The sequence below is a fragment of the Phoenix dactylifera genome, chromosome 3, assembly GCF_051530095.1.
Source record: "Phoenix dactylifera cultivar Ajwa chromosome 3, Ajwa_hap1_PhDact_Kaust_v1.1, whole genome shotgun sequence".
NCBI lineage: Eukaryota > Viridiplantae > Streptophyta > Magnoliopsida > Arecales > Arecaceae > Phoenix > Phoenix dactylifera.
The window spans coordinates 8331658-8392605 of NC_143192.1; the positions used below are offsets into that span (position 1 = coordinate 8331658).

Sequence of the window (60948 nt, forward strand, 5' to 3'; positions counted from 1 at the left end):
TATGTAAGGGGTTTATTTTAATTGTTCTTATGGGGCCCTATTTAAAGGGAACTTGTAAGCTGATTAGGGTTTTAATGCAGAATTAAAGAATTTCTTTCCCCACGTTTCCCTCTTCTTCTCTTCTCCTTCCTTCTCCTTCTCCTCTTCTTCTTCCTCCTTCTCCTCTCCTCTTCTCCTGCTTTCATTTTAAAATTGGTCCGGCATCAGTGGAGATCCTTACAAGTTGGAGAAGAAGGAAGGATTCATAAAGGCAGGCCAGTTGCCCTAACTGGTTTGCACTTACTGATTTACTTTGAATGACTTTAACTATGGAAGATCGATGCGCCATTTGTGTTGGGAATTGTGTCCCAAAGCCAATTTTTTAATTTTAAGAAATTGAATTATGTATATGTTTTATTAAAATGAATAAAAATTTATTCTGGCAATTTTCTATTCATCACAAGTGTTGCATCTTCAAATTGAACTCCTGTGTATTGTGATGAAGTCCTTAGGACTAATTTAGTGGATAAAAGAGGTTTTATCATTTAGTCTTTGAACCAGTTCGCGACCAAATGACGAGCTGTCAATTGGACGATAGCTATGTCAAGTATAGGTCGTTGTGTGCCATTTAGTTGGTTGTCCTCTTAAACCAAGGAGTGTGGAGACACTGTATGGCATACAGGTGAGATGTAGGAGTACATCGTCACTGAATAGTGACTCACCTGAGTAGCACTCCACTGTCGGGAGTTAGCTCGTAAAACGTATGGGCATAAGTACCCCTTAGACCTGAGACTGTCACGGTGACTTGCAAGCAACTCACTGTACTTAGGCACTGGATGACCTGAATTTCTAATTCAGGGATCGGAAGGATGCTGGGTGCAGTCAAGTACTCGCGAAGTCTGTGTATGAGTCAAGATGGGATTGACCGCTCCAGATTTTAGGAGTTGATGTCTCACTGTATTTCAATTCAGTAAAACCTTGGCCAGGGTAAACCAAGTGATAGGTCACTTGATTTGATTATTTGAAATACACTATGGATGACCGGACCCAGAGGTCGACAGTCCACTCTGAGGTCATCTTGAGCATCGAAGGTCATAGGGATGAATTATGCAACAACCATACGTCTAGGTTCTTGAATGTTGCTTTGCATATTCGACCTATCCGGACGTCGGGTATCATTGCTAGATGGTCACCTCGATTAGTGCATGGAGTAGTCCATGTACTACCGGCTTAGTGTTCGAACCTATCGGAGTCACGCACATAAGTCAAGTTAAGTAGGAAGGACTTGATCCAATTTAATTGAGAATTAAATTGTGGGTCATTTGAGATTTGATTTTGTCTATGTTCAGCTAGCACTGAACATGAGGTACATACTGAATTTCATGGATGTGTATTTAATTATGTCTGTATTCTGGCTTAATCAAGTTTCAATTAATGTAATTGAAATTGATTTGGACTCATTTGTTGAGTTTGTTTTTGAATTGGATTCAAATGAATGTAATTGGGCTTCATGATGATTTTATTAGAATTTATTCCATATTTATTCTAGTCCAAGTGTGACTTGGATTGATCCGAAAATTGAACTAATTGGAGTTCACATGAATCAGATTCATGTGGAATTTTTCCGGATCCAAAACCTTTCAAATTGGTCTTCAATTTGGTTTAGAACCAATGATGGACCCAAGCCCATTTGATTCAGCCCATTTGAATTAACCCATTTAAGTCAAGTCTGGAAATTTACGTGTTTGCCCCTCAAATTGAATGACACGGTTTAGTTCTGGTTTCTTCCTCGGTCCATGGACCAATTTCTCTGCAAATATTCTCCCGTGGACCGCGTTCTTCTTCTTCTTCCGAACACATCGAAGGCCGCTTGATCTTCCCTCTTTCGGCTACCATTTGAAGATCCGAAGAGACGTGTCTCTTCGGTTTTGAAACCTCTTTAACATAGGACTGATTTAATTGAAATCAAACGGTTAAAAAAATTCAATAAAATCATGAATCGTTTGGCGTTCACTCTTTTCTTTTGGCGTTTTCTCTTCCCTGGTTCAGCCTTTTCTTTGCCTATAAATAGGCTGGGGTTCTCTTCATTCTTGGCTAGAGATTTGATCTGGGGAGAGGGGAGATTCGTGATCTTTTGAGTAGCTTGAAAAGAGAGGAAAAGGAAACGGGAAGAAAGAGGAAAAGGAAACGGGAAGAAAGAGGAAAAGAAAAAAAAAAAAAAAAAGGGGAAGAAAAAATTTTTGAAATTCTTTTCTTCCAGGGGCTTATTTGCAAAAGGGTTTTTACACTATACAGACATCATCCTACCTTCCTGCATTTCTTGGCGTGCGTGTGAAGTAGAGGGTCCGTACATCCGGGCCTTGCATTGCACCAGATCCATCAGTACCAGATCCGGCACCAGATCCAGTTCCAGATCCAGTTTCCGATCCAGTACCAGATCTAGCATCTGATCCAGTATCTGATCCAGCACTTGGCCCTGTACCAGATTCTGTTCCTGAGTACCTTGACCATCTTCCGCTGCGGGATCGAGGTATGGTAAACATAATATAGTTATGTTATTTATTTATACCTGTTATAAATAAATAGATAAAATTTTAAAACTGATTTTCTGACCTGGCATCCGATTTTATCGGATTTTGCGGGATATTTTCCCTTCAACTGGTATCAGAGCCAGGTTGGCCGATGGAATTGGCCTATAATATCTAGAATTGTGCATGATTTAATTTTTAAATTTAGATTAGATCTAGATTTATTGATAAAATATCAATCTTGTGCTGAATTATAAGGTTGTCCTGCTATAAGGTTAACCCCTTATAGTGAAAAGGTTGTCCTAGCACAAAATTGAGATTAATTTGTATCATAAAATAAATAGTTTATTTTTGTGAAATTATGCATAATTGATGTTTATGAAATTTCAGTTTTAAATTTATTATGACCATAAAGTTTAAATATAAATTGTTTATATTTGGAATAAATTGACATCTTGAATCCATGATCATAATACATTTAATAAAGAATTAAATGTTGAATTTAAAATTTAAAATTTGAATTTCAAATAAAGATTTAAAATTCAAAATTTGAAATTCGAATTAAAATTTAAATTTGAACATGGGTTTTGGGGCATGGGTTAGCACAATCAGATTAGTTGATTAGGTTAGACCTAATGTTAGAATTGAATTGGAATCAATAGTTGTATTAGACTAAATTCATTTTTCTAATTTGATCAAACTCAATAGTTTAGTTGATCATGTCCAAACACTTCAATTGGATCTGATTGTGGCTCAGTGGTCGAGCCTGGGTTCTTAATGACTATCTAAATCAACTTGACATACCATTTGGTGTCTAAGGCAAGTTGGATCTACGGTTATTAATTGGGGCTACCTCTTTCCTGGCCAACTCGGTTGGTGTCTAGGAAAGACGGTTAATGGCGGAACCCTCCCATGATCTCTCTTACCTGGCCAATGTGGTCGTTCAAGCTTTGATTTAGATATCTTGAGACTTGGTACTCACCCATGTCAATAAGGAAATCAGTATGACTGATTTAGATGTCCATAGACCAATGAAATTCTATGTCCTCTATATGACTCAGTGCAGTCAGTGGGAGGATATAGAATTATCGGTCTCTCTAAAATCCTCTAAATTATTAGGTCCTTAAAATGATATAGTTATATAGATAACTAGGTCATAGCCTCCCATTAAAATGGATGATAATTGGTCCAGTATTTCAGTTGGACATGCAGGACGCTTCCGTCTGGTGTTCATCTGAATATTGGAATTATCCTTCATTATATGATAGCTCTTTGAGCTATCTGATTGTGATTAGGTTGGCCGAGCTTTCCTCGGGCCTGATCATACATTAGGTAGTGTCATCGAGTTAGTGCATTAATGGTTGGATCTGACCAGGATTTTCAGTGGAGGCCTCCGCCTACTGATTACCACCTGGGGCAAAATAAAATACTAGAAATTATTTAGAGAAATAATTGGTAATGTACCTACCCTTAGATGCATATGGGTTGGCCGAGCTTTCCTCGGGCCTGTATACAGTCCATGTGGATTCTAGTACCCGCTAAGGAATTAAAGTAATTCCTCGAATTAAAGGTAGAGGTTAAAAATTTGACTAAAATAGTGGGAGAAATCTTTAGACTGAAGTCCAAGTCTTTAGAATTAAAATAAATCATATACTAATTAGCTCTGGTTTTTCCTTTCAGATATGGCTAACTCATTATCCCTCCGAACACTATTAGACAATGATAAGCTTAATGGACCTAACTTCGATAGCTGGTATCGAAAGATGAAAATAGTATTAGAGCATGAGCGGATCCTGTATGTGATATCGGATCCTGCACCTGAGGAACCTGCAGCCAATGCACCACGTGCAATCAGAGACGCTTATCAGAAGTGGCTCAACGATCGCACTACAGTGCGTTGCATCATGAGGGCCTCGATGAATGACGAGTTTAGTCGTAAATTCGAGGAAGCGCAGCCAGTGGAAATCCTTCAAATGTTGAAGGAGTCTTTCGGCACACCTGATGATGTTGAACGACATAAGACCTCCTGCGCTATATTCAATGCCCGCATGAGGGAAGGGGCATCGGTCACCGATCATGTATTGTACATGGTCGAACAAATTGATCGCCTAAGTAAACTTGGCTTTCCTTTGCATGAGCAATTGGGCAAGGATGCCATTTTGAATTCACTTCCTAAGTCCTACCTGACCTTCCTTAGTCATTATAGAATGACTAAACCTGAAGTATCCTATCATGGTTTGCTAGGATTACTGCAGACCTATGAGAAGGATCACCAACTCAAAAAGGAGTCGGTGAATGTGGTAGGTGGGACTTCTGCAGGACTTTCTTCCTTTAAGAAAGGAAAGAAGAAGAAGGTGCAGAAAGCTCGTGCTGGGGTCTCTAAGCCCAAACAGACTATGAAGCAGAAATCTGATCAGAGTAAGGCAGAATGCTTCTTCTGCAAGAAGCAGGGTCACTAGAAGCGGAACTGTCCGGCTTATTTAGCATCCCTTGATCCAAACAGGCCAAAGAAGAAAATGCAGCAAACAGTTGCTGCACAAGGTAATTATATGATAACACCTTGTAATTTTTCTGTTTATGATTCTACTACCTGGGTATTGGATACCGGAAGTCCAATTAATATTTGCAATTCTTTGCAGGGACTTCAAGTAAGTAGAAGATTCAAGAACGGCGATCGATTCCTAAATGTTGGTGATGGAAGATCTGTTCCAGTCCTAGCTTTAGGAGTCATTGAGTTGTTTTTTGAGTCTGGAGTAGTTATGTTAGATGATTGTCACTTTTGTCCAGCATTCTTGATGAATGTCATCTCTGTAGGCTTTTTGGCCAAGAATGGTTATACCTTTTATATAAATGAAAGATTTTGTGATATCATTTTGAATGGTATTAAAATTTTTCGTGGACAATTGAAATATGGCATTTATACTCTATCATTGCCTGTGAATGTAATGTACACCTCTAATAAACGCCCTAAGTTAGATAATGTCAATGAAGCCTATTTATGGCATTGCCGGTTAGGTCACATAAATAAAAACAGGATAAACAGGTTAGCCCAACAGGGCATTTTAGAAATCAATGATTGTGAATCATTGCCAACTTGTGAATCCTGTCTTCTGGGTAAAATGACCAAATCACCTTTTTCTGGAAAGGGTGAACGAGCCAGCGATGTTCTTGGCCTCATACATACTGATGTATGTGGACCTATGAACGTAAGTGCCAAAGGTGATTATGCCTACTTCATAACCTTCACAGATGACCTATCCAGGTATGGGTATGTCTATCTGATGAAGCATAAGTCGGAATCATTTGAAATGTTCAAACGATTTCGTAATGAAGTAGAAAAACAGACTGGAAAGAGTATTAAGATCCTTCGGTCAGACCGAGGAGGAGAATACCTTTCCGGTGATTTCTTGACTTATCTAGAGGAGAATGGGATTCTCTCACAATGGACCCCTCCAGGAACACCTCAGCACAATGGTGTATCCGAAAGGAGGAATCGAACTCTGTTAGACATGGTTCGATCCATGATGGGGTTTACTAGTCTGCCTCTATCTTTTTGGGGTTATGCTTTAGAGTCTGCGTGTATAATACTAAATAAGGTTCCAAGTAAGTCTGTTGAGAAGACTCCATATGAGATATGGACTGGGCGTAAGCCGACACTTTCATACCTTAGGGTTTGGGGATGTCCGGCTTATGTTAAATGTTCTCAAACTGACAAACTTGGTCCTAGGTCCGATAAGTGTTATTTTGTAGGGTACCCCAAGGAAACTAGGGGTTATTACTTCTACCTTCCTAATGAACAAAAGGTGTTCGTAGGACTTAAGGCAACCTTTTTGGAAAGGGAATTTCTTAGTGAAGGAATTGTTGCCTCTAAGGTTGAACTTAGTGAAGTTCAGCAGGTGGAAGATTTAACACAATCTACTGAACCCACAGAATCGGTTTTGATTAGATCAAACCCGGAGCCCAATGTAGAAGCACCATTAAGGCGATCCGGTAGAGTGCCGCGTCAAGTGGATAGATACTACGGTTTCTTGGTCCATGACGCGGATCCTATTGAGCTCGATGAGAACAATGAGGATCCGATCACCTATATGGATGCTATGCAGAGGTCCGACTCTGAGTTATGGCTTAACGCCATGAGATCCGAAATGGAATCCATGGAAATCAATAGTGTATGGACACTAGTTGATCTACCCAAAGGGATAAAACCCATAGGGTGCAAATGGATCTTCAAAAGAAAGAGAGGCGCAGACGGAAAGGTGGAGACCTATAAAGCCCGTCTGGTTGCCAAGGGGTATCGTCAACGTTATGGTATCGATTATGACGAGACTTTTTCCCCTGTGGCAATGCTAAAATCTATTCGGATCATGCTAGCTATAGCAGCATATATGGATTATGAAATCTGGCAAATGGATGTGAAAACAGCTTTTCTAAATGGAGAGCTAGAAGAAGAGGTGTATATGATACAACCTGAGGGTTTCATATCCACAGACGAGTCCAAAGTATGCAAGCTACAAAAGTCCATTTATGGACTTAAGCAAGCTTCTCGAAGTTGGAACATACGTTTCGATAAAACTATCAAAACGTATGGCTTCGTTAAGAACGAAGAAGAACCTTGTGTTTACAAGTGGGCTAATGGTTCAGTGATCACATTCCTTGTCTTATATGTGGATGACATTCTCTTAATTGGGAATGACATTCCAGCATTACAAAATGTGAAACTCTGGCTGTCATCACAGTTCTCCATGAAGGATCTGGGAGAAGCATCCTACATCCTAGGGATGAAAATCTATAGAGATAGATCTAAGAGGTTGCTTGGATTATCCCAATCCACGTACATCGACACTATGTTGAAGCGGTTCAACATGGAGCATTCCAAGAAGGGCTATCTTCCGATAGGCCAAGGAATTTCTCTCTCTAAGAAAGATTGTCCGACAACTTCCGAAGAAAGAGAGCGTATGAGTAGAATCCCATATGCTTCTGCAGTAGGTTCTATTATGTACGCCATGACATGTACAAGACCGGATGTTGCTTACTCACTAGCAGTAGCAAGTAGGTATCAGTCTGATCCGGGTGAGAACCATTGGAAGGTGGTGAAAACCATCCTTAAGTATTTAAGAAATACTAAGGACCAATGGTTAATCTATGGAGAATCTGACTTAAAACTTGTGGGGTTTACAGACTCTAGTTTTCAGTCAGACCATGATGATAGTAAGAGTATGTCAGGATTTGTGTTTACCCTGAATGGAGGAGCAGTCTGCTGGAAAAGTTCCAAGCAGCATTCAGTAGCCGATTCCGTATGCGAAGCAGAGTATGTTGCTGCATCAGATGCGGCAAAGGAAGCTGTTTGGATCAAGAAGTTTGTAAATCAACTTGGTGTTGCTCCCTCAATCAATGGTCCAGTTCTTTTGTATTGTGACAATACTGGAGCCATTGCACAAGCAAAGGAGCCAAAGTCCCACCATAGAACCAAGCACATTCTGCGTCGCTACCACATTGTACGAGAGATCGTGGAACGAGGTGACGTCAATCTTCAAAAGATCGATGGAAAGGAGAACCTAGCTGACCCATTCACTAAAGCCCTTTCTGTAAAGGAGTTCGATTATCACAAATCGAAGATGGGTATTAGATACTGTACAAATTGGCTTTAGTTCAAGTGGGAGTTGTTGGGAATTGTGTCCCAAAGCCAATTTTTTAATTTTAAGAAATTGAATTATGTATATGTTTTATTAAAATGAATAAAAATTTATTCTGGCAATTTTCTATTCATCACAAGTGTTGCATCTTCAAATTGAACTCCTGTGTATTGTGATGAAGTCCTTAGGACTAATTTAGTGGATAAAAGAGGTTTTATCATTTAGTCCTTGAACCAGTTCGCGACCAAATGACGAGCTGTCAATTGGACGATAGCTATGTCAAGTATAGGTCGTTGTGTGCCATTTAGTTGGTTGTCCTCTTAAACCAAGGAGTGTGGAGACACTGTATGGCATACAGGTGAGATGTAGGAGTACATCGTCACTGAATAGTGACTCACCTGAGTAGCACTCCACTGTCGGGAGTTAGCTCGTAAAACGTATGGGCATAAGTACCCCTTAGACCTGAGACTGTCACGGTGACTTGCAAGCAACTCACTGTACTTAGGCACTGGATGACCTGAATTTCTAATTCAGGGATCGGAAGGATGCTGGGTGCAGTCAAGTACTCGCGAAGTCTGTGTATGAGTCAAGATGGGATTGACCGCTCCAGATTTTAGGAGTTGATGTCTCACTGTATTTCAATTCAGTAAAACCTTGGCCAGGGTAAACCAAGTGATAGGTCACTTGATTTGATTATTTGAAATACACTATGGATGACCGGACCCAGAGGTCGACAGTCCACTCTGAGGTCATCTTGAGCATCGAAGGTCATAGGGATGAATTATGCAACAACCATACGTCTAGGTTCTTGAATGTTGCTTTGCATATTCGACCTATCCGGACGTCGGGTATCATTGCTAGATGGTCACCTCGATTAGTGCATGGAGTAGTCCATGTACTACCGGCTTAGTGTTCGAACCTATCGGAGTCACGCACATAAGTCAAGTTAAGTAGGAAGGACTTGATCCAATTTAATTGAGAATTAAATTGTGGGTCATTTGAGATTTGATTTTGTCTATGTTCAGCTAGCACTGAACATGAGGTACATACTGAATTTCATGGATGTGTATTTAATTATGTCTGTATTCTGGCTTAATCAAGTTTCAATTAATGTAATTGAAATTGATTTGGACTCATTTGTTGAGTTTGTTTTTGAATTGGATTCAAATGAATGTAATTGGGCTTCATGATGATTTTATTAGAATTTATTCCATATTTATTCTAGTCCAAGTGTGACTTGGATTGATCCGAAAATTGAACTAATTGGAGTTCACATGAATCAGATTCATGTGGAATTTTTCCGGATCCAAAACCTTTCAAATTGGTCTTCAATTTGGTTTAGAACCAATGATGGACCCAAGCCCATTTGATTCAGCCCATTTGAATTAACCCATTTAAGTCAAGTCTGGAAATTTACGTGTTTGCCCCTCAAATTGAATGACACGGTTTAGTTCTGGTTTCTTCCTCGGTCCATGGACCAATTTCTCTGCAAATATTCTCCCGTGGACCGCGTTCTTCTTCTTCTTCCGAACACATCGAAGGCCGCTTGATCTTCCCTCTTTCGGCTACCATTTGAAGATCCGAAGAGACGTGTCTCTTCGGTTTTGAAACCTCTTTAACATAGGACTGATTTAATTGAAATCAAACGGTTAAAAAAATTCAATAAAATCATGAATCGTTTGGCGTTCACTCTTTTCTTTTGGCGTTTTCTCTTCCCTGGTTCAGCCTTTTCTTTGCCTATAAATAGGCTGGGGTTCTCTTCATTCTTGGCTAGAGATTTGATCTGGGGAGAGGGGAGATTCGTGATCTTTTGAGTAGCTTGAAAAGAGAGGAAAAGGAAACGGGAAGAAAGAGGAAAAGGAAACGGGAAGAAAGAGGAAAAGAAAAAAAAAAAAAAAAAAGGGGAAGAAAGAATTTTTGAAATTCTTTTCTTCCAGGGGCTTATTTGCAAAAGGGTTTTTACACTATACAGACATCATCCTACCTTCCTGCATTTCTTGGCGTGCGTGTGAAGTAGAGGGTCCGTACATCCGGGCCTTGCATTGCACCAGATCCATCAGTACCAGATCCGGCACCAGATCCAGTTCCAGATCCAGTTTCCGATCCAGTACCAGATCTAGCATCTGATCCAGTATCTGATCCAGCACTTGGCCCTGTACCAGATTCTGTTCCTGAGTACCTTGACCATCTTCCGCTGCGGGATCGAGGTATGGTAAACATAATATAGTTATGTTATTTATTTATACCTGTTATAAATAAATAGATAAAATTTTAAAACTGATTTTCTGACCTGGCATCCGATTTTATCGGATTTTGCGGGATATTTTCCCTTCAATTTGCACATACATGTTCACTAGTTCTTAGAGACCATGTGGCAAAGTCCATCCCATTCTACCTTTTGTAAGGACCTGATTAACTTATCACAGTCATATTCCAACATCTCATCTATTGCTCCTAGAAACAGCTAGCTAGCTGCTTCAGATGCCAGATTTGTATCAACAATTTGTAGTCTTAAACTCTTGTGTAGTAGTTTGTCCATCTCAAGATATGTCGTACTGGCCTAAACCGGACAGTATGGGTCATACCATACCATACCGATACGATACTAGTATTTGGTATGAGAAGCGTACCGATATTCGATATGCTAAAAAAACTCCGTACCATACCGTACAGGCACTGTGTTAGTATGGCACCGGTATGGAGTCTGGTACCGGCAAGGCATGTGGAATTTGAGACTGTTAAATCAGCCAAAAAAATATTGTTAAATAGAAGTTAAATACAGTGCTAACATGCAAATCATGTTTAGTAAATTGTCATTATTGAAGCTAATAAAATCCTAGAAAACACATTACATTTTACAGTTTGAGAGGGATGCATTTGGACCGTATGGTTAGGGCTTGCAATAGCGAATTGATTGGGCTAGCTATGCAGGTCTGGACTTTAAGGTTTCAACCTAACACATTAAGACCTCCACAACAAAATTAAAGAAAGACAAATAATGGCAGGCATCCTTTTCCCCCAATTTACAACAATCCATTTGAGTCTTCATGTTATTATATTCACAGCTTTTGCAGGCATGTACATTGAAGAATTTGAATTCTGTTCGTTAACCTAAATGAGGCCCAAATATATGTTGGGCCCCAATGGATCGAGCCACTTCTTGGTGGACCATGTTGGGCCTCATCCTCAAACAATCTAGCTAGTTTGCGTTCAATAGCTTCTCCCTCATACATTATTTGTTTTACAAATTCAGAGATTATTGTTTTTCTTTTGAGTTATTTGATAATTAAAACTAATGAAACTTGTGATATGATGCATATTGATAAATTCCACATTCACCAACAATCGGCTAGGGATAAAGATACACAATTATTTTTGGAAAAAAAAGAGAAAATGGTGAAAAGTTGCCATAAGTTTTGGAATATTTTTATGGTTAAAAGATTGACTATTTATTCATGTAAAAAGCATGAGAATAGCAACAAAAATGGATATTATCACAATCTATTACCCCTCCGCAACATATTGCATCATTAGTTTCTAGACCTTGACTATTGTTTCAGTAAGTTATGAATGATTGTTATCCAAATTCATGCATCATTCAGTAGATCTTGGATAGCTAAAAATTATGAATAATTTGAGAATGTGCAAATAACTAGTTAGGTTTTTTTTTTTTCCTCCATTATATAAAGAATTTGGGAAGAGGAGAGATAAGGAAAAAGGCCTGCAAAACTATCATAAAAAACATTGCATTTGGAGAGGGTTCCTACAGTGGCTTTCCCCGGCCTCTTTCGCCGGCAGCATTGGTTTATGCAATTAAAGAGTCCTCCATCATGGTTGTCGAGTGCCCAACAATATGTTAGGTGTGGATTGTAGATTAAGATATTCACATGTAACACAAGATGGATTGGATTCTTGAGGAATGAATGGGGAGTAGAGTTATATTCTTGAAAAAGGTTTTACATAAATTTATATTTAGGTTTCCACAATTTGTAGATTTATGATAAGAATGATATATGGGTTTGGTTGTAGAATAAACTAGCCTAGCCTTGAACAGACAATTAGTTAAATGCTAGCATAAACATTATTGCATTATGGATGTCAAATAGCAAATTCGAATATTTTAGCCCAAAAAATAAAAAAAAAAAGACCCTCGGGGTGCATTGAGATTTAGATTTTGCTAAGAGGTAGCTCTGCTTTCCTTTTTTTTATTATAGTAGAATCTCTACTCCATTCTCACCCATGGATGAAGGCCTTTGACCAAACCGCATAAATCTATGTATGCTGTATTTTTTCCTTCTTTCTACCTTTTTGAATCTCAAATCTTTTTTTTTAGCCCTAAATACCCCGTTTTATCTGGATCCATTTTAACATCTTGAAAATTGAAGGACAAGCATATAACAAAAGCAAAAAACACATTATCTTTACTATAAAATATAATAATGGAGTCTAAAAGTGTCACGCTCCGAATCAATCTCCTAGGTCAATCATGTGACACGGCCACATAACTCCTAAGATAGTGCCCTATGGATCATGCAAAGCCTATAAGATGAACAAAATCCAATAACACCAAAAATTTAAATTAACAGTTAATAATCAAAAAATCTAATTAAATAAATCCACCATGATCAAATAACCTAACTTATTCAATTACAAAATTTTTAACTATCTATTAGTATCAGAAAATAAAGTAACTAACTAATAACTATGATTCTTGAACTTCATGTCTAACCCATCCGAAACTACGCATCTTGTGACTTTAGAATAAAGTTGCAACAAATGGATATGTGTTTTTCAACTCAGTAAGAATTTCTAATCGCCACACCAATATAAATAAACTAAATTTATGATAAAGATAATCAGATAAATAATATCGAATGAAATAAATACCAAAACAATATCCATAAAACTCGTTCAAAACAGCTTTGCATAAGCCATCAATATCCGTGTTATCAAAATAAATATATATCATAAATACCAACAAGTTAAACTGTTTATTCAGCAATAATTCATATCTTATTAATTTCAGATTCCATAATACTTTATTTTCTGACTTTGGACTAACCAAGATTATGCCCTATTCCATGATGTGTAAGCCCGTGGCAGCTATCCCACGTATAAGCTCGTGGTGGCCATCCCATGCATAACTACGGGGAGGCTATCCCATGCGTAAACTCGTGGAATACATGACAAGGTCAGTCCAAACTACTTTTTATCCATCTGATTATTACATATTATTCTTATCAAATCAGTTCTAATTAATCAGTGTACTTCTTTCAATTTCAAGATAAATAGAAACATAGTTCATATAGCCATATCTTCAACAGTGGATACTCACACATAATAAACACATAAATATGCTCATACCGAACATTATATAAAAACCCATATTATCTTATGCAAAATCAATTCCATCGATACAAATCTCACGATACAAATCCAGTATACAAATCAATAAACAAGTATATACAGATGATCAAGTATAAGGATTCTTATATTTGCTGAAGATAGGCACAACACAATGGTATAATACCATACTTTGATCTACAAACCAGGGCATGGTGTACCTTGCTTAAAGCCTTCTTGTGCAGATGACTTCTCTCTTATAGAAATAAATCCAATCGTAAAAAAAAATTCACATAGTTGATATGAGCATCTTAGACCTTCGGTAAGTGTCCAACAAAGGTCTATCACTAGATCCCTCAAATCCCTTCTACCAATCACTTGGATCGATTAGAGAGAGAAAAGAGAAGAGTACGAGAGGAAGGAGAAAGAGAAAAATGAGAGAGAAAGGTAGAGACGAGAGAGAGGTGTATTTCTATTAGTGGATTTAGTTTTATTTTTAAGGCCATAGAATATGCATCTTGGTGGAGAATTCTAGTAAGTTGAATTTTCATATTTGGATTAGGCTACTAGGTCGTTCTCATAATTATTGGAGACTATTGATGTGTCAAATTAAACTTAAAGGTTTATGATTTAAGTAAGGATTTTTTGTCGTTGTTGATAGAGCCACTTGTAAAATGTCATATTGATAGAAATGCTTACATGAGTTATCACATATAGCATTAATGATAGACATTAAGATCTTGATGAAGAAAATTTTGGAGGTTAATAGAATTAATTTTGTTTATAGTGATATTAGCTCAAAGATGAATTTAGAGTAAATTCTTTTGGAAAAAAGATAAATCTAGATTGTCTAATCAAATTGCTAAGGGAATCCAATGTTAATCCACTTTAAATTAAACCTAGATAATTTGGGTTCTAAAAAGATTGTGAAAACTATGCAATGACCTTAAACTTGACTAATGGCTTGAGGATTAGTTATGTTAAGTATACTTTACATAAATTGAGGACAAGTTTATCTAGAGGTTCTGCTCTAGTTCTACTTAAAATTTTGAAATTTGGATTTTTTTTAGTCCTGAAACAAAGTAATTTTTTAGTTAGAAATCATTTAGCAGCTTTAGAGTATTTGTTGGGTCAAATCAAAGTGCGTAGCGGAAGTGTGGTGGTTTGAGTTATTTTAAAACTGGTTAGAAATATTGATTCTTTGATCCAAAAGGTATTATGGTAGAAAGACCTAAGGAAGGAGAATATTGTGATTCTTTGGCTACTAAAGGTAGCCCTGCAATTTTCATAGTAGGTTCTTCTATTATTGGCAACTCTTAGAAAAATTTTGGGCATTTCAAATTTAGCATTAATGGATTGATGGTTCTAATGTTCAGCTTGGACCCGGAATGTTTTGACACGGATCTCCTACTCGTAGCTCTAACATTATTAATCTATCTATTTGAAAGGGCATAAGGTTTTCTTGGAATAAAAGTTTAATCGTTAAATCATTAGCATAGCAAGAGAAGAAAGAAAGCTGTAGATCATGAAGTGAGTCTAATACTCAAGCCTTTTTCTATTTTTGTTAAGAGTAGAATTGGTCGATTTTGATTTCTATGTGAAAAGTTATCAAGAGCAATTAATTTCTTGGGCAAAGGATTATGGTGTTTTAATCAAAGGTTGGGATGTTAGTCTTCTTTTGAAGGAATCAAAAGAACATGCTACGTATTGTAGATGGAAAAGATCAAGTTTTAAGATGCCATAAGTTTGTACGTCATGATTCTTTATGTCAAAATCTTGTGAGCATGCACTCTGAGAAAGAGACTACTTGAGAGCTCAAGGATGACATGACAGTTGAGTACTTTCAAAGTTGAGTTTTAATAAATTAATTTCGAGGACAAAATTATTTTAAGAGGAAAAAATACAGCAACTCAACCTTTGGCCTTGTGGGCAGGCCGAATAGGCTAGGCCCAAGGCAAATCATGCATGTGGCACAATGCAGAGAAGAGACTCTGGTTGGAGTCTTCTTCTTGTCCTCCAGCATTTCTGACTAGGAGTCGGAGTTCTTGACTTGCCGAGACCTCAGGGTGAGAGCTCTCTCCCTCCAAAGCCTCCACCTCGAACAATCTTCCTTTTCTCTCTCTCGTTCTTTTTCCTCTTTCTGTTGAGCTCGCGGTTGCCCATTATTGTGTTTGCTGGAAATCAAGACCACCGAACGTCGTCAGAACCTCACTGGACCGAGGTAAGAGTCCTTCATCTTCTTCTGTTTCTTCTCTGGTGTTTTGGCCTTCGTTCACTTTGATTTAAGCTAGCAATCGTCGGAATTTCATCCAAAATAGGGCACCCCTATTTTGGTCTTCTTCCACCGAGCTTTGCCGCCGTCGGCTGCCCGGTTTGGCCGAGTTTTGCCGCCGCCTAGGACCACTAAGTACGTGTGGCAGTTGATCTGTGAAATCATCCATGGGCTAGGTCAAGATTGATCACCCCTTGCTTCGCTTTCTTCCTCTCTCTTCCTTGTGTTGGCCAGCCACCGTTGCCGATGATGACTACAGCTAGGAGCCGCTGGTGGCCACCGCTGCCATCGGGGGCTGGGTCAACCTCGCTACCTTAGTTCTGATTGAAGGCAAAAGGGAAAATGAACTCCTCTCCTCGTGAATAAGAGAAGAGAGGTTTCTCTCTCTTCTCGTCTCTCTTTCTTTCTCTCTTTGTTTCTCTTTCTTTGTTTCTCTCTCTTTGCATGGTTCTATGGACTTAGCGGGAGGGTTCCAGATATTTTTATTGTGGACCCAAGTTGACCCTAGTAGAGGGTCTTGGACCAGTGTTATTGCGACCACCTGTTACACTAGCCTTATCCCAACTATTGCCAAGTACCGTTAGACTCTATCATCATTAGTTTTTATTATGTTACCTATACCATGGTCTGATTCTTGTTTCATGAATTGACTAATTTGATTGGCCAGAGCGGACTGACCCGGATCGTTGGACACTGCTACCTAGTCAACCTTATCTGGTATGCACTCGACTGTTGTGAGCTACCATTGAACCCATAATCAATAACCCCTGATCTATTATCTTTTTATTAATTGGATATATATTTCTTAATTAGATCGATCGAGTCATGTTGGACTAACTGATTCGAATAATTGGGCATTGTCATCTAGCTGGCCTTATATATCTTCATATACGAATCTATTTTCATATTCAAACCCTAGTTTTGTATGGGGCTACAATCATCCGGAAAAGAAGAAGCTCACCTAGTTCTACACTCTAGTTTCTAAATTGAGGTAAGGCCCTAACCCTTTATTTTAATCAAAAGAGAATAGAGAATATGGATGATTCAAATATTATAGCTCTAAAATTAAATAATTATTGAATGATTGATTCATTGATATAGTGAGTGATTGATAAGGGATAAGTTGGTGTTATATTGATATTAAATTGACTGGATATGTTAGGTGTAGATCTATAGCATTGTAGCTATATTGGATTGCGATACAAGTAAGAATTTCTGTACTCGATCACCATATATGTGTGTGTGTTCATTGGTTTGTACCGTTAAATTTGCATTGATAGATTTGATTTGACATATGATATATTCCAATACAAATATATTTGTATAGTTATTATATGTATCAGATATTAAGAACATAATTATGTGAACAAAGATACCTTGAATTTGATTATATAATTGGTAACTGATTTGACAAAAATAATATATAAATCAGACAGACAATATATGTTTTGGACTAACCTCGTCATGGAATAACACCTATGGGCCAATGCATGGGCATAGCCTCCACGAGCTTATGCATGAGATAGCCTTCACGAGCTTGAGCGTAGTATAACACCCATGGGCTAATACATGGGGATAGTCTCACGGGCTTACGCGTGAAATTTTGTCAGTCTTGACTGTGTCATGATCTTGGTTAGTCCAAAGCCGAAATTTAATCTATGAAAAATATGAAAATCAAGTTAATGAAAACAGATGAAATGACATAAGAAATTCTTTTTGAATAATTGGTTATATTGAGATATATATAAATATATATATGCTTCTTTGAAAAGATAATAATGAGAACTTATGTGCATGCTCCTTCAGGCCTTGCATATTCTCTGAGGCTCTGCCCTAAGGAGTGTGCGGCCATATCACATGGCTAACTTAGGTATTGGGTTTGGGGTGTGACAAGTTGACTGCTCGAGAATATTTGAAGACTAACTTGGATAGCTGAAAAATTTGAATAATTTGAGAATGTAGAAATCACTAGCTAAGTATTTTTTTTGCCTTTATGATATAAAGAAAGTGGGAAGAGGAGAGAGAAGGAAAAAGACCTGTAAAACTATCATCGCAACATGTTGCACTTTGATAAGGTTCCTATGGTGGCTTGCCCCGACCTCTTTTGCCGGCAGCATCGGTCTATGCAATTAAATAGGCCTCTATCATGGTTATCGGGCGCCGAACAATATTTTAGAGGTAGACCGTAGATTAAGGCATTTTCGCATAACATATGATATATACTTAAGGAATGGACTAGGTGTAGAGTTATATTCTTGAAGAGCGAATGAAAATAATTTTTCTCAAGGTTTTACATAATTTATATTTAGGTTTCCACAATTTGTCAATTTATGATAAGAACGATATATAGGTTTGGTTGCAGAATAAACTAGCCTAGCCTTGAACAAATAAGTTAAATGCTAGCGTAAACACTTCTGCATTAGGGAGGTTAAATAGCAACTTAGAACCTGTTAGCCCGAAAAGGCAAGAAAATATCCTCTTTAGTTCATTGTGCCTTGAGACGAGGTGTAATGAGATTTGGATCTTGTTGAGACGTATCCCTGCTTTTGTACTTCATTCTTTTTTAATTATAATAAAATCTCTGCTCCATTCCGACCCATGGATGTAGACCTTTGGCCAAACCAAATAAATCTGTGTGTACCATGCCATTTCTTCTTTTCATTTTCTCGAATCTCTGCTCATGTTCTTTTTGAGCCCTAAATATCCTGTTTCATCTGAATCCATTTCAACATCTTCAAAATTGAAGGATATGCATACAGAAAAAGTGAAGAACACGTTATCTTTTCCATTAAATTTCATAATGGAGTCCAAAAGTGATTTTAGCAAAAGGAGAAATTAACTATAGTCAGGTGGGATTGGCAATACCCCGGAACTCAAATTTATAAGGAACGGCATTGAGATTGTATCACTTTGAGGATTTACTTTAGGTTAATTATGACCTACTTTAATCAATTTAAGGAATGCCAGCATTCTAGGAATCTGCATTAAAATCCCTGCAGGCATTCTAACTGCTGATACATGATGTGGTGCAATACGCTATCTTCTATAAATGCTGCAAAGTTTAAGCAGGATCTGCAATCTTCGATCATAAGCATATTTTCTTGTCATGCTCCAAGATATACAGTCCTCGGGCATGAAATGAATATGCGTCTAAGGGACAAATTATTATACATTTCACGATATTCGAAATGCTCGCATAATATGAACGTAATTCTTCCATTTTCATGCGGCAAGTCGACGGACAAATCCTATTCATAGCAGCAAATATGGATGTTGGCATGCATGAGGATAGCTTTTTTCTTCTTCTTCTTCTTCTTCTTCTTCTTCTTTTGCTTGTACAGTATATTCAAGACACTGCCGGTTTGGAAATTTCAGGCAAGCATCTGAAAGATAGCACCGACCAGAGCCTTTTTTTTGTTTGTTTGTTTGTTTTTCTAAAACTTTTTTTATATGAAAAAAAGGGAAAAGCTCTCGACACCAGTTTGGCAGGAGCCATGGACATCCGAAGCTTTAGATCCTGCACCACAGCTTTGGACCATTTGCCTTTCTGGCTGGGCTCTGGCCAGCCGGGTGTCATAAACTCCGGACCCAGGTGATTACGTGGCGCACTGCATGAGGTACGGATGGTCCAGCATCTAGAAAATACTGGTCTATTTATTGTGTTCGTCCAAAAGTAACAATGCATTTAATATCCCTTTGACGCCATTAATGGTGCCACCCATGGCTGACCTCGCAGGGACAAGCCTGGCAGGCGCAGGGCCGCGGGTGGCGGTGCGCTGTCCGACTCCGACGTGGGCGGGAGGGGGTGAGACCGGACGTCGTGACGCGCCTCCCGCGGCTTGACGTCCTTGCTCCTTCTCCTCTCACTGCATTTAATGTCATTCTCTCTCTCACAACACGCAGAAATAAATGATGCCCACATGATGACATCGACTGCTCATTTAATACCGCTGTGCTTGACGAGGACCAGGGCTTTTAAATTTTTAAACCTACGTTGAAAGATGGGTCAAACTGTTGCATGGGAGGAAGGTTGGCAACTCAAGCATAAAGAACATGGTAGAATATATATATATATATATATATATATATATATATATATATATATATATTAAAGAGAGAAGTGTATATGGAAGAAGATATATTATTTCAATCATAATTTGTTCAGACTTTAGAGGGAATCTGGACTTGGAACTTTCGACCAACTTATCTTTTGAAATCATCCTATTATGGTGGTATTGATGTAAAAGGGTAAGAATGAAATGATTCTCAAACTAGTTATTTATTACTTTTATCAGCCAAAAATCTAGCTGAAAGATATGCATACAAAAACAGGATGATTTGAGGGTGTTTATATAAGTAATGATTTTCAGGAGGCAAGTATGCAATAGATCGTTAAAGCTTGAGTATTCGCTAATTTATCGGAGCAACCAAAAAGATTCAATCAAGCTTAGAATCATCGAGCTACGCTTTACTTTCATGCGAGGGTTGATTCAAACGAACTTATATGAAGAGGTGGTCAGACCCTCCAAGAAAAAAGCACCCATGCGCGCGCGCACCTGAAATTTTATTGAAAAATATAAACAGAAATAATACATATCAAGTAGCAGGAGAACAAGAAGAAAACAAAAAAAAAAAGAAAAAAAAAGAAACAGTCCATCAAGCTTGGAGGCCACCAGCTGATGTTCTTTCGCCATTATCGAAGAACAAATACATCCCATGCCATTAACTCCTCTAGAACTTTTCTCAACACCTGGTTAATGGATTCTTTTCTCCTTAGGAATACTCTAGCATTCCTTAATTACTTGCTATAGTCTCAAGCACAAAGCTATCACCAATAGATCCCATCCCCTCCTCCAGTCCTTCTTAACTCGCTTAGACTTCCAGCTTGTCCAAAAAGAAGATACATTAGTGATGGTTGATGAACTTTGGTACCAGGATAAGATCTAATAGCGAACCAGAGACTGTTGCTAAAAGTGCAGTGTAGGAAGCGAAGAGATCCCATCTCTGGTGATGTCCTACGCAATGAGCAGTTTTCAGATACCATCCAACCTTTCTTGCTGCGAAAATATGATGAATTTTAAGGGCATCGAAGCTATGAACATGTGCACCATCAAGACATAACTCATAAGCTGAAGGGGGCAATTTAAAAGGTAAAAAAAATAAAGAACGCAACACAAGAACTTCCCAAGGGTCACAAACCTCGTAGTTCTTAATTGAAGACATCATATTTATATACTTCACATAATCTATAATGCAAGTGTCCCTTGCAAGGGATTACAGATTATGAACAAATATGTAGAAAGGATGTGGAGCTGTCTTTCCTAGAGACCAACAATCGCAAGCAAATTAGTTTGTCTTTCCATATGCTTGGCTAAAGGCCTTAAACTAACTCAAAATATAATAGATATTAGTGAGGTGGTCCTGCAAATGCCATGTCAATTTTTTCAAGGGATCAGCTTCATATCCAAGTAGCAAGTTCCTTCTACAGCATCCATGTCGATAACTCAGAATCCGCATAAATTGTACTGTAAAGTGATGTACCATATTTAATAGCTGCCATCAAGAGATGAACGATTATCAATATCGCACCCCATTACTGCTGATATCCATCCATCTTCTGATAGCAGCCATGAAGTATAATACAACACATTACGATGCAATACAAGCACTATAGAATATTTGTGCTCCTATGTCGATTTACTTTTTAGCTTCTAGGCCATTTTAGCTTTTGAATTAGCATATATCAATTAGCCTTCATCTCACTACACAAATATATAAATGTTGAGTGATAGAGAAAAGCATGTTCTTAAGCAAATCCGGATATAGACCAGCGATTGCGCGCTCTCCATTTGAAACATAGTTCCTAGGATGGACCTTGGAAGGCGTTCCCCCAATTAAATTTTTAGATTACTCTCTAATTTGAAGATGCTTGCTTTATTATTTACAAAAAAGGAAAAAATTCATACGTGGGAAACCAAAAACGTTTTTAGCATCCATTAATGAAGGTCAATTTAACTCTTTGGCATGACTTTGTTTATGCTACAAACATGCATAACGACTTACAAGCCATGAAAAAGAAAAAATTGCCTCAAAAATTCAATATTGATTTCTCAAATTGATTCTTTAAAACATACTTGATATATATAATGATTTATCTAAAGCAGTGATGGCTCTTTATCTTCTTATCCATTCCGGTTTGTGGATGAATAGGAGTTATAAATCCCGGCCATTCTACAGTATATGGATGGTGAGATTTAGAACTGAGGAGGATCTGAACCCATAATATCAATATATTTCTTTTTGTTTTTGCTTAAAGAGCAACAGTGATATGTGACTATCTCCAGCAGTAGAAGTGGGCCTCTTGTTGTAGTTCCTTACCCCACACAAACTATTGAGCTAAGAATTGATATTTCACAAAGAGGCAAAGTTAATTGGAACGGCAACTTCCAGGATACTGCTGTATAGGTCAATTTTGTCACTGTACCGAATACCAATCGGACATTGCACCGGTCACTAACTGGTGTAACTGCATTTTGAAGTGTGACATGACTTCGTAGAGCCTTCAATGGGACTCCTCACATTAATTGCAGTCATATATATTTAACTTCTTACCCTCAGAACTCAGGAGACTTGTAATTTTGCTGAACAGAAGTTTCGCTTGCGCATGCAATGTGATATCTTGACTTGCATCATTATCTGCCATTAAAGATTAACTGCTCGATTGCCTTCATAATTGATCAGCAAGGATTAACCAAGAATGGGCTTCAATCTTCCACCACATTCGATCCCAAGATTCATTTTTGTAGGCTTCTTTGTCTACTTAATGAGCACAAATATGTCGTAGAAATATTTCTTATTGCTAAAATTTTATCATCTGTGCCATAATTTACAAACTTGTTGAAACGCATCAAAGCTTAAAATTAATGTCATTTAAGGTGAGTTTGCATGCCTGAAAAACCTATGATCCGGATAAGATCAACACTCGAAGGTCATATGATCAACTGTATCCAGCTCTTTGCGTGATCCCAACGTTACTACTGTTAAATCCATATATATATATATATATATATATATATATATATATATATATATATATATATATATATATATATATATATATATGGGATTCGCGAAGCTGTTGGGCAAAATGACGGAAGCTAATAAACAACGAAATGGGACATGGCGTCTCTCCAGTGTCTCCCTTCGCTGAAGATAAAGTTTACGTAAGGACAACTATCACCCACTACTTAGATATATCGATGCTATAATTATAATGAGATGGTCTTTCGCACGAAGCATGTACGTCGAGAGAGCAATGAAGCAGCACCAGATTGGAAGCATATACGTCGAGAGATTGGAAGCATAACGTCGAGAGATTGGAATGAAGCAACAGATTGGATGGGCTCATACCTGACCAATATTTTTTTGGATTGAGTAAGGAATTGCTTGGTGTGTTCCAAAATTTATTTATTTTTAATTTATTTTTTTTGGCTGTATTCATTTAGTATGATCCATCCGTTTCAGCCAAAAAAAAAAAAAAAAAATTGCAGTACATGATAATTCTAAAGACAAACTAAAAATATGCAAAATAATATCAAGTTTTCTAGGTATGAACAGCTCAATAGTTACAGCAGGATCATCACCCATTTCAAAAAACAACCAGCAACAACACCCATATTGTATCATACTAACATGCATTCTTTTCACGTTTTGAACAGCTGCTGGAAACCAAAATAAAATCCCAGCAAAAAACGTGACAACGTGACACACCCCTTCAAAACCTAGGCTGACAAGCAGCTAATCAAAACGGAGCTCCCATTATAACACCATATTGCACTAATAAATAAGATGGCGGCTAATAAACCCCCCTACTCCACGTACTACTGCTCCGTTAGGAATAACGGAAGAGGAAGAAAACGATAAGGCGGAAAAACTCGGTCACTTGAACGCCGTGTCCAGAGACGCGTCGTGGAGGTCGCTCGAGAAGAAGAAGCCACCTAGCTGGCTGGAGAACAGCCCCAGCTCGTCGCCGACGAAGTTCAGGTACCAATGGTCCGTCTCCTCCGACGTGTCCTCCACCTCGTTCGACCCCGACGAGTCCGCCCCCGCCGAACCATGATCCCCACCACCACCACCACCTCCTCGCACCACGCAACTCTTGCTCCCCATCGAAGGCTCCTCCTTGACCGCCGCTGCCTCCGCCGCCGCCGCCGCCGCTGGCGGAGAGACGGTCACCGCCGAGCTATGCTTCGTGGACGACGACTCCGGAGAGGACCCGGCAATCGGGGAGCTCTCCCGGGGGGCAGAGAGCGGCTTCCGGAATGCGTCGCCCACCTCGGAGTTCCAGATGCGGAGGAAGAAATCAGGCTCGGGCTTGGGGTGTGGGCTGTCGGAGTGTATCGAGCCGGCGGCGGCCGCCACCGCCGCCGCCGCCGCAGCGGAGCTGGAAGCAGCCGAGGAGAAGAGAAGAGACTCTCTGGAGAGCCGGGCCTCGGCCTCGAGGCGGGCGCTCTCCCACTGAGCCATATGACGGGTGGCGGGGAAGGCGGACGACGACGAAGAAGCGCCACCGCCGGCTCCAGCTCCGGCGCCGGCGCCTCCGGGCGACGACGGGGACGCGGCGGGGGCGTAGGTGTCGGGGTTGATGCCCATGCGTAGGAGGCGCTTCTTGAGGTGGGTATTCCAGTAGTTCTTGATCTCGTTGTCGGTCCGCCCCGGCAGCTGGGCCGCTATGGTGGACCACCTGCGTCCACAATTATACAAGAAGATCATTGATTGGACGGCAGCAGATACACACGCAATACACCGAATCAGCGTAAAGGACAAAGGAAAGAAACAAAAGAGAGGAGATTATAAAAAAAAAAATATATAGCAGTCCACGCGATCGAGTACCACAAATATTTAAGGCAGCGGACCCACCTATCTTGCGAACTACTTATTGCTTTGCCGAAAGAAATAAGAGTATTCAGTTCTTATGGTAATACTTGTTACCGACGATGCCGTGGAGTTGGATGATGGACTTCTGTTCCTCGGGAGTGAAGGGGCCACGCTTGATGTCCGGCCTCAGATAGTTGGTCCACCGGAGCCGACAGCTCTTTCCGCAGCGAAGGAGACCTGCATTTATAACCCCAAACCCACCAAATGCCCAAGCTTTAGCCCCACTCGCAATTACGTTACCTTCACCACCTTCGCATAACGCTACGAAGGTGTCGCCAAAAAGAAACCGACAATGGCCATCATGTTGCATCATATGCATTCATAAATATTGCATTTATGCTCATGGACGTTGATTACAGGAGGAGGAAGTTCAGGACAGTGATGGATTAAGATGAGATAGCGACACGACTGTGCTCTCAGAGTGGAATTTACCGTTTCATTTAATGAAAGAGTTTTACGTAACAAGGAAGGAAACAGTAGTGAGTTGTATGAGTGGATGAGAACGATGGAATATTTTAAAGCGCGTTGTGTTTTGGTTTTTTGGAGCGGAGTGCGTGGGGAAGTAAATAAGACTGACAGAAACGCCAGTTTTTCAGCAGCCTCCCATGACCGAGCTTGAGAGAACCCGCTGAAAAAAGGGAGACCATACCACCGCCGTGCTCCGAGCATCCGTATAGAAATTCCTATGCGGTCTAGCAATCGGCTGTCGAACAGATTGATAGCCCTCATAGAAAGTTCTATCGCTGCATTTATTTATTTATTTTTTTGTCGAAGATTATAGCTTCATCCTTGAAGCGAACGAAGAAGAGAGATGTTGGAGGAAAAGATGGGAGTTTAAAGATATAGAGAAGAGAAAGAGGAGAAGGAGACCTGCGAGTTTTGGAAGAGAGCGCCAGCTACCATGGCCGTTGGTTTGGATGTAGTCGACGAGGATCTTGTCCTCCTCCGGAGTCCACGGGCCTTTCTTCAGCCCTTGCTTGTCGCAGCAAGGAGCCCTTCCCATTCCCCACCAGCTCTCTCTCTCTCCCTCCCTCTATCTCTCTCTCTCTATCTATCTCAAAACATAAGAGATCCCAAAAGGATAAAGATGGAAGACCGGGTAGAGAGAAGAACAGAAGAAAGAGAGAAGGGGATCCAAGACTTGGATGTTTATAGCCGGACGGGGAGCTTTAAATGCTGGGGATCTCGACTGCGAGGCACCAGAAAACTTGAAATGAAACCCTTCAGATCATATTCAATGAGACCGACAAGTACAAGCCCTCCAAAAAAGAAAACAAAATCAATTTTCAAACCCTCAAGCGGCAGCAGAAGATTTTTGAGATTCTCACGTAAAAGACTATTAACGGCAGAGTGAGTGAGAGAAGAAGTAAATGCGAGGTGGGGGGGGCTTACGGACTGACTTCAGATTGAAGACGGAGAGGACGAGTTAATGTCTCGGGGACTGCAGCTCCTTCGCCGCCATTGAAGAAGGTTAGTGGTGCAGGTCTAAACTAGAGCTATTTCTAGAGTTCCGGCTAGGTTTTGGGTACCTGCTTGGCTTTTTAGGTAGTTTAGATAAGGAAGAGATTAGAGAGTTTGGGTGTTTCTCTTCTGCTCGGCTTCTCCTCTCCTCTCCTCTGGTTTCGAGCTGTTTTTGGCTGCATGGTCATGAATAAGAGTGAAGGGAAGGACGGAGGGAGGATGAGGAGGTGGAAGAACTTTTGTTTGGTTTCTTTGCTTGTCGTTGACGTGGGGCTTCAGGAAAATGGGGTTCGGTCTCCACCTCGAGGCTTTACGGTTTGACTATTTATAGGCAGAAATTAAAGCGTCGAGCACATGTGTCGAGCAGGCGTCAAACATATGTGTCGCGCAGGCGTCATTGCTGCCTGCTAAGAGTGTCAGAGGAGGTAATTATGAGAACAGAAGTGGCATTGAGTTTAGAGCGCAAAAGCCTGGCACTTGAGATACACGATACATTCATGCTCGTATGGGCTCGTATTTTCTGATTTGATTTAATTAATTTTTTTCATTGTTTATACTAGTTTTCCAAACGATGATATGATAATAATATGCTTACGAATTATTATGTATTTTATAGGGCTACGTACAACTGTCATGTTGATATAATATTACATTAATTGTATTGATTGCAGTTACTTTGTTTATTAAATATTTTCAAAATTGTATAATCTGTTTTGTGTATCTTTAAATTAGGTCCTGCATGAGTTTATAATATTATAAAGCTCATGAATAATCATGGCATCTGTGCATTTTTCATAACCATAAATTATTGCTAGAATTATTTCAAATAACTGTACTTTTGAAAAATTCTATATAAATTCCTGGGTGAATTAAGTTTTTCAAAAAAAGTACAGTGAGTAAATTAAGTTTTTCAAAAAATCTCTAATAAATAAATAATGCAATGAAATTAAATGCTTAACATATAAATAATGATTTCAGTAAGTAAGCAGTATGTAAATATATAAGATGTTAAAATAAGAAAAACAAACAAGGCAAACATAAGAAGTTTATAGTGGTTCGGTGCCAACCCCTGCACCTACATCCATTTTTCAAGATTTTTTTGAAAATTTTACTATAATATATAATCAAATTACAACCCAGTTATTTTTTGGCTTTACAACCAAATCCAGTTGATTTTTCTAAGTCAATCAACTAAAAGATTTACCAATTATTTTCTAGGTTCACAGACAACCTAATTGGTTTTTCCAAACCAAACAATCAAAACCTACCCTACACATTTTCTAGGCTCAACACTATCCAACTTAAGGTTTAGACAGATCTTTTCCCCAAGTTTTAGTTCGAGACACTTATTACAGCAAATGATAGAAAGAATTAAATGATGTTATAATAAATACAACGCCAAGAGACTAAATACAAAAACCATAAATGAAGCTATACTAGATTGGTTGACTTGAATGCTTCTTGAAGGTGCTTCACCAACTCTCTGAGGTTAAGGATGTTATCTTTCAACTTACAATGAAAGCTCTAAAGAATGATTTGCTCGTTGAAGCTCTCTCATTTTCTTTCTTTCTTGCTCTTAGTGGATTTTCCTTCGTAGTGCTTGAGCTTACTGTTTGCTTTGATCTTCTCATGCATTTATACTCTTTGAAGATGGTTGGAATACATTTCTAACCATTAGACAGTTAATAGAGCCATTGAAAGATAAAAACAACCATTTAGATTTGCAGAAAAACTATTTGTTACAGTTGTCCGATGCAGAGGGGCCGACTTGCAGATTTTTGGGGGCGACTCAAGAATTTTAAAAGTTGACTTGTGATCTTCAAGAGTCAGCTCGAGCTTATTTCTATTTATGATGCGCTCTGTCTTTTGTCTGTAGCGCTTGTGGAGTCGACTCTCTCAATTCAAGTGTCGACTCGAAATTCTATGAGTTGACTTATTGATTTCAGGGGCCGATTCTTCAACAGACTATCTTTCACTGCTTTCTATCTTTCCATTATGACTATTCTAGGGTTGACTCAATTGTTTCTAATGTTGACTCTAATTTTGCTGGAGTCAGCTCGGGAATTTCATCGGTCGACTCGTCAATGCAGTAATTTTTTTAGCTCTCTATCTTTTTCTTATGGCCACTCTAGGGTCGATTCGTCTTTGTCTGAAGTCGACTCGTGCTGAAATCAATACTTTATGTTCAACATTTTTGATAAATTAAAATATATTGATCTAGAAAATCATGCATGCACATCAATTATTGGAGTTTGGACACTTACATATGATTGTGGATTTGTAAATTATTGAGTCATATTTGTATATTGCAAAAATAAATATAATAATATTGGTTAAATAATTAGATTTTGTGTGTTGTACGTTAATCTAGCTACATTTTGAATCTTGCCAATAAAAGCCATATATGACAACTTTAGAACTTGATTACTTTGATCCTACCACTAGGTTAAATTTTACTTATACCCTCCCTACCCACGGGAGCCTAGTGGGGGTTACTATGCGGGTGAGGTTTTCCTTACCCCCTCTTTTCTTTCTTTTAGCAAAAAAAAAAAAAAAATGTTCTAAATTTAAATTTAAAAAAAAGATGTTCTAAATTTTAAAAGATGTTCTAAATTTAAAAAAAAGGTACTTTGAATTTGGACTTACTTGGCAGGGGTTAAATGCTATGCTTTGGACTCTACAACCGTGATGGCATGTGGCTTGTAGCTGCATTGGCTGATGAGTCAATAATTATTTTAAAAAATTATAATATTAGAAAAAATAATTTTGGCTCTAAAAATTGACTTTAAAAATATTCTTTGCAATCATGTTTAAATTACTGATTTGAAAAATAATATATTGCAGCATGTTGGAATTATATTTATGACTTTGTCTATGAGAAGTATCATTTTGTTAAATAAATTATTTGTATCATGCTATCTTCATCATTTTATTTATTATACTTGCTTGGTCCATTTAATTACCGTTGTGGTTATTTCCTGGACTTTTTACAAAACCAAGGGCATAGTAGGGAATGGGCAGAGATTAGCCTGCAAGACTAAAGTTATAAGACTATAGATTTGGTTGTATCAAACAGATCTTTACAGTTGGAACCGTTTAATATTGTTATATGTAAAATTATATGAATCTATTAAAATTATATAAATATTGTGATAGTTGAAAAGTAGTTTTATTTGAATATATAAATTGGTAATATTTTAAAATTTAAATTTAGTAAATTATAAAAAATATATAAATTTTAGAAATTTTAATTAATAATTATTTATTTGGCACTTGAGGACCACTGATCTATGCGTGGGCGCTGGGCTGTCACAAGGCGCTGTTGCATAATTGGACCTCAAGAATGGTCCAAAACGAATAATTGCGCACCATGTTCTTATCCCGCGAATCTACGATTTTTGTATACAGTGGCTTGCAGCCAGACCGTACCCCACCTTTTGACTTCCCACTGTTCAAATTCCTCTTGTGCCCATACATCAGGTCTGAAGAATAAGATATGTTATTTGTACTCCATAAGAAACAATTCAAAGGCTGGCGGATTTATATTTATTTTAATTATATATAGATGCAAATTGAATATAAAAATATAGATATAAATATAAATAAATAATTAAATTTTATGACTACATAACTAAATATATTATTAAGTAGATGATAAATCTATATTAATATGACCATTTATTTTTCTTAAAAAATCACGAGCGCTATATAAAATTAAATAGAGTTAAACATAAAATTGAATATTCGCATACGAATCCGATAGTTATCTATCTGTATCAATATCCATTATAATTGTCTATCTATATATATATAAAGCTGCAAATGAGTTGGATTGACTTGTGATCTGACCCAACTTGATCCGACCTGAATTGAAAGACCCGCAGGGCAGGGTCGGGTCCTAAAATTGGACTCGTTCTATTTTTCGGGTCAGGTCTGAGTTTACTGAATCTCGAACCCGACCCGGACCCAACCCGATTCGTTGTCTTTCGGGTCAATTTTGGATCATTTACCCAACGACCCGAACCCGTATTACCCAGTTGGGCCCGCAGGCCGCAGCTGCAGCAGGGGATGAGTTTTTTAGCCAAAAAATTGGAGTTCATAGTGCTTAGAGATTTGTGCAGACTAAGATCCAACGGTCCATATCGCGAAATGAGATCAATCATTCTTTCGTGCGCCTCGGACCCAAACCATACTCGATCCGATCTTTAATTGGGTCGGGTTGGGGTTCAAAATTAGGACCCGAATAAGAAATCGGATCAGGTCGAGGCCACTTAAGACCTGACCCGATCCGACCTATTTGCACTCCTATTATATATCTATTTTTTTTCTAGCAGATATAAATATTAGTCGGAAGCTCAAATTTTTATTTATACCTGGAGAGATTCAAATAAGTATTATTTCATTCATTTTCAACCCTAGGTCTAGTCGAAATTTTTCCGACCTGCTCGATCGGATAAACAAACCATAGGAAACCTCCATGGCCCAACAGTGGCCTCAAGAGTCAAGACACTAGATTGTCCACCCACGCGGTGGAGGGGAAAGCGATCGCTCCAAAGAAAACAACGGCAGTAGGACGTGATGTAACTGTGCATAGCGATTGTTGAACCACTCGAATTAAGTCTTTTGGTGCCACAACACCATGCATGAGCACATGCAGCAGTTTCCTCATGCCAGCGAGGGACCATCTTTGATGGTTACATTCACATTCGATCTGGGAGGTGGAGGTATATCATAATTAAGAAGCTGCAACCTGCCTACGATAGTGTAAAGATATCTCGGCATTAAATCTTGACCAACATAGAACTGAATGCCCATCCAACTCACCACCATGCAACGAATGACTGCAAAAAAGTTTGTGATGACGGGAATGAAAGATACAAGGAGCTAAATGCTGCAACAAATCCAATTTTTTTTAGTTCCCCGGATGAGAGCAACTATTGTGGGATCTAAACGCCTTGCAGCGCAATATAAAGATTTATAAGACATACTGGACTGGAGGTGTATAAGACAACTGTCCGCACTGCAAAAACCAAACACGAGCTCGTCATTTCGGTTCGGTTTGAATAGTTTTTTTTTTGGCCACCAAACTTAAAAATTTTTCAAGCTGAAATCCGTTGGATATCGGTTTCTAATTTTACCAAGTCCCCAATTTTTTTCTTTATTCTCCTCCCACTTCGCCCCTTCCCTCATCAAAGCCAAGGCGGGATTCGCCCACTCTCCCTTGCCTCCCTCCAACCCATTAGCCTCATCTTCTTTGTGCCTTCCAGGCTCAGATTCATGAGTCATCCCCCCCTCCCTCTCTACCTCTCTTTCCTTCAAAAACTCGACCCTAATGTATGAAAAGTTTCAAAAACTCTCAAGTTACTAACCCTAGATCCTCAAAAGGATCCAAAACATCAATGTGACCAAAATCTGATCACACTAGAATCAGCATCGCAATGTTGGCAGCCTCCTCTCCATCGAAATTCAACTCGATCGACCCCAATCCTCCACCTAATGACTCTATTCTCCCTCATCCTCCTCACCTACTTTGCCATTTCTGTCTCCTCCCTCATCCTCCTCACATACTTTGCCATCGTCTCCAACCTCATCTACAATGCCATTGTGAAGTCTCCCCTCCGCTAGTGCCATCCACCCCATCACCTTCAACCCCAGCCACATCAACAGCTAGGACATCGAGAGCCTCTCATGCTCAATAGAATCAACCTCATCCCTATGTACCTTGCCCACGGTGTCTGCATCTCGATCTCCTTCAAGATCTCTTCCATCAACATCGCATACATGATGAACATGCTCTTCATCTGCATCAAGAGTCCCCCTACCTCTAGTGATCCTCCTCCTTGGTACATCTCACAGTTGGCATCTTGGATGCGATGGATCCTGTTCAGAATTTTAGATAAGAAACCCTAGACCCCAATAAAGCGATCTGAACCAAATTTTTGAGCCGATTTAAACCAATTTTATTTTTAGATGGTCAGTTTGCTTTTGGTTTTGATTGAGAAAAATTAATTAAATCAATTCAATTTCAATAATAACCCTAAACTAACACGCCCCTACTTGTGCACACAATCCTATACACGTCCACGAGGTCAGGATATTTCAAGACCTGTTTCATTGACTAATGTAATACCCACCTGCATGTTGACAAATCCTTCGCACACCAAAATTTGGACGCCTGACCAATCATCCAATACAATCATCTGGCAATCACACAAGCATGCTATCTTGGATACATGCCTTCTGCAGCAAAGATCACCGCATTTTATCTGCAACCATGCAGAAAACCATGCAGTATATCCAACATTTTCCCAGCTGATAGTCTCGCAGAACAATATCCAACAGCAATTTTAATCATCATGGAGAATTCCCAAACTAGACGCATTAATATCCAAAGAAATCACTGCAGGAGCAATGAATAATTGTCCAGAAAGAAGTACCATATAGATCTTTAAAATCTTCAGATCTGATAATACATAAAACATTTAAATGCATGGACTCCGCAAAAACCTGAGCACTAGAAACTCTAATGCCAGGTCTCCACAGTGGAGCATTTTATGACTTAAAGCCATGTAACACTTTGAAGTTTATCAGAATAAAACTAGGACTCCCTACAACAGAACCACAAATACTTGGAGGCAAACGACTGGGAGTTAGAGCAATTAAAACTTTTACCCGCAACTTGTTAGTGCTAAAAGAAAAAGGTCACCACAAAGCAACATAAAAACCTACAAGTCAGAACACAACAACGATTTGAAGTACCACATAACAGGTATCAGCATATAGGGTCCCCAATATGATCTGAACGTACTCAGTTTCACTGAACACCTCACAAGATGCCATCACTAGTATGTTGGACAAGGTGACAAAATAAACCCTGGAGGGATAATGGTCCACAGAAAGGCGATGTCAACTTTACAGAAGTGTAAGAAATATAAACTAATAATAACAGAACTAAGAAACTGAATAGAGCAAAATCATTTAAATATTAATTGATTGCATTGAGAAACATCTGGACCACAAAATATGCCCATAACAGTTTATGGAAAGGAAGTACAAGAAGGCATAACAGAGGAAGGAAGAAAAGGCATTGGAAAAAACTAGGTAATTTTAATTTCATAATGGTAAATAAACACCAAATCTTAGAGCATTAAGTGTTTCTATACTAGCTCCTGCTACATGCAACCTCACCCCAAAGACAGGGCTGCCTCATAGGAGGTGACTACTTAATCATGATACATGCCACATGGTCAAACTGTATTCGCTACCAATTCATACAAACCATGCCGGCTTTTCAATTAGGATGAGTAAAATAAATGGGTCAAGTATGGCTACAAGCCCGCCATGAACCACTTCCAAGTTAAACTCCTTCCAGGAGGGGGCATAATTGCAAGGTTGGGCATTCAGGAATGATTTGCCAAAAAATTTGACAAAGTTAGGAAAGATTCAAATAATTAAAAATTATATAATATTTGTATACTTTCCTATACAAAAACAGTCATTTGGGAGAAGGTGCACCAGTAAGAGCATATAGCATCATTTGTTCGCAATTCATCATTTGTTCATATAGAAGTAATGAATAAAATAAAAGAATCCAACAAGCTAAGAAGTTCGGTACTTACTTGATAAGCCAGTATTTACAGTAGGTCTTCTAATTATTAACCAACAATGAGCATGCACATTTATCAGTACCACAGATCACCTGCAGTATATAGTTTGGTCTATTTGTGGAGGAATCTGTTTTATTTCAGTCCCAAGTTCTTGTTCAATCCTATATCTGTCATTAAACAAATATCCAGATCTTAGAACAACAGATTAAGGGGTAAGAAAACAGAATGAACATATTTATAATTGGGAAAGAGTGCATACAGGTTGAAGCGGTCCTCATAGGTGATCAAATTTACTGCTAAACCAAGATGGCCATATCTTCCTGAACGACCAACCTAAAAGTATAAAGCAAACACACTTTAGGAAAGAATGCAAGAACTTCAAAGCAATATATGGGGGGAAAAAAATTACTGCCAGGAACTTTGGCATGCAATGCAGAAGCTATAAAGAAACATGCAGCTGACTAGATAAGTGCTGACCATTTCAGGTGATGAATTAAGACATCCTAACACCCTAAACATAAACCAGCAGACTTAGGATGATCAATATGATATGATTTAGTATGGGCTTTATAACAATTCCTTCTCCTTGCCTCTGAAAATGATGCATAGCAGTCTGTTCAATTAAACCATTTTCGTCCCTTTTTAAAGTAGTATGTCAAAAAAAAAAAAACAACTCAATGGACAGTGCACATTGGTTATCACATGGTTGACTGATGTAACAGTTATGAATTGTAGCATATATACCAACATGCCTAAAGTATTTATTAAAAACCATACCCTGTGCAGATATGTTTCTGAGTTCTTGGGAAAATCAAAATTGATAACAACATTAACAGCTTGAATGTCAATCCCCCTTGTGAACAGATCTGGAAAATAAAAGATGAACAGTCACAAAAAAGTGCTGAATGATCAAAGAAACTGTAACTGAAGAATATTAGTTCATAAGTAGGTTTGAATAGATACAATGCATGGGCTTCTTATATTTAGTGCTCCATATATGCAAGCTAGCTGATTTGTGCAGGTAAAATGCTATTAATATCCCTTGGTTGAACCATAAATTTTAGCAGATGATATTTATAGGCAAGAGTTGCAGATATGAAATCAAATAAAAGCAAGAAGAGAAGCACCAAACATCAGGTAGATAGATCACCTGAAGAAACTATGGAGGACAAAAAGTTGTACATGTAATTATGAACTATGCTTTACATAATTAAAAACAGAGGTCAAGTTCATAAATATTCCGCAACCAAACAAATGAAGTCCAAAAGCATCACAATATCTGTAGATGTTAGAGGAAAATAACATGTATCCACAAAGCAGTCTTGATAATTCTCCACAAATATAATGCCAGAGGGGAAATCTAAGACTGATGAGGAAAGAAACACAAATCAGCTTCCAAGAATTTAAAAAGTGGACCAAGGTAACATGGAAGCAAGTCTTGACAAAAGATTTGAAAACAAAAACTACAATAACATCAGAGGTAGCCTTAATAAGAAACACTGGTGATTAACAATTCATATATCGAGTATGTGTGTATGTGAATATACTGTTAAACAAAAATCCCTCATAATGACTATTGATCATACGGTTCGACGATATGCAATTCAAGTAATAGAAATTTCTAACAAATTCAAACATGGTACACCATACTGTATTGAACCGGATAGTATGGGGCGTACCATACCATACCAGCTCGGTACCGGTATATGGTATAAGGGCGTACCGATACTCAGTATGCCAAACAAGCCCCCGTACCAGGCGTAACGACATAGTAACAGGACGGCACCAATTCGGGGCCTAGCATCGAGCGGCGTACCTTGCCCTCAAATCTAGAGAGTTTGTCCTAGGTATTAAGAACCTAACCATTATTAAATATGACAGTAATTTTTCTATTTTTTTAGGCATATGGTGGTCAAGTGACGGTATGAGAGTAGTAATCATAGATCAATACATGCAGTTCACCTCCATAGCTACATGCCTGAGAATATGCCTATGCATAGGTATCATAAAGACATCGATCATATGTTCAGACAACTAGTAGCCTCATATCAAACACCATCGCCAGCAACAACTTTAAAAGAACATCAACCCAACAAAAAAGATAACCTTTATATTACATAAGCTAGACAGAAGTACAAAGACAAAACTATTGCTGCGAATGCAATGTATTCTAACATGATATTAATAAATGATTTTAAACCAAGAACCAGAAACTAGTCCTGGCCAAAAAATCAAAGCTTGAAAGATCAAATGTACCTGTACAAACAAGATTCCTGCATGCACCATTGCGGAAGTCATGGAAGACTCGATTCCGATGGTCTTGCAACATTTTAGCATGAATATAGAAGCAAGAATAACCAAGCTCAGTGATTTTCTTTGCCAATAACTCCACCCGGTTAACCGAGTTGCAAAATATAATAGATTGGTTGATTTGAAGCTGTCAAAACACAACCAACAAATTCATCATTTTTGCAATTCTAGAAATTATGCATAATGCAAAACATTGTAATGGTTAAGTCCAAACCTTTGAAAAAAGGGTATTAAGGCAGTGGACCTTCTGCCTTTCTTCTACAAAAGCATAGTATTGTGTTATTCCCTTCAGGGTGAGTTCATCCATAAGATTAATTATATAAGGTTTTGCCAGGTATCTGTCTTTGAATTCCTTGACAGTCACAGGGAACGTTGCTGAAAACAGTAAAATTTGCCGATTTGCAGGAAGGAAACGAATCAGCTGCTCTATTGAAGGTTGAAACTCAGGAGAAAGAAGCTTATCCGCCTGTGAAAGTACGAAAAGAACCATCTATCACACAAGAAGCATAAAGGAAGAACAGATAATTACAGCAAAATATTCCATTTCTATTTCTGCAGCAAATTATATTTTGTACAATGTATTATTATTCATTCACTATGGCTCTCCGTACTTCGAGAATCATGCAACAGGAATGAGATTAATGGAAGAAATGTCAAGGAATTTTTTTGTTTTCTGTAATGAAATGCATCAAAATCATTAGGTCAACAACAGGAATCATTCTGGGGTCCAATAAATTAAAGCTGGATGGCATTCAGGAGAAAGTTTGAAAGAATCAGATTTAAATAGTAATGACAGCATCACCAACAATAAGAAAAAAGCGCATGATATTAATAAAGCGAAATATATAGTTTTGACAAATAGAAGTGAAAAATTTAGAAGTTTAAAAACAAAAGTTATTGAGAAGGAAATTTAACTTCAGATGAAAATTTTGAAACAACTCTTCAATAAACAAAAACTTAAAAACAGACCATTCAAAAAATATAGCTGAATCAATTTAATATATATGATACCTCATCCATAATGAGCATTGAACAATCCTTCAAGATACAGACACCTTTCTTTGCAAGATCAATTATTCGACCAGGTGTTCCAACAACCAAATGAACAGGCTGATACAAGCGCATTATGTCATCCTTCAAGCTGGTTCCTCCAGTAGTAACCATAATTTGAATCTTCAAATGCTTTCCAAGCTCCTTACAGACTTGTGAAGTTTGGAGAGCTAATTCTCTCGTAGGAACCAATATGACAACTGAACATCAGAAGAGTCTAAATGAGTTTATATCTAAAAGACGTAATGTGCAAATTCTAACAGTTAGAGCTCCACAAGTTCTAAATACACAGTACATATTATTGCCCCCCCCCCCCCCCCCCCCCAAAACAAAAAAAAACAGTATCTCATCCAATAATCGAGCTATTTTCCTAAAAAGAGAACATCTAGCAAGCAAAAATACAATGCACCACATCGCAACAGATAGAGGTTTACAAAAAGGTCATGCATCAAAAACAACATGATGGTAGGCTGTCCTAAAAATGATCTTTGCTTCTAGAAATACATATTACACAAGCAAATAAGATGCCTTTGACTACTAACTGCAAGCAATCTAACATATTACCTTACTTGTGACAAATAAGTAACCATATCTATGAATGTAATTAAAATGATAAAGTATAAGAAAGAAACCTTGAATGACATTGTTATCTTGATCAATTTTTTCCAGTGCAGGAATGCAAAATGCAGCTGTCTTCCCAGTTCCATTTTTGGCTCTAGCAAGAATGTCACTTCCAGTCAGTGCAATTGGTATACTTTCTTCTTGAATAGGTGAAGGCCTTTCAAATCCCTTCTCATATATTCCCATAAGTAGCTCCCTCTTCAGAAAATAGTCTTCAAATTCATTTCCTTTAGTTGCAGTAACATCCTGGAAAAAACATGTGGAAGATTAATTGTCAAGTAACATGAAATATTCAAAAAATTGTTTTGACATTGAAGGACAAAGACAGCACATGGTGTAATTACACCCCAACAACAGTCAACAGTTCTTGAGAAGGCATATTGAACAAGTAAAAATATGTAACTCTTGAAAGATTCCATGTCATGAGAATGAAGATCGGGCAGCACCATCTCTGTTTGAGTAACAATAATAGCTCGCAAGATTTAAAAATAGTATAGATACAAGAAGCAGGGCCATAGAATGAAAGAAGCTAGTTGAGAAATATACCAAAGACAATAAGATTTCTCCCATACTGTACCATAATTATGGTTGAGAAATATACCAAAGACAATAAGATTTCTCCCATACAGCATCAAATGTTCTTCATTCAGATATAAAAGAATGTGATCTTAGGATCCAGAGACTTTATAGCCAAAATTTATATAGATTTCTTATATCCTACAGAACATCATGCATCCAATCTCCAAAGCCTTGGTCTATGCACCAACAAATTAATCAAGCCAAATAATCATAAGAGCATATAAAACCTCTGCTGTTCAAAAAGGAGAACAAACACTCTAATGCTACCTTTTTTTATTGTGTAAATGATCTGCCACTTGCCACAATTCAGTCTATTCACCAACCACATAGCAACTAAAAGAAATAAAACATATATCTTCCATGACACGATAGGTGAATGGCAAGAGCAACTTCTGCCGATAGATCCGGGAACAAATCCCAGCATAGGTGTGCCTGGGTTTTGGAAAAATTTGTACCTTGTGTGTACTCAAGGATACAAAATCCTGTCATGATATTCTTCAAGCACAAATCACCCTTACAAATGAATTTCTTCCATGATATGTAAATGCCAAGTTATGCTGACAGACAAGGGAAATATCTATAGATCGTCATAGTTATGATCACATTTTCTTAATCATGTCTAACAGAAAGTAATAATGTGATATACAATCTACTCTACGCAGATAGCCACCATGCCTACCACCCAACCCCTCCCCTCCCACCCAAATGAAAAAAGAAAGGAAAGAGAAAAGCAATTGCGACCAACATCTGAAAAACAGTACCCCCATTACCCCCCCCCCCCCCCCCCCCCCCCGGGGGAACATCTGAAAAGCAATTTAGAGACTCATAGTTATGGTCATCCAAAACCTTTTTCTTCTTCCAAACTTCCAATTCTTTTGAATGAACCCTGTTGTCGAAACCATACAACCCATTCCCCCTTTTATACATAGCCTCTACAACTAAAAAACCATGACTTGAGATAATAGCTTGACAATTATAACAATTAATTTAATGATTTCATTTCACCACCATGCGAAAAAGGTTTTGGATGACCTATAAATAACAGCAATTTTACATTTCATTGACAGTTATCAACAGTGTTTGGCAATTGTTTGCCTGGCCTGACCTGTCTAAGAGGCCGGGTCGCAGATCAATGATCCAACCATGGACCAGATGCCCAGCATCCTTCTTTCCCAGATCTTAGATGGGTTTGGGGTGTTTAAGTCCATGTGCACTATCACCCTATAAGCTACCAAATGTAAGGAGGAGATTATCTCAAAATAACTAACTTAGTGATTTCATCTCACCACCGTAATGCTAAAAACATTTATAATGACCTATAAATAACAGCAATTTATATTCATTGACAGCTATTATCAATGTTCAGAAACAGTTTACCCGGACTAACCTGTCTAAGCAGCTGGGTCGCAGATTAATGGTCTAAATGTAGGTGGACCTTAAGCCCAAAAACCTTCATTCCCAAATCTCAGATGGGTTTGTGGTGTTTAAGTCCAGTGAACCATGGCACTTCAAGCTACCAAACCTTGGGGGAGATTATCTCAAAACTTTCTCTAGAGATGTTCCTCTTTTTCAATAAAAAGATAGGTTTGCCGCAGTTCTGATAGTTTCAAACTAAAGGAAGAACAAGATCATGGTTGGCGGAACTATCCCGAACCATCCGGTTCAAGGCGTCCTAAGTCGTACCGACGGCGGACCAAGACGGTTCCAGCAACGAGACTCCATTGCCGGAGGGGGACAAAAAGAAGAAAAAAGAGAAGCCTTCCTCTCCCTCTCCCCCGCTCTCTCTCTCTCTCTTTTCCTCTCTCCCGTTCTCCCTCTCCCCCACCTCTACTGTATCAGTACAGGGCCGGTACAGCATGGCGCAGGACCGTATCAACTTGTGCCGCCGGACAACCAGTACAGGGTGCGATACTAGCACAGCAGACGTTGAACAAGATGAAGAGGAAGAGATCCGCCTTCATGCATATGTTGTTCTCCCACACTGCCACTTAATCATAAGTGGAGGAGATCCCTTCTGTCCTAGATCTGGTAGTTCCCCTTCCACCGCCCCCACCAACAACATCCCTTCCCGATAACCCCCCCCCCCCCAACCCGGGGCAAAAAAAAGGAAAAAAACGAAGTTTTACAGAATACAGACTTTGCATCAATCCGAACTGCATAGCTTGGCAGGTGACAGGTTGACCAGGTCGACCCAAGCAGGTCGACTGTCTTTAAACACTAGTTATTATGATGAACAGTCACCATGTGGCATTTTCCAATTTTTAGAATACAATTAGAATATTTTTTAAAAATAAATGCTTTCTGTATTAAATATACATAATGGTTTCACAAGCCATTATATGCCATTAAAATTGCTCATAACAAATGATATTACATAATCAAACATTATAAGGTAGGTCTATTGGCGTTATATTGTGCTGCAATATTCATTGTAAACAGTTCAGCATGCTGTCATTTACCAATAGCAGCATTACTCAATTCCTGGTATGACAAAAATCAGCATCAAAATGTCGTGAAAGTATTTTCAGAAACTAATCATAACACTTCATACGGTAGAAATAATAAGTCATAGCAACCGAATTTTCAAAAGAGGGCCCATAAGTTAATAAACAGGACATATTCCCTACCTAAATCTCAATAATATCACAAAGCTTTGTATAGTAAAATATCACGCATTAACAACTAATATGTTATATTTTCAGAAAGCCAAAGCCCTTTCCAGTCATGGACATTATGGTAGCTGTATGGTCTCTGGATCATGACTTCCAAAGGATTAAAAAAGGAGGAAAAACAATGTTATGAATTCAAGATAAGGAAAGCACAACAGGAATAATGAAGGAAATACAAAGACATCTGTGAGACTGATACCCCATTGTCACAATACCATTTTTTAACATAACCCCAGTTGCAAGATTACAGCAAAGGAATGTTGTTCTCCTGATAGTTGACCACATAAAATCCCTACAATAATTTGTCCATCCGAGAGGGCATTGATCTGGGAGCGGATAGTTTCTCTAACTTTTCAGGCTAACAGAACTGAAGTTACCTCACAATTATAATTAAATTAATGCATCAGTGAATAGAAAGGAATTTTTTCAACCCTCATTTGAGAATCCACTCCATTTAAGAGTGCATGTCAACTAGATAAGGTTGTCGTCAAAAACTAGCATCCTATTTCACATCACAGTTTTGAAATAAATAAAAAAAACTCCCAGAATATCAGTCCCTTGATTAAAGAACACTTGTTGTTACTTCATAATATATAATCCAATTCATGGTTCACCGGCCCGAACCGGGCGGTATTTGCATATCGAACCATAACGGTTCAGTACTGATATCCTATATGGGTGGTGTACCAACATTCGGTAAGACGAAAAGATCTCATAACATACTATACCGACATAGTGCTAGTGTAGCACCAATACGGAGTCCGGTACCGAGACGGCAAACTTTGATTAAATTAATGCATCAGCTCATAAAAAGGATTTTTTCCAACCCTCATTTGGGAATCCACCCCCATCTGTAGCACCTGTCATCCAGATAAGGTTGTCAACAACTAGCATCCTTTTTAACATCACAGGTTTGGAATAGAAATTTCCCCTTAAATATCTGTCCTTTAATTAATGCTAAGAAATGAGTCTCTAAATTCCTAATCCAATGGAAATCAAATTCCTCTTCATCATTATGCCTTCACATTTCAGCTACAACAATCGATCTTCAACTCAAGTCACATCAATGGCCAACTAGTAATGCTGCCTCAGCTCATTGGCTTGAATTTCCAAACAGAATCATCTTCTTTCAGAGAACCTATCCATGCTTCAAATAAAATTTTATATTCCTTGTGAGTATTGATATTCACATTCTTTATCCTTCCTTATCCAAAATATGTTTTTACAATATTTAAGAACCACATACCAGAGTTTAATCCATATGTATAATACCAATAAGGTTCATAAGAACAAACATACTAGCCATGTAATTGCATAATTACTCAACTAAATTGCTGCATAAGGTTTCTTTGTCTCCCCAAGGCCAAGTTCCCTAATAGATACACAAGAAACTAGAATGTTAATGATCCTGGTGCTTATTACTAGTTTACTACGATGAAACATCCCCTGTTGTGCAATTCCACATTGCAAAAGACTTGGCACGATTAAAAGCCATTAGATTACTGCGCTGGATTGAGACATTTGATCGATAATGATTCTTCAATATCATGCACTTTTTTCACCTTTATGGTTTAGTTGTTGCTCTTCGTAAAGACTACCAGCGTTGCATCTTACTTCCACAAGTTAAGACAGTCAAATTTCAACATGTTCTTTATTGTAAATTTATCTGTCAACCAAATGTCTTATTTGATGTCCCAATAGTTTTAGTTCAGACTCGAGAGTAAAGAGATAACCACATAAGAATAAAAATGCATCATTGTGACCTTATCACAAACCAAAAGGCAACTGTATAAGTTTCTTCCACAGTCCGTTCCTTAAAAAATAAGGTGTCTTCAACAATCTACTGTTGAAAATTACTCTTGCAACCATATCTTATCCTATATTTAACACCAATTTATATATTAGATTGGAACATTACATTTCAAATAGATCTCAGATGATTCAAGAGTCTTCCCCCATATTCTCTTCTCCCAACCGTCAGCAATGCAACTTCCATAACACCAATTGTTATAGTCATAACAAGCAATCCACCTATCAAAAAAAAAAATTTCCCTCTCATCCCATGTAGCAATCTTACCCTATGCACATCTAAAATTTGCTTGCTGAATCCTACTCCACCACATGCATGAAGGCTGAAGCATACTTCAACTTCGCCCCAACAGACAAGTATAATCTTCAACTATAGATGTCGATTGTCAAGAGAAGAATTTGGCTGTGCCACCATATGGTCAAGAATACTTACAAAATTTCACCTTCCATAGTCCTTTGCCAACACTAACACCTTTTTTTGGTATAAAGTAGAACTAAAAAGAATTTTTCAGACTGCCGGTCTATCGGGATCATATTTACAATTGCTAAATGACAATTTGTTCAATTATTCCAACTACAATCTCATTACAGATCAAAGGCACACAGTTTTGCAATTAATAAAATTAGTATTCTGCATACATCTAGATTCTGAAACAGCATCTAACTGTTCAAACTTTTAGTGCTGATTATGCTAAATTTGCAATTTCTCAAATAAAAAGGCTTAGCTAAACAACTTAAAACTTGATTTCCTTTTTCCTGAAGACAAAACATGGAAAAAAATTTATCAATGCATTCCTCATGGATATCTATTTTATACAAGAAGCTTGATCGAGTTCATCATTTATTTTTAATCTCCATCAGTATTGAATCCATCTTTGGAGTCCCTTACCCACTTTCATGACAAAATCTGACATCTCTCCATGAATCACATGAGATGTATTCCAATAAACAGATTCGACATTTCATTAAGTACCTATCAGGAATTGCAGTCAGATACTTTATACCAATGTGATGCCAATCTAACTTGATAATCAAATCTACTAAGGCCATGATATGATGTAGTTTTGTGATCAGTACTGAATGAATTTATTATAAGATCCAAAAAATAATCTCAGATCTGAAGGTTGAGTTTGGAAAAGGCATGATACCATAGTGACTCTTTGAATATGGGACATGTCCAACATTTTCTCTCAAAATCATACTTCTAATTCAAAACTTCCAACTTTATACAAAGTTTTAATTACCTTTTACGGCATCAACATTGATACGGACCAACCATTCAGTTTACCTGAAGGAAATGATTAGAGAAACAGTTGGGTGTGTTATAAACCATTGCTGAAACGCAAGTGACAGCTCATGTTTTCTCTCCTCAAAGGCGTTGCCTAGAATACAAATTAAATGAGGCCCACATGCTGAATGTGAATGTACTCTCCTTGAAACAATTTTGCCCCAACAGATGATTGTAAAAAAAGGATCCCTCACTTAATACCAGACTACCTACATTCAAGCCATTTAGTAGTTCCAGACTTTAAAAATTCTACAAAATTGCACCCTAGACCCAAATAAAAACTAGATAAACACAGTATGATACAAAAGATAAAATGTAGGAGAACAAACAAATTAGCAATCCTAAAACCATATTAGTACCTAAAGATTACTTTAGGAATAAATGGGCTTCATGCCTAGTTGGCAGGCAACCCTACAGTCTGAATTGTTATTGTAGTGGAGACATCATGGATAGCAAAAAGATTTTAAAAGTGATTGCAGCAACATCAAAAATACAGTGTAACAGGAATGATTGGAAAAGATGGATGTATGAAGCCAACCCTAATTAGGTGGGATAAGGCCAGATCACTACAAGTATGGTTGGTAAGATATTCTCTGTTTTAATTCTCTTAAACTCTGCAACCTTGCAAAAAATTTCCAACATTTGCCAGATTAAAAAAAATACTCTCTCTTGCCAAACAAATCACAAATGCCAACTATCAAACCAAGATTCTAGATTGAGATAGTCCTCCAAAGTAGTGGAAAGGCACTAGATTATCTTTATCACAAAGATAATCATAACAAAGTTATACAAGTTAAGATGCCACACAAATTGGTCTTTGAGATCTTAATAAATTAGGACAAGCCAACAAGCAAAATTCTTCGATATTTGATTTGTCCAACTTGTCCCTAATTCAGCTACGTCTATGATGCATTAGCCTCAACATAGATAAAGGTGTTTACTTTGGAATAGGTGTGGCAGTTGGGTCAGGTCGGACCAGATATGGGTCGAGTGGGATATAGGATAGGTCAAAAATCTGTCAACCAATCTACAATGGGTTGGATCAAGATAAACAGGTTGAACAAGTTAAGGATTGCCACCCCGACCTTGGAACCCCTATCTGCCACTGAATAATTTAATTTAAGAATGATAGGACAGCATAAACTTATTAGGAGTCTAGAGCATGTCATGGAGATAAGATATGCACATTACTTGAACATTCAAATGACCACTTACAGAAGCATGCCTACGTCATGCCGTTAGGGACCACATAGATGAAACAAGAAATGAAGGATGAATAGGATTTCCAAGGAAACATATAAAATCCACAAAGGATGCAAGGAAGACATGTTAGAAGCATAAATTCCTGAGCTAATGCACATGGAAACCCAAGATCAAAAGCATCCCTCGAGATAAGGAAAGAATCAGACCAAATAGCAATGTAATATAAAAAGGAATAGTCAGAACCAAGAGCCTTAGCCAACTGAAGAGATTAGGCCACCACTTTGATCATCCATCTTCACAACTCACAGCATTCCAAAAAAAAAGGAAAAAAAAAATGCAATATGCCACTGGTCCAAAGCCCATCCATCTTATGCTTTATCCTATCATAGGAATAGGTTCACATTGTGTTCCCTCCATCTCTTTCAAATCTTTTCATCCTTCTGTGAGATCAAAGACATCCATCAAATACTACTTAGTCTAGCATTAATCACAAGCATTAAACAGAATCCAATATATGTCACAGAGCGGGTGTCATCTACCCATTAAAGAATGACATATCATCTTCATAAAGAGAAGCATGATTTCCAATCCTTTCTAGATATCACAGCCATATATGAAGATGTCCTTCCCTCATGCCCCAGACATGCTGAATGCTAATTGGGAAACTATGATCAATCCCAAGGATTATATTGACATTTTTATCCTAGATATGCCTTTGCATATCTTCAAGGATCTATTAGTAATAAACTGCATAATGCATAATAAGATTGAATTCCTTCATGTTAGGCAAGTCCAAAGAAAGCAACTTCTGCCCATGTTAGTAATGATGTATTAGGGAACACTGGAAATGTCTTCCAGAAGAAAGTAGAATCAGAACAGGATAATAAAATCAAATGGTTAACTATGGGTCAACAAACTTAAACACTAGGTACAGGGAAAAACTTTTGAATAAACACCAAGTCCAAAGTCAATTGTTTGCTTATTCTTCCAGATAAACCTAAACCTAAGCTACATATACGAACCTTATTGCCTACATCAAATGCAACTTCATAAGTATAATCTAAGAAAATAACTAAGCACAAGAAAAATGCTTAATATCGAGACGGTCTTCTTTGCAAACACCAGACACATTCAGAAAATGGGTTTTAAACATCACAATCAAATTATTTGTAGATAACAATGCCATGGAAAGCAACTAAAGATTTAGAAGAAATGGGGATTACTTATCAAAACAATTTAATAATGAAAAATGTACAAAAGATAGCAATATTCCCTCAATAAAAGCATGAAAATGTGCGATTAAATTTACCTCTGTCCTGTAACGTGTATCAGGAGGTGGGATATTCAATTGTGCCTTCCAATCTTGAGAACTGAAACCATGAGTTGGAAAAAAAATCAGTAGTGCAGATAAAAGATTGAAGCACTTCCTACTGAAAGGAAAATCCATAATAGATTTCTGAATAAATTTATAATAAAAAAAATCATCACATTTCATATCAATTCAGTTATATAGCATATTTTGGATGCGTCAAATTGCAGATGCTATACATAGATTGCAATGCCACAAATATGTGCTGAGTCAAATTGCAGATGCTATACATAGATTGCAATGCCACAAATATGTGCTTGTGCGCGCCTGCATGCATGTGCACGTGTGCTTGTGTGTAAAATAACATAAGCACACACACATACACACACAAAAGTAAAGAAAATAATTCAAATTATTTCTTGTAAAATCAAAAACTGCAAAAGGCCAGCCATTGCATAATAGATGGCAGAACAAGCCTGACAAGAGGTAACCTACAAGTTCATCAACATTATCTAGTATTACCAGAAAATGAGCTATCTTCAAAAGTTTTAGAAAACGATTAGCACGTGCTAGGTGGATCACCAACAAACCAATCAAGTAAATCCAATGATAAGAAGCATATAAAGTACGATAATATGGTAATTTTTTCCCTATTGTGAATTTCCGACTGTAAGTGACACACATGGTGGTATGCCATACCATACCAAACCAAACAGTATGAGGTATAGTGCACCATACCGATACAATACCGGTATATAGTACAGAAGGCAAATTGATACTCGGTACAACAAAACAGCCTCTGTACCGGTACAGGACCCGATACCGACATGGTGTACCTTGTGGTAAATACATCCTTACTAGTACCAATTTAGGATGAGCATTCTCATTTTAAGTAACCAAAAGATAATGGAAATTCAGATGTGAAACTACCAATTAATATTGTTGTGTCAAAGAAATTTAGTTTAAGGCTTAATAGTTCACTGGCGTGACAACATCAAAGCTATTAGGTATAAACATGTCTGGAAATATGCGAAGCGCTATGTAACGCTAAGGAATCATCAGCTAGCACATCATTACATAACAGTGTGAGAATGTCATTCTTCGAGGCAAATATTATAAGGAGGTATCTAAAATGGAAGAGAATCATATACCATGAAAAACATTCTGATCATGTGTAGTTCACAATATAGGACATTGAATTACAGGGGAAAATTTAATGTCCTGATATAAGTACAATAGAGAATCTGAGCTCATCTGAAAAAGTTGGAAAGCTCGATCTTAAAGTATAACGGCTGGATCAAGACAAACAATTAGCATAATCAGATAGAGTACATGGAAGTTTAAATGCAAGATTTGGTTTTGAAAGGAAAAAGATCAGTGTTGAATAGTTGATACATAAAACAAATGTCAACCACAAATCTAAGGTCATCAAGACCATATGACTGATATTCAACTTGACTCTAGAAGCAATATTTTCGAATGTTCAAACATGAGCATATGAGGACATTAGTTGAGAAGCCCAAAGAGGACCACCACAATTCAACAATCTAGAGGTCAGCACAAAATGTTTGGCTCACAATAAAGAGCCTCTTGGCCCTTATATACTGGGAGCAGTATGCGAAGAACCTAATTTCATGGCAAGTTTCAAACGTCAGGAATGATAAAATACAACAAGGATAATGCAAAGTAAATGGTCAAGGGCCACTATTGAACATTATTTAGGACTCAGTTTTAAGTTGATAAATTTACCGAGAAGTTGAAAGAAGCTCGCCATTATTTTTCAAATAATGGCTTCCAAGGATATGCTAGCTATTTCTATAATCTAGTAGAAAAGGCTGCATAAAGTCTTTGCATTCAGTAGCAATGAAAATGCATTCATTTCAACTGCTCTAACTGTTACCAAGTACCGCCTATCAACTACGCACCCATATCATTTGTTTAGCATGGACTATTGTGAAACTATTGTGAACTCAGAAGTTCCAAATCGACTGCACGAAATTGTCTGGTTGATTTCCAAGTCAATCAGAAGTCCTTGACTTTGAATTAATACAGGACATACCAAAATATAACTTAAAACTTCTAATTATCTTATTAACTTTCAACATGGTTCATCATGTTTTGATCGATGTTTTAAAAGGTGGATGCAGTATGCAGGTGGTCAAGAGAATGCAGAGTGCATATGCATTACACGGGCCAAATATGCAGGCACATAGACAGTTAGTATTTTACAGCATTTTAAAAATAAAATATATTATATACAATAATAATAGCAAAGTCCTTTTATAAATCGAAGCAATATTAATAACAATAGTATCTAGTAATTAGTGCTTACCACTTATTACTTGATTCTTAGTAGTAATAGTTTCAGCAGAATTAACATATTGGCATTGTTAATATACATTTACCCCAGGCTGCTTGAGACCCACAACCAGCCCGACCATTAGCTTGAACATGCCGTATTTGCTTGGAGCTGTGTCCTAAAAAGGGCTAGATAAGAAGTTACCCAATGATACGAAGGTTGCATATGCAGCCGCATAATGCTAATCCTTATATGCCCACAAAGTGCTAAGCATTTTTGGCCAATATGCAGCCCAACCACATATTATAGCCACATATAGGGTATGCAGTTTGCTCAAGGGACTGCATACATATATAAACTGCATATGTAGCCTTATGCACCGCATTTGAAGACACTGATTTTGATTATCTTTACGTAGCAAATGTTTTAATCGCAAATTATTACTTCTCTAGTTTCTATCCACTCCAACAAGAATTCATACAAAAAACAGAGATATTTTCAACATGTCAACCCAAATCTTAACTAAAACATGATTCAATAGCAAAATTATAAGATATGCTTCATGACAATGTTGCCCTTATATACTTGCTGAATGCAAGAATAGAATAGCTTCTAATGGTGTTAAAGCACTATTATATTTCATTGATATTTGTCCATATATTAATGCATTTAATTTGCTTTCAATGCTTGGACTTGTGGTGCAATGTTACTACATGTTTCTCTACCATGTTTTTTTCTTTTGGTACATTAGCGGCTCACACCTGACGAGTGTAGATACAGCCAACAAAATTAGAAAACAAAATACTGCGCAAAGGCATAGGCACAGCCCCGTGGTCTGTCTAGGAGAAACCTTCAGAGTGATGAGCCATGAAGGAAACAACCCAGTCTGCAGCACCGTTCGCCTCCCGATATACGTGTGTGGCCTGGTAGGAGTCCTCTACCATGTTCATTATGTAATCACACTTCTATACGCATTAAGCAACTTTCTATATTTGCAAAAATCTCAAGAAAAAGAGAAACCATTGTAAACTTGTAATCAATATTTAAGACAGGGCATACAATATACTTTAAGTGTTCCAGGTCTTTCTCAAAGTTGTTGCATCTTGTTATTTTCTGCTGTAAGAAGCACTGAAAATACGAATCTTGCTTAAACAAACCTTTCTTATCAAGTTCTATTTGAACCTTATCAACTTCAATTTGAAAGAACCAAATCACTCAAAGGCAAGCATAAATAGCAATGATTAAGGAGAAAAAAATGTGGCAGCAGAAATTAATGGAGAGAAGGTCATCTGCCTATTTTAGGAGCAGTTCTAAGCTGATTGTGGTAATTCATAATAATTTAGGTGGCTGGCTACCCCTGAGATGCTCCAGCTCCTTAGAGCATATGTTCTCATCTTCAGATATGGGTCCAAATTACTCACATAACATGCACTTTGTCATTTTGGGAAAGTTATCAAGAAAGAGAAACCTTTTTTTCCTAAACAGGAAAGGAAAAGATACACTTTGTCAGAGTGATAGAAGATATGAAAAAATGGAAATTCTGGAGCACAATTACAAAAAGGCTAAAATGTCATTGTTTTTCTAATTTACATGCTCAACTTTCAGGTTTTATTAACCTGGTATAGATTTTGACCATGAAGATCCACACCAAGTTGTAGATCCTGCATCTTAAATTAGCAACCCACAGGTCTGAACTTGTTTTGTCATATCTAAACCTCTTCCACCTCCTAGTGTGGTCGCTATCAGAATTTTTTCCACTTGCCAATCTTATCCCAAGATCAGACAGCATTTAAGCAATCATATGCTCATGGACCATCAACTAAATTAATCTGCAGTTTGTTTGTCAGAACATATCTTATTCAAGTACCATGCCTTTACATACTGTAGAGTACTAGGCATGCAGCATGCCTCAATGCATATGATGATGCACATGAAATTCTGTAATTCCGAATAGCAATTCCAAATAGTGTACGAACAAATAAAAAAATAAAGTGGAAAAATTAAAGCCCAAGTTATCTGAACCCTTCAGTTTACCTTGGAATAGTCGCACTCTTAATAACCAGAACCAGAAATGCAAGAGCAGGTGTCGGTATGAGGTAGTGGATATTGTAAAAACTCTTGAAGGCAAAACTTGGAAAGCACGCGTGGATTCAAATTTCCATCATGTATTTGAAGTAGACACTACCCTAGTTTGAGGTTACCCTAGTTTGAGGTTTCCCACCACTAAGCTAGCACCCAAACTTAGGGATGGGTAGGTGTATAACACTTGTATATGGGTCCAGAAGATGGCATTCTTCAAAATTCAAGGGAATCAAGACTCAAACTAGCACTCATACCAATACAGGTGACCTAGATTGGGCTTAACCCAAACCTGCTACCCAATCCACTCATTTGGCAGGACTGCATTAACATTTTACAAGTTTGGGTTCGATTTGGGCTTGAAAACACCAATCCAACATCAAGCAGGGTTTGGTTAGGGTTGATCTGCAACCCCAACTTGAACACGAGCCTAACCCAACCTGAACCCAACTCAATCCAACCCAACCCAATATATGCATAAAAAAGTAGTTCATTTTTATATTTTATAAAGATTAATTTACATATAATTATACCTTTAATCTTGTTAAATTACATTTTAGTGGACCATTAAACTTGATGAATGGCTGAGGCCTCAAGCTAATATAATATAAATGCAACAAAAACGTTCCAAACCTTTCCCCCATCTTAAGTTCCCTATTCAAACCAATCCTCGATTAACGTGCCACAACTATACACGAACCAACTAACCCGACCCAACACGAATTTAGCTTTGGATGGGATTGGTTTGGATCGGATTGGATTGGATTAGGGAAATCCCAACCAAGACGAGGTTGGGTTGGATTAGGTTTGGGGATTTCGAAGTTGGTTTAAGGTTTGCCTTCAAAATGGCCCATCGGATTGAGTTGCAGTCCTAATATCTCAACACAAAGTGAAACCAAGCAACATCACTACACTAGATTTAGTGCAACTAAGAAGAAAAAGCACTAAAATTGATATCAAGATTCCAAAAAACAATGTCTATAGATCCAAAATTACCAGCAAATAGTCAAATAAGACTCGATATTTATAAATGTTAACTAGGGGAAAAAAGCACCAACTTAGTTTGAGATGAGTTGCCTAAGATTCACGTGAGATTGCATAGGTTTAATCACAACCCGAATACAAATGCACAATGTGATGCTTCATAGCCTTAACTCCACCTCAAAGGATATTAAAATGTGCATCCATGCTAATAACATTTGGGATTGCCTGCTTTCTATATGACAATTCAGGAAGAGTTGAAGAGGAAACAAATCAGCTCACAAAAAGTTTCAGATATGATGCATAACTGTGAAGCTAAAAACTCCTATTCAAATAAAGGCTAATAATCAACAATACAGCCTAGAAAGTTTTTTCCATTGAAATAATTCAAATCTTCATATCTCATTAGCTGCATAAGCATCACATCGTCTAAGTGAATTAAATCATTATATTGTCAAGTTAAATCTCGGTGGATATATAAGGAGCCTAGTAGTTAGGCAGATGACCTTGATTATCTAATTCTCCTTTATTTGCTTCTACATATCAAAAGATACTGCTTGCCATTAAAGATCTGCCAAGAGGTCCAAAAGAAGAGTTGTAAAAAGGTAATAAAAAAGGGAAATAAACAACACAAATATATTTGTTAGAAAATAACAAAAACAAAAGATTTTCCCTTTCCCAACAATGTGGCATCTATAGATAATTGTCAATCTGAAGTCAGATTCACAATAGCCCTCCTAAAGTTGGTGACTTCCAATGAGAGTGAGTGGAAGGAGGCTGCGAAGGAGGAAGCGATCGACATTAGGAGGCTAATAAGATATATCAATATCATACATCCCATGATTCCAAGATCATAAGGAGGTATATGAATTGTATTATGAAGGAAATCATTGGGCCCACCCTGTATTGATTGTGGCATTTGATATAACATATTTGGAAAACTAAAAACAATAAAAAATAACTAGTTATGGTAACTTAAACAACTATTGGAAGTTATTAGGAAGAAAAATTACTAGTTGCTACACTTATATATACAAGTGAAAACACGCTAAACATAAAAGAAATATATTCTAACAACTATCTTAGAGTGGTAACTTCTTTGAACTTTTACACCTTTATTCCACAATACCGCTATCCTTAAAGCATAGTTTCAAGAACACCTATTTCTTCAAACAAGATACATCTACTCTAATCTCAGCTTAAGAAAATTCTCTCATAAAAATTTGCACAAATCCAAGATTTCCCCCATATCCCTAACTCTATCCTATCTCAATATGGTAAATGAGCCATCCAAATCCCAAGCTAATCTCCCCTTTCTAAAAATCCAAATTTCCATCCCGTAATCTTCCTAACATGATTTAGCTCTTTGAGGAATAAGTATTCATAATGTGAGTTACCTAAAATTGATATGCATGAGAAGATACCCCATCATCAATTTAAGCATCCAAGGCATTTCTTGATGGTTCCATTCAAATGTTGATCATCAAATTCTCTCTTTTTATGCTGCCTCTGCACATGATCTCCCACCTTAAAATGAGATATATGAATTTTGATCATCAGTTCAAAAAACTTTCCTGGAAAAACTTGAATACATCAAACACCCCCCCATATAACTCCATCCCCACAATTCATTGCATCAATCCAATCGTGACTTCTCTCTAAAATTTCTTAAAGAAAATATATATATATATATATATATATATATTTGATATGGTTTCTCTATGTTATTATTGCTAATCTATAAAGGGCGGCACAGTGCATGAGTTCTCGCCATTGCGGGGACTGAGAAGGGTTGGGGTCAAATGTATGTAGCCTTGCCTTTCCGTATTTCGAACCCATAACCTCCAAATCACAATGGAGCAACCTTAGGTTTGCACCAAGGCTCACCCTCTATTATTGTTAGTTTATGAATCTTTTTATTTCTTGAGTTCCTATGCATAAGTATGTACCATATAACTAGTCAATATAAAGGTAAGAACGACAATAACAAAGGCCAAAATAAATCTTTGCAAAATATTCAAAGGAATAGCAAATTTTCCTTAAATTTTATTTATCATGAATTTTCTTTATTTTCGTAGAGATTCAGAAGTGGTCACAATGTGTAGCCCTCATAAATTTCCAACACTTAAACCTTTCTAAAATTCAGGATTAGGATTGCGTACCTTTCTTAGGTGTTCAGACCTTCCTAATCATTAATATCTAGCAAGAGCTTTCACCAAGAACAAGTTTCATTTGATGCAAGTCATGGCCACAAGGGTCTGAGCTAGTATCTAATGTAGGATTCCCTTAGAACTGCTGCCTTCGTTGTGTTTGTTTTTAAATAAAGTCTACCTCTAAGTATGATAACCAAGATCTAACTTCACTAAAAGGGTCTTGTTAACTTCAACGAATGGTGAGGCGAACTTGACTTCCAAGAAGCTGAAAGGTGAAATTAATACTTTCCTAATAGCCAACCTCTCTCAATCAACTTTTGACTTCAGACTTATTCACTGAGACAAATAGCATAAGTTAATGACAGCAGTTGACATAAGCATGGATCAGTGCAAACAATGATTTCCACCCTTAGGAGTGCTCGTGTTGAAAACGAAGTTCATCAAACTTGACTTCAAAAAATTGTGGATCAGATATTTTCTTTTACATACTGGTACACTATATTGAGGGAAAAATGGTAAGGCAGATGATTAATAGAAAATAATATTTTAAAAAGGCATAAAACGAATTTTCTTTATCTAGGTCTTGCAAAACTCCTCTGAATTACTCTAATATCTCTCATAATGAGCAATGTCAGCTGATACAAAGACTTAATATAAGCCTAGAGGATTTTGCAAAGGCCCACATTACTACAAAAGTGAAAAGAGATAGCAACAATAAATAATGGAGACATGATATCTATAACAATTTTATGTGGAGCGAGATGGCTAAAAAACAAGATATTAGGACATAGAAGCATTTGCAGGATAACTATCGTGGCCTGTCAAGTGGAAAGAACATTAAGATATAGACGACCCCATGGATGTTTTTCAATATTTTCTTTCATTACTAGAGTGATGGAACCCACATCACCTGAATTTGGAAAACAATCCAAATTGAAGATCAATTCTAGACTGAATGGGAAATGGAGCTCTTGGCAAGCCAATGGCTATACAAAACATGGAAATTGAAAGGATAGGATTTCATATCAACCGGTGAACCTTCCTACTGTCTCCATATTATTGTGGATTTTCAGCTTGATGATACATGAAGATCAGGATCTGACACCTTAAGAAATCACTTACCAAATCCAAATCACTTGTCATCAAGATCCATAATCTCGATACCGGGTATTCTACTGGTACATTAGCAGTTCAATACAGTACGATTGGTACAATGTAGTCACAACACGTATCGAGATCTCTTTTTCTCACTTTTTATCATGGTACCACCTGAAACTGGATGTTACAAATCAGTAGGATATTGTACACACACCGATTTGAATTGTATCGGGTAGTACGGCACATTCAAGTTGGTGCGGGTCAATATGGACCGGTTTGGGGCTTGTATGTACCTAAATGATATTTTCATGCCAGTTCTGGTCCAGTACAGGATAGTACACTCTGAATCAGGCAGTTCGGGGCGATACAACAAGCATTGCTTATCATACTTGCTTTATTTCTTATCAAAATTTAAGTACATAAGACATTTATTGGCCCAGCAGCTTGATACCCGCTAATAGATTGCATTCAATTGGATTTACATTTTCCATTCCTCACTACATATATAATTAAAAGCATGTCAGTCAATGCACTTCTTAGCTAATTGCCAAGCCATTCAAATCCTTCAAACATTACACCAAAGCAACAGCATTACCTTGTTTACCACAGCAATTGTAGATCAAAAACCAAGAAGAAATGAAGAGCATTTTTTGATATAAGAAACATCATACCACAAACTTTAGTATATAGAGAGATAAAAGAAACGAAAACGAAAAATATAGAAGTCCTCTGAATTTTACAAACATGTTAAGAAAGCAAAAGAATGCCACTAGAGGAAAGTAGCCTACTGACTCAATTTCGTTTAAGTTGTCCAGAATGGTTTCTACAGACTTCCACAAAAAATGGCCAGTGATCATGAAGAAATATGTCCACATTAGGCACTCATATTAAGTTAAATGTTGTTGATCATGGAAAGTCCCTTTCCTTTTTTATCTCATTATTTTCCAAAACAAGCAACCAGCCTGATTATCTATTTCTACTTTTAATTCCCTTCTAACATCAACAAGTCCGCTAATCAAAGACCTGCTGAGAGAATTAAAATAGTCAGGTGCCAAGGATTAACATGCCAAAGATTGAATATATGCTTCTGGTTCCAATTTCCATGACCGACTACATAAACATTACAACCACCGCCAGCTTTTAATACTACTTTCTTACCTGTCGGCCCTCTAGAGCTGGGAAGATCCCAAAAAGAATTAGACAGGAATATCTGAGTAGCTGTCAACTTGATGAAAATTCTCAAACTTTGCACCAAAAGCCCTGGCTTCTGCCAGTGGCCAGAGGAAAATTTTGAGAAAAAAAGTGCGAAAGAACCTTGTAATGGTAGGATGAAGGTGATTTACGTTGCATGCTTGATAAAGAAAAGATTATGCTTCTTTTGTATGTGTTCTGACGTTAGATGAAATGACACCGGCTACGAGAAACCTAACTAGAACAAATACTATTGACTATAATTGGATACCGCCGCATCAAAAAAAAAAAACAAGAAGAAGAAGATGAAATAGTAACGTGTATCATTTGGTTCTTCACATCTACATAGCAAAAGACAATTTTTTCCTTTAAATCCTTTGCTTTACCTGGAATCGATGCTATCAGACTGAACTGATTTCATTGCTTCCCTGATTCCAGAATCGCTTCCCATCTGATTCCTTCTCGACCACTGCAGCTGCTGCTGCTGTAACTGCTGGCCCTGCACTGGATTCCGCTGCACATACTGCTGGTGTTGTTGAGGGTTTCTCCCATTAAAGTTAGGGTTTCCGCCCGCGCTCCCCCCGCGGCCGTTGCCGATTCCGGGAGGATATCTACCACCTCGAGGGTTCATCTCCACGATTCCGATCGGTTCTCAAAAACCGATTCTCCCACGCGATAAATGAACCAAAATCTACTCAAAATTCGAAAAAAAAAAAGGAACTCTAAATAAAAACAAAGAAAGGAAGAAATCAAGAAACTGAGATCAAAATCTAGGGGTTTTGGTTTTGAGAGGAAAAAGAAGCGAATCGGAGCGAAATCAAATAGAGATTCGGCCGCTTCTACGTTGATTGTAGGATCTTCGGAGCGTTAATCGGAAGAAAAGAGGCGAAAGAGAGCAGGTTATGACATCGATCGAGGAATCGACAGACGGCATTTCTCTGGGGTCGGAGAACGCAAGAGCTTTATAGGAGAGAGAATGGGGGGGGAAGGGCAGTTCTCGCAGGAGGAAGTGGGGTTTCCTTCCGTGCGAGAGAGCGCATTAAATTCTAGGGCACCTCCGAGATGGGTGGTTCTATATACACCCCCCCTATTGCTCAGGACACCCCCAAAAATTAAAAAAAAATTAAATACTCTCTACACCCCCGCATTTGCTAAGGACACCCCTAAAAAATTAAAAATTCCTAAATTACCCCCCACCCTTCCCACCCCCTCACCTAAATTGCTCTCTACACCCCCCAAACCCCCCCCCCACCCCGCTCTTCCCCTCCAAGACACCCGCCGGCTTCTCCCTTCCGCCCAAAAAACCTCGCCTCAAGCACCTTCCCGGCCATCTCCCGAGCAACGAGCACCTCGCCGGCGGAGGCGGAGGGGGAGGTGGGGGATGGGGAGGAGGAGGAAGGAGGACGGGGAGGTGGGGGAAGAGGAGTGAGAGGAGGACGGGGAGGTGGAGGGGGAGGTGGAGGGGGAGGACGGGGAGGTGGAGGGGAGGAGGGGGGGAGGTGGGGGATGGGGAGGAGGAGGAAGGAGGACGGGGAGGTGGGGGATGGGGAGGAGGAGGAAGCGGGCGCAGGGGGGAGGGGGGGAGGAAGACGAGGCGGAGGGGTGATGGGGGAGGCGGAGGAGGAGGAGGAGGAGGCGGAGGTGGGGGATGGGGAGGAGGAGGAGGAGGGGGAGGGGTGATGGGGGAGGCGGGGAATCAGGAGGGGTAGGAGGGGGGAGGCGGAGGAGGAGGACGGGGAGGTGGGGGATGGGGAGGAGGAGGAAGCGGGCGCAGGGGGGAGGGGGGGAGGAAGAGGAGGAGGAGGGGTGATGGGGGAGGCGGAGGAGGAGGAGGAGGAGGCGGCAGTGAGGAGGAGGGGGAGGGGAGGAGGCGGCAGTGAGGCGGAGGAGGAGGAGGAGGAGGCGGCAGTGAGGAGGAAGGGGGGGTGTACTGAGAAAATTTCAAGGGCAATATGGTAATTACACTAAAGGTTAGTTTGGGTTTTTTTTTTTGGTTTTTGGGGGGTGTCCTTAGCAATAGGGGGGGTGTATATAGAACCACCCCTCCGAGATCCTCCAAGGGGCGGTTAAATGACGGAAATGCCCTCGAAAGGATATTGGAATTTCAATATCTGGAAATGGTGGCCCGGTCCGAGGATTACTACAGATCCCCGTTGCTTTCCCCGTCCTTCCGACCCTACATGGCAGTTGATTATTGGTTATTGCGAGTCAGTAGTTACAGTATTGGATCATTCACAAGGTGCCACGTGGTTCACACATGAACGACCGGACCGCTGATGCCACCGTGGATTTTTCCTATAAAAAAAATACTGGTGGCGGGCGCTATCCGAGCACGGATAGCGATGTCAAGCCCTACGCGCATGTGCCGGAGAAATTATATCCGACACTCGGTGAAACAGCTCAAGCGGTATATCAGAAAGGGACAAAAAAAAAAAAAAAATCGGTGACCTGCTCCCCTACCCGTGCCCCGTCATGCACCGCAAAGAGTAGGATACCGATAAATTTGAACGCGGATGAGATCAAAAATTCATCAATTCGAAATTAACTTATTTATTAAATATAATAAAATTTTTAACTTGCCCATTGAACATGTTAAGCCAAGTTAAACAGATTAAATAAGTTAAATAAAATTTTAATAGATTAAATAGACTTAAAGAAATTAAACAGATCGAATTAAGTAAAATATAAATAAATTAAATAGATTTTAAATAGATCATATCATGATCCGACCTATTTATTAATCGAATCAAAACGGGTTAAAGGGTCAAAGATCTGAACTTGAAACCGATCTATTTATGACCTAAATCCATTTATGTCAAACTTCAACCTACTTAAAATAGATTGTTTACATGTCGGATTGACAGATCAAATCATAAAATGCCATCCCTACCCCCTGCTATGCAATTTACTCCTCATATGGTGATGGTGGTGGTGCACTAAGGCCACGGTTATCACCTCTGTCGGTGGCACCACGAGCAATGGCTTCTCCCTGCCTTCCCCTGCCTCCTCTTCCTCGAATGGTGACACTTCCGTTGCCCTGTACGCCTAAGTGCTGCATTTCTTCGCCGCATCGGAGGCCATATTTCTCCAGATTTTTCTCCAAGAACTAGCTCTTCTCTATTTCATTTTCTATATTCTTTTTTTGTTATTTTACTTGATAGCAATCTCAACAGATTGCATGTATTTTATTGGTCTAGTGTGCTGTTGAACTGTTACACCAGGTGTAGAACATAATTTCTGAGGTACATAGTGTAAAACCCAGCAAACTAAGCCCGATCCACTTGACCGGCCCAACCATTTTTGGCCTAAACCCAAAAAAAAAAAAAAAATTGGCACATATCGCGCATGCGTCTAGGGAGAAGAGACTTCCGATCGGAGTCTTCTTCCTCTTGAGGTCATCGGATGGAATCAGACTCTACGTCGGATTCCCATCACAACCGGGCTTATTTAGAAACCCTCTCCAATTCCTCTCTCACCCACACCAGAGATCCATCCTTGATCGGAGCTCACCACCGACATTCTCTTCATTTTTTTCTCTCCGAATGCCGATCGCCTTCGCACCGTCTCCATGGCCAATCGCCGTAGGAAAATCGGTAAGGACCCTGCCATCTTCGAGCTACTCCTCTCCTCTTCCTTTCGGACCTTTTGAAATATTGATTCCGGTCGGTGATTGCCGAAATTTAGCCGAAAAGGGTAGCACCCTATTTTCCTCTATTTTCGGAAAGTGACCCTATTTTCTTTCGATTCCGACTGCCTTCATCATCGACACTTGCCGTCGGAGGCTTCCCTTGATCCCTCGTAGTGGCTAGAAGTTGTGGCCAGAGCTCCAGCCACCGTGATGCATTTGATCTATGGTTTAGGTGGTTAGAACCTTATTTTGATCTATTTTGGCGGCGTCGACCGCCCGTCGCTGTCGGTCTTCTCTTGTCCGGTCGTAGACCTCTGACCCCGGGCACCACCCGCTTCCTTCCTCTTCTTTGATTAGAAAGAGAAGCTTTCTTTCTCTCTCCTTCTCATCCTTTCTTTCTCTTATTTCTCTCTCTAAGCATGCCTAGGGATCTTGGTTTGAGATCCTATCTTTCTATTGTTTGGATCCCAGCTGACTCTAATGTGGAAGCTTTGAACCACTCTGGTACTCGAGCGATAGGCCGCCCTATTATCTCAGCCTTGTTAGGTACCTCCTAGAATTTGGTTATTCTTGACTTTTATTGAGCCACTTAAACATAGCTCATCTTGATTGGTTCAGTTCACCTTATTTAGACCAAACCATGCAGTCGGGTACTGCCCCTGATCGACCTTGCCTTTTCTTCACCTTGATTTGGGCATAAGACCGTATCCGCAATAGTATTTTAGTTTTACTTGGCTTCTAAAATAATAATAAAGTTAATTATATTTTAATGATATTAAAGTAAGCGAACCAAACATGTCTATCTGAAGTGGAATTTTGAAGGAAGATGAAGAAAATAACCTAACATTTTAAGTGTGTTTTTTGACCTTTGGTAAAGTTATAATTAGTTTATTAACTTTGAATATGTTCTCTATTTTATAC

General features: G+C 38.4%; 2 protein-coding genes across 4 annotated transcripts; both read right to left on the reverse strand.

Annotated features, from left to right (window-relative positions):
- Nucleotides 1–23335: 23335 nt before the first annotated feature.
- Nucleotides 23336–26662, reverse strand: LOC103710554 (transcription factor MYB17-like). Of its 2 annotated transcripts, none has more exons than XM_088717657.2 (4): nt 26093–26662; nt 25563–25881; nt 24740–24869; nt 23336–24498 (listed from the first exon to the last, which is right to left on the reverse strand). In XM_088717657.2, exons 2-4 carry the CDS (start codon nt 25693–25695, stop codon nt 23694–23696), a joined length of 1068 nt encoding a protein of 355 aa, XP_088573783.1. In that variant the 5' UTR covers nt 25696–25881; nt 26093–26662; the 3' UTR covers nt 23336–23693. The 2 variants fall into 2 exon arrangements, with proteins under 2 accessions (XP_088573783.1, XP_038976621.2); XM_039120693.3 differs by having other exon boundaries at nt 26085–26662.
- A 5910-nt stretch (nt 26663–32572) lies between these two features.
- Nucleotides 32573–57495, reverse strand: LOC103710556 (DEAD-box ATP-dependent RNA helicase 6-like). Of its 2 annotated transcripts, none has more exons than XM_008796325.5 (10): nt 56786–57495; nt 46599–46659; nt 37753–37987; nt 37082–37320; nt 36285–36536; nt 36017–36197; nt 34538–34626; nt 34020–34093; nt 33773–33927; nt 32573–33027 (listed from the first exon to the last, which is right to left on the reverse strand). In XM_008796325.5, the coding sequence occupies exons 1-9, from the start codon at nt 57028–57030 to the stop codon at nt 33849–33851; spliced, it is 1455 nt and encodes a 484-aa protein (XP_008794547.3). In that variant the 5' UTR covers nt 57031–57495; the 3' UTR covers nt 32573–33027; nt 33773–33848. The 2 variants fall into 2 exon arrangements, with proteins under 2 accessions (XP_008794547.3, XP_038976622.2); XM_039120694.2 differs by lacking the exon at nt 32573–33027 and adding an exon at nt 33242–33518.
- Between the last annotated feature and the right edge of the window lie 3453 nt (nt 57496–60948).

What these genes read in the sequence shown, in the direction of transcription:
- LOC103710554 (XM_088717657.2), bottom strand. Translation starts at nt 25,695, where the DNA reads ATGGGAAGGGCTCCTTGCTGCGACAAGCAAGGGCTGAAGAAAGGCCCG. An exon ending in CTCTCTTCCAAAACTCGCAG is followed by an intron (nt 24,870 to 25,562) that starts GTCTCCTTCTCC and finishes TTATAAATGCAG; the next exon opens with GTCTCCTTCGCTGCGGAAAG. An exon ending in CACGGCATCGTCGGTAACAA is followed by an intron (nt 24,499 to 24,739) that starts GTATTACCATAA and finishes TTGTGGACGCAG; the next exon opens with GTGGTCCACCATAGCGGCCC.
- LOC103710556 (XM_008796325.5), bottom strand. Translation starts at nt 57,030, where the DNA reads ATGAACCCTCGAGGTGGTAGATATCCTCCCGGAATCGGCAACGGCCGC. An exon ending in AGATAACAATGTCATTCAAG is followed by an intron (nt 37,321 to 37,752) that starts GTTTCTTTCTTA and finishes TCTGATGTTCAG; the next exon opens with TTGTCATATTGGTTCCTACG. An exon ending in TTAATACCCTTTTTTCAAAG is followed by an intron (nt 36,198 to 36,284) that starts GTTTGGACTTAA and finishes GTGTTTTGACAG; the next exon opens with CTTCAAATCAACCAATCTAT.